The 54,067-nt window shown below is 35.7% G+C and overlaps 1 protein-coding gene across 1 annotated transcript; it reads left to right on the top strand.

Moving 5' to 3' along the window:
* Positions 1-30,008: 30,008 nt before the first annotated feature.
* LOC110099295 (probable fatty acyl-CoA reductase 4) lies at positions 30,009-38,609 on the top strand. The gene is made up of 9 exons (XM_028694857.1): positions 30,009-30,015; positions 36,009-36,077; positions 36,290-36,377; positions 36,934-36,942; positions 37,022-37,186; positions 37,265-37,346; positions 37,829-37,909; positions 38,358-38,361; positions 38,479-38,609. The coding sequence occupies exons 1-9, from the start codon at positions 30,009-30,011 to the stop codon at positions 38,607-38,609; spliced, it is 636 nt and encodes a 211-aa protein (XP_028550690.1).
* The last annotated feature ends 15,458 nt before the right edge of the window (positions 38,610-54,067 follow it).

Below are 54,067 nucleotides of genomic sequence, written 5' to 3'. Positions count from 1 at the left end.
TTTTCAATTGATGTGTAAGAATTAGCTTTTGTGGGTGTTAATAATGAGGTGACTATTGTTGAGCCCAACCCTTATTTTATGGGATATTTTACTCAAAAATTTGTTCCTCATCCATCTTCTCGTAATTAACAAATTCTTGAGTAGCATAGTACATTAAGCACCACCTCTACTTTAGATAACATTTCCTTAAACATTAAAAAATACAACCATAATATCATAGAAATTTGAGCTATCATTATGCTGAATCATGTTATTAATGCAATCAAGTTTACTCTCACCTTAACTATATTAATTTGTTATGTTGGACTTTAGCTAAATTTGTTTATTTATCATCATGCTCTTTCAAATTTTGCATCTTCATCAATCAGATATGAGAATGATGCTCATCTAAATAACTCTAACTTTTTATCCCATTGATGGGATGATATAGGAAAATAGAGTATGCATGAATAGGCATTACATTTCTAAATTTTTATGCTTAATGAGAATTTTGAATAAAAATGGGAATACATATAGTTCTAAGCCCTATTTTCTTCAATTTTATTTCTTCATAACTAGTATACTTGTTTTATATTAGCCCTTTATATATAATAAATAAGTAACAAATATTATAAACTTCATACAACTACAACTTAAAATAATTTACAAAGTTATTAATAACATTCATGCATCATTACAATTAATTATTAAATAATGAGGAGCCTAACAAATTCATATCTAATTAAACAAAAATTTTACATTTGGAACAAATAATGCACTATATAATATAGATAGGTTCAAACTTCTAAAATTTCTAAATAAATACATTCTCATATTCCAAATTTAAACCTTCAGTGAATTATGTAGTTAATATAAATATCTTTGGTGGGAATGAGCTAAATTTTTAGTGAAAAAATAACATCCTCATAAGTTTTGTCTTTGGATTTCTTGTGAGATTAGTGTCATTCATGATATCATAGATAAATAGTAATCTTAATTTAAATCTAAAGGATCTTAAACCAACTTGAAATAAATTATGTTAGGATATCCTTGTATACACATACATGCCAATGTATGTAACTCATACGCATCTCATTGGGTTCCAATTCATGGGACTTAACTAGGGGGAGCATGAAGTTAAATCAGCACTCACCCAAAGGAAGCTTTGCCCTACAAAGGAGTCACTAACACTAGCTTGTGGGAAAGTAGCTACTCACCCATGTGGAGATCAAAATATACAGATTCACCATAGAAAATCAAACCAAATGTGCAATTGTCCTGGATGGGCTCCTCCAAAGGTCTTTCCCAATAGGTTTTCGATCCAAAAAGTGGCCATCTTAAGATAATTCTCTTTCACATAGCAATTGTTCACAATAAAAAACATCCACCTCCCATGGTTGTCTTGGATCAAGTATCAAGAAGCACCCACATATAGAATCCACAATAACTCTTTAGATCAAACTCATCCTAAGCCAGCAACAACTTCAGCCAAAAGGACTCACCATCTATTCTCAAGGACTTATTATATGTTCTTGAGGACTCACCTTCACAAACTTTCCCTATATATAAAGCTCTAAAATGTCATCCAAAGTTGTCTCTCCTAAAGACTCCCTCAATATACGCGTCGAAGAGAAGGGATCATCAATGATAGGGTTCCACATGTAAATCTTTTTAACTAGTCCACCTATCTATGCTATTTGTACTGATCACATCATGCACTATTTTTTCTATTTATTTTATATGCAATCTTTCATGTAGCCCTCTTAACAATATAAATAAGAAGTCAGATGCATAGTTTAGACATCATACTATAGGGATTATTCACAAAGATATTAGAGGTCTCCACTTACTCTCTATATTCTTACTTGGTTCTCTATCTTCTACTAAACACCTATTAGTAGGGTTGGGTATCGTCATTGAACAAATTTGAATCCAACAATCTTAAAGATTTTTTATTCTATTTTTGATAATAGCCAAAAAAAATGATAAATAAGACAGACAAGTGGCATTATTAGAAACAAAATAGACCAAGAAGCATGCACATTGTAACGTGAAAATGATTTATAAATGCAATTAATCATATAGGTCCTACAACTTGTAGCTTAGCTTATAAAGAAAAAAAATTACATCAGACTATTGTAATATAATATATATCAAATAAAAAAATAAATAGATATATAAAGTATAACAACTAAAAAATAAATTCCATTACCAACATATATATATATATATATTATTTTAAATTATTTTTATATCAGTTTACTTTAATTATTTAATAATCTTTAGAAGTGTATCTTTTGATAAATTACATTCAAAATCCACAATGCCTGTAATTTTTCTCTTTACTGGGATGCCTGTTGTGACAGACGACGTCTATTTGATATTATCACTTTTTTTTTAATATTTTTTAGGTCAATTAAGGCAAACTCATATGCATATCACATAGGTAAGACTCAAATCCAAATCCTCTTAGTTGGTAGCCAAAGCCTGATGATGTTTTGTGGGTTTCAAAAATTTGAACATTCATGCTAGTATGATTGCCACATAGTTCTTTAGTCTGGTGCTAGTTCTCCTAAATTTAAGTTTTTTATCAAATGTTACTTCTCTAACATAACTAAAGCGACTTCGTGGAAACATGGATGGGACAAAAGATGTTATTTGAGCTTCTGAGGGCTCCAAAAAAATCGAGTCGACCTGAGTATGTGTGTGTTCATGTTTGAGTTTGTTTACTATCAGTTTATTCAAGTTTGGTTTGCATTTAATTCGAGCTTTTTTGTTTGTTTTCAAGCTTGATTCATTTAAATTAATCGGTGTTCATATTCAATTTATTTCATGCTTATCGAGCTTTAAACAAACAAGCCATTTTAAACTATAAACAATCTCTTCTAGATGTACATTAACTTAACAAACGAGTATTATTGAATTTTCTAACAAATAATTACATTGAGCCAAAGTGAAAATATCTAATGAAATTTTTTAAACTATCAAGCAAGCTCGTTCACAAATATTTTTAATGAGTATTTTTGAACTATCAAATGAACCAGTTCATGAACATATCTAATTAGTATTTTTGAGCTATCAAATGAGCTCGTTCACGAACAAGTTATTTTTTATTCATCTTATATTTATTCAGAGAGCATGTTGTTCAAGATTTTAGGTGGATGCAGGAAGTAAAAATAAATTATTATATGATTTTAGATGGGATTAGTAAAAATAAATTATTAAATCTAACAATATATATATATATGTGTGTGTGTGTGTGTTTAAAACTCTAGCGTAGTTGTAATTGAACTTCGTAATGAACTTATTCGTGAGCATTAAATGATATTGTTTATAAACATAAATGAACTGACCGCCAAGTTGTTCAAGCTATTTTATTTAGCTATTGAGTATTTATTAAAAATATTCAAACTCGTTCGTTTACTTTATCAAATCAACATGAATAAGCTCTTATCAAGCCGAGCTTATCGTTCACCTTACAATGGCACTATTGGTTCACAAAATTTGTGGACCCTTACATGGGAAGACTTCGACAAAGCTGTCCTTCTCTATTTTAGTCCAATTGATTATAACGACACATTTAAAGAAATGTCTTAAATTTATTTTCATGCAATTGCAGGAACAAAGCACCCTAAAACATTACGCCTCCTCGACAAGCTAAACAAGAAGAATGCCAGAGTATTAATAGACAGCGGCAGTACGTGAAAGAACTATAGCCTTGAGGTAGGCGTGGATATCCTTGTAGAGTTGAGAAAGGAGGAAGATGGAGAGAAACTGATTTATATTTTCATTCATACTAAATTTTTTTTAATGATATCAAAAAATTTTGATCTATGAATGATATCAAAAATTTATATTTCTTGATCCTGAGAGCACATGGTTAATTTGGATCTATGAATGCTGAATCGAGTTGCTAAGAGGGGTATGGTGAGCCCGTCCGTGATCTGATCAGTAGAACTTATGTGGGAAATGTTAGTAGCTTCGGCTTGAATGTGTCCACTTGTGAAGTGATAATCAATTTCAATATGCTTCGTCCGAGCATGAAAGATGGGGTTGTTGGTCTGAGGTGTTGTCATAATAAATGATTGAAGGAGAATTTGGAGGAATGTGAACTGCAGCAAGAAGATGAAGAAGCCATAAGCATTGAGGTAGTGAATGAGAGTGACGTATATTCGGCTTCTGTAGATGATTTCGCCATGATGACTTTTTTCTTTACCGATCAAGACACAAGGCTAGTGCCAAGGAACATGCAAAAACCTGAGATGGACTTCATGTCAGTCGGATTTACTGCCCATTCAACATCTACATATGTATGTAATTGAAGATCACCCAGCGTAATTGGAGTACCAAAATGGATTGTGAATTGAATGTATCTAAGCACTCATTTGAGTGCTTAAAAAACACTATTGCTTGGGTGATGCATATGCTGACAAACAAAATTTGTGGCAAATGTTATTTTGGTCTCGTAATGCATAGATATTGAAGCGAGCTCGCCTACTTATAGTAGAGTTGAGAGTCAAAAAATGGTTGGTCGTCAGACTTGTGTTTGGACTGTTTCAAAGCCTTCGGGTGAGTGCTTATTTGCAGTTGGAAAAACCAGCTGTTTGGAGAAGGTTTCTTGCATAATGTTATTATGCTAGGAAGTAGCCGTCTAAAGTTTTGTGACTTGTATGCCAAGAAATAGAGATATATCTCCAAGTTATTTAAGATTGAATTTGGAGTGCAACTGCTGGAGAAAAGACTGAATTATGTGTGAGTCATTTTTGTTGACTAAGATGTCGTCTACATAGATCAATATGAATAGCTAGATGTTTTCTTGATTGTATATAAGTTGAAATGGATCTACTTTGTTGAATTTGAAGCTGAAAAGCTAAAGAAAGGTAGGTTTTTTTTTTAAATTATTGTCTTGGTTATTATTTCAGGCCATAGATGAATTTGTGTAGTTTGCAGACAAATCTGAAATTTTGGGAGTCAACAAAACCTGGTGGTTATTTCGTATACTTTGTCCTGAAGTTCACATGTAAAAAAGCATTAGAAACTCCTAATTGAAGAATAGTCGATGAAGAGCGAGATTAATGAGAATGCAGATTGTTGGCATTTTAGCAATAAAACTAAATGTTTCGATGTAGTTGACACCAAATTCTTGAGAGCAACCTTGGGCTACTAGACGAGCCTTGCAACTAACGCCCATTTGCAACCGAGAAAAGGCTTGTCTCATGGAGGTGGAGTGAGCAACCAAGTGGCTTGTTTTTGGAGAATCGTGTGTTCTTATGATATATCAGTTCTCCATTGCTTATGTTTAGCGGCTTGAGTGTAGGAATTGGAATTAGAGATCACATACAGATCAAAGAAATATTTCAGCCAAGAGATTATTGATTTGAGTCTGGTTTGCATGGGATGCTAAGGATTTTGAGGAGGTTGTATGGGAGATGATTTGATAGAGGGGTTGTTAGGAACAGGGAGTGACAATATGCGAGGTGGAGAAGAATTTTATGGGAGTGCTACGAATCTATCAGGTATAGGAGTCCGTGTAGAGGAAGATACTGAAGTGGAAGGAGGTATGGTGGAAGTTAGGATTAAGAGAGGATTAGAGTAGTGTGGATCATATGAAGAAGCGGCTAGTAACGTTCGGGTGGCTTGAAAAGGAAAGTGTTGTTCATGAAATACAACATGAGGGGAGATATAGTGGCGATTGGTTGTAGTGTTAAAGTAGCAATAGCCTTTATGGATATTGGAATAGCCTAAGAATACACATTTTTGAGAGTGAGGTGAATTTTATTTGGGGCTTGTGGTTGGAGCCAAGGAAAACATAAACTTTCAAAAGTACAAAGGTGAGTGTAGGTTGGAGGATGACCATGGAGCTTTTGGTAGGGAATTTGAAGCGAGATAGATTTTGAAGTCAATTAGTTGATGAGGTAGTTAGCCGTGGATATCAGCTCAACCCAGCCGCATGGAGGAGTGTTCGAGTGAGATTGAGCAGGTGGAGGTGTTTGCATTCCGCCATACTATTTTGCTCAGGGGTATAAAGACAACGAAATTGACGAGTAATGCCATGGTCGAGGAGATAGTTGTGGAAAGAATTGCTCGTAAATTCCCCGCTGCCATCAGAGTAGAAAGTCTGAACGTGGTTATTGAATTTATTAGTAATGAGATTTCATAAGTTTCTAAACTTTTCTAGCGTTTCATGTTTAGAATTCATGAGATAAAGCCAGGAAAATCTTGTAAAATCATTAATGAATATGTCATAATATTTGTATCCATATCATGATAGTTGAGGGGCCAGATCCTATTCATCCAAATGGATGAGCTGAACTGGTTAGGTACATGATGAAATACTTATAGTAAATGGTAGTTTATAACTATTTTCCACATTTCAAGAAGTACAAACATATGAAAATGCTGAAGAATTTTGTAGTTCTGGGATGTATTGAACAAGAGATGAAAGTAGACGCGAGTGTGGGTATCTGAGGTGAGAGTGCCAAAGAGAAGTTTGTGTGTGTGTGGCGCAGAGAGCAGTGGCCTTATTGCTGGGAAGAAAGCTGATATGATACAAACCATCATGATTGCGGCCATGTAGAAGCAATTGATTGTCCTGAAGATCTGTAATAACAAATCTAAGAGCATTAAAATAAATGGAAAATTTATTTTGTGATGTTAATTTTGAAATGGATACAAGATTATGAGATAAAGAGGGAATGTGTAAAATCTAAATTTTGCATCTTCATCAATCATATATGAGAACTCTAACATCTACGAGGGTTGTTAAAATGGGTTGATGGGTTGGACTTGAATCTGAATCAAAACCAGTGATTCAGGACTATGTATGAATGCAATCAATTCATTAGGAATTTGCACAGCTCTTGATTAGAATAAAATGAAGAACTAATAGCAACTCAAAACAACGAAATAAAAAGAATAAGGGGTCACGCCCGCCTAGGCTAAATCACATAACTAGAGAGTTTGAAAGCTTTCAAAATAGATTATTAAATCATTTTATACCAAATAGTATGAAAGTTTGTTAGGGATGTTAGGCCCTTATGAACTGTTTTAACCAAAGCACAACAAAGCTCAAACCAAAATCACCACAGAAAACAAGTGCGGAAAAAATTAAATGCGAAAGCAGAAAAAAGAACACAAGGGTTTATAGTGGTTCGGTCAACTTGACATACGTCCACTCCCCGGAGGTGCCCTCCGAGTATTGCACTACCAAAGAAACTCTCCTTTTTCTCCCACAGCAAGGCGGAGAAGCCCTTACAAAAACCTCCTTTTTGCCACCCCTGGCAAGGCAGAGAACCCAACTCCTTTTGCTTCCTCCTGAAGCAGGCAGATAACCTTGATCGATCGTTGAAGCTTACCTCTCCCAACCCTTCCAAGGACAAGAGACTCTAGTGGAAGAAGAAGTGGAACAATGCTTGGAGTAACCCTTGTGAATCTCCCTCACAAGATCCTCTCTCTCTCTCTCCCTCTCTCTCTCTCTTCTCTAGGCTTTCTCAGGTCAAGATAGCAGAAAATTATTATTAAAAATGTTGAACAATAGCTCTTAAATAGAAGAGCTTCAAAATAGCTCATTAATTGCAAGTTGTCGACATTATCGTCCAGGACGATATTAATATCATCCTGTACGATCAATGCAATTTAAGCCTAATCAACCGGGACGATCTGGGACGAATAGAAGAAAGTTGTTCATTTCCTCCAGGATGATAATAAATTGTCTTGTTCGATTAGATCAAATTACAGACTATCGGCCAGACAATCGCTCTGAATAGAGTTCTGGACGATTTCAAAATAGCTTGATCATCCGGGCCAATCTCACGATCGTCCCGGATGATTAGTTTAAATCAGAGAGAAATCATCCAGAGCATCGCCCAGAATTTGAGCTGGCCGATCCTAATCGTCCAGACCATCGCCCGGAATTTGAGCTGTCCGATATCGATCGTCCAGGAGCAACTAAGGTTTTTTGGACTGATCGTCACGGACAATATGATCGTATCAATAATCCTTAATTGCTTGCCTTAAATGCCAAATTAATTTAGGCATAATTGTATCATATCGTCCAGGATGATACAAGATCATCCTGGCCAATTGCCAAAAATAAAGAATGCCTAAATAGATCATGGCGGCTGATTCTTTCTATTTTAAGTCTATCATTCTGGTTGATACATGTATCATCCAGGCCGATTGGCTAATGACGGCTGACTTAACTATGATGACTGATTAGGGTTTCTATTTTGAACCCTATCATCTAAGACGATAATAATATTGTCTGGGATGATGTGAGTAAAAATAAAAATTCTAAGTCAGATAGAAAAAATTGCTCAAGTGTGTGTGTAGGGTTACTTAGCATCAGAACACCTCAATGGTTACAATTGACTCAAGAAAAGGAAAAAAGAAAATTACAGACTGACTCAGACCTAGTCTATCCAATCTTGAGCTAGTTTCGATTCCCGTTCGATCTTGTGGTCCTGAAATGTTAATAGAAAAAGGAAGTCGTAGTGTTTGCTAACATCAAAAGCATAATCCATGAAAACACATTTGGAATAATCTCCCTCTTTTTGATGATGGCAAACACTTTAATGATTAATTCTAAAACAACAGTCCAAAACATAGAAAAGCTTTCAAATTTTAGAAAAGAACAGTACAAGTACAAACATATTACTCCCCCTTTTATCATCTCAAAAAGGAGAAGGAAATTAAAACAAACTAAAGCAACTAAAAAACTAAAAGCGAAACACAATGCAGAGAATACAAACTACAAAAACATAAACTAAAACTAGAGAAATGAGGGACCCTGATCATCAGACGGAGGTGGAGGAGGTGGAGGTGGTGGCTGCTGAAAGTAACAAGAGAGTGAAGCAAACTGCGCCCCAAACCAGGCCATGTCCTGGTCGTGCTGCTGCTGCTGGCTGGCTATGTCCTCATCACGCTGCTGCTGCTGGTGAGCTATGAAAGTGTCGAATTGGGCCTCCAATAGATCAAATCTCTCCACCAACTGATCCAGCTGTGAGTGCTGACAGAGAGGAACAGGTTCAGGAACGGGAGCAGGACCCTCCTCCTCCTCGGCCCCCTGAGCTTCCCCATCTCCTGAGTGGAGACGAGTACTGTGAAGATATTGATGGAACTGTTTGAGTAGCAGGGAGGTTAAAGGTCATAACGAGTAGGATATTAAAGTTGATATTTGGTTTCAAGAACATAAGCTATGAGGTGTCCTAAAGCAATATTGGGTTTCCTCTTATGACCTGGATCGCGGATTGTTGTTAAATGATCAATGTATCGAAAGATCAGGTCAGTAGCATTAAACTCTCTATAGGACATGATATAAAAGGTAGTAAGTGAAAGAAGTGGAGTGATGTGGACACGGTCCCTGGCTTTTGGAATAATGGAAGTACGAAGGACATGTTGGATTATCCTAGCATCTTTGAGTAAAGAGCTAGTCTCTCCAACATGAAAAGGTGCATTGGTGTGGTGAAGAAAGTGGTTTGCAGAGGACCAGTTAAAATCAGGATCAAATATAATGGTACGTAACTTATCCTCAGTGGTGGATAGCTGCAACAGTTCAGCACAGTCCTGGTAAGTGGTCCTGGTAAGTGATCTCGACAGGACGTCGATTCACATAGGAGGTGAGGGCTGTATAGGAGGAGTTTATGCGAAGGTTTGCAAAAAATTTGAAAAGAAGTTCAGAAGAGAAGGGGACAGCGAGAGTAAGAATAAAGCACAGAGAGATGTGAGTGAAGATGTCTAATACCGGATATGAGAGGTGGACAGGATTCATTATTTTGGAGAGAGTGATTCCGCATTCTTTATACCAATGGTAGGCAGCCAAATCTTTTGCCTCCCTGAATTGAGGGTCTAGTGTGGCCCTCGAGGAGCTTCCAGAGGTTTGTTGAACGCGCTTTCCACCAGCCATAAGCAAGGAGCAGCAAACAAACAGAAAGTGTGAAGAAAAATAGGAAATATGGCTGAATTTAAAGAATAGGCCGTATCGTCCAGGATGATCGTAGAATCATCCAGGACGATCAGGTTCAATAATTGCGTACAGGCCGACTGGATAGAAGGCATTCTGATCGTCCTGGCCGATCAGATATCGGCCGGGATGATTAGACACAGACGATCATCCTGAGGAGTCATGCCGAACGACTATTGAAAAAGCAGATAGTCCAGGCCGATTAGGTGTATCATCCAGGATGATGATCAATAATTGATTGTACCGGCTGAATTTAAAATGTTTTAAATCTGTGCCACGTGTATCTTCCAGGACGAACAATGGATCGGCCAGGATGATTGTCCAATAATGGATCGTCCCAGGAAATTTTAAAGATTTTAAACGTACTGACACGTATATCGTCCAGGACAATCAGGTGTATAGGCCAGGACGATGTCCATAAATGCATCGGCCAGGACAAAAATTTTATCGGCCAAGACGATCAAGGTGATTGTAACAGAGTTCGATCAGATCATCCAGGATGATATGGTATAGTCTAGGACGATGAATTTCAGTAAAGTCAAAAAAGTCCAGCAGATGGATTTAGAACAAAGATAGTCCAATCATCCAGGACGATAAAAATATCGGCTAGGACGATGTGACAAAATTTGGAAAACCAGGGAAAGATGAAGATGATCAGAGAGAGCCCACAAACAATAAAATCAATCTAAAAACAGCAACGAAAAAATAAAAAAGATAAAACCAAACAAAGAATTTTTGTTTTTAAATTTTCTTTTTTTTATTTACACCATCATAACATCATTTATTGAGTGAGCGAGCTCATTAAAGCAGCATATGATAAATTTCCCAAATAATTAAATTTTAAAAATTCAAAAGATCAATGAGTTAACAATATCCAAATCTGAAAATGGTAAAATATCCGATCCTGTTAACCCTAGATCGGACTTCTTTGAGGGCACAAATCGTCTTTTGAAAATAAATTTCCTAACTAAGAATAAACAAATTGGATAAAAAGAAGATCCGTTCAAAACTTGCTCCAAAGAAAAATAACTTATAGAATAATATACCAAAGAAATTTGTCTCAATCATGGTATTTGAAATCAAGCCTTTGAAAATATCAAGTAACCCATGAATTCTTCTAAAATTTTAAAAGTTTAAAAGAGGGGTAAGCTTATCTTATGTGGCTCATTTTATGCCTCTTGTCAATTTGAATGGCGCTCTTTGCGCATCTTTTGTTTTTTATACACTTTTGTGTATAAAAATTTTTCAATTTGACGTCATTGGGCATCTTTTTGTTGTTTGCATCATTGGCCTTTTTATTTTTTGTTCTTGCAAGCTATATCCCTTTTTCAACAACTCTTAAAATATAATTAGTTGTGAGTAGATCTTCTAGATATTAGAGAAGAAAAACTCACTCTCTAATATAAGGAAGAATAGACCAAAAGCAGACTTTAGCAATTATTGTATAAGTGCAATGGCAAGATTTCATTTAACTTGAAAGATATATAAAAGCATTGAATATTATAAATATAAGATAGATTACTGTAGTAAAATAAAAAGATCTTAATTTCAAATACCAATTATTAATATGGGATAGACTTTTGTTTAGAGAAGAAAATTATACCACTAAAAGAGGTTAGAGATTACGATTCGCTTTATTTATATTTTAATATTTTCTTTCAATCAAATACACATAGTCGGATATTATACTACCCCGAAGAGGAGACTAACATCCTCCTATTGATTTGAAAGAAAGGAAATGATAATTCATTCTTCTAACCAGGTGCAGCATAGGGAATATACGAATCACCCTAAAGGATAATTAGTATATTATCCTATCGACCCGATTAGACTAATGAATCATGAATTTATTTCCATTATCAAATTTATAAGATATTTAACCCGCCTGTGAGAGCATATTAACTATCTATCTATCTTTTGATTATGAAAATAAATTTTAAAATATAGATAAAGCCTTGGACTACGATCACAGATCTTTCCCCTACCTTAGAAAGGAAACTAAGATAGGGTTTAGATTATTCTGGGATCTAGACTCCCTATAGGGGCAAGCCCCTATAGTTAATTACATCTCTTAAGAGAATACTCTCGATTTAAATGAAGACTAATTACTTTCAAAATTATACACAAATTTTAATTAAATATTTAGGCTAATTTAAATTTTTACAATCAGGTTTAGATTATAGACTTTAAGGTTGAATTTAGAAGAGTTAGAGCTGATTAGAAGGAGGAATGTGTAGAGAGAAGTATATACGATCTGGACTTACCACCTGCCTAGACTGGGCTGCCAGCTAACAATCCTAATCACAACAATTCACCGATGAATGCAAGATTTGAGATGGCTCTATCCTTAGAATCAAGGAAGGGTTAAAGAGTTTAACCTGAATGAAGGATAATATGCTTACAAAAAATAAAAATCTACATGAATGCTAATGATGTATGAAACAGTTATATATAAAAGAGCAGATTTTATTAATATAGAATTTATCGGTTACATCCCAGAATTTGCAGTAAAGTAAAGGTGGTATGCAGTATAGAAAAGTAAGCAAACACACGTAGGTGCCCTCTAGGCAAGACACCCGCAAACAAACCACAACAAACCATCGGCCTAGCCTAAGCTAAAGTTGGTAGTCCTAGCAAGCATCTAAGTGTGTGAAATAGGTCGTATGGCTTGGATAGGTCCTATAGGAATTATTGTTCAAGTTGCATGTATTATTAGGATTTATTTATTAAAGGCTAAAAGGGAATTTGATTAAAATTTAAGTGGAGTATATTTAAATTTTAAATTATTCCAATTTTAGATGTTAGAGTTATTTGATTTAGTTTTAAGAACTTATAGATTGATAATTACCTAAGTGCAGCAAGTTATCAATTTATAAGTCCTAGGACTTTCAAAATGAACACCCGTCTTATATGGAAGACAGATATTCATCTGAGAGTCCCCAAAATTTTATTAGGGAGAGAGAAAGGGACCTTATAAATACAATACTACGTGCCCTCCTGAAGGAATCCAGCACGTCGTATAAGGTCGGTATATTATTATATTTGTTTGAAGATCTTCAAATCCAAATGTATTGGTGCCTTCCTAAAAGGAGTTATGCACAATACATAGGAGATCTTTTGGTTATTTAAGTATATTAAAGGCCCTTTAAATCAAAATGCCCAAAGTTCTCCCAAAAGGAATCAGGCTTTAGGCATAAAGGCCTTAATTCATCTAATCTAAATTAATAATCAAATTTGATTGATTAAAATAAATTTGATCAATTAAATTAACAAATTAATTTAGTTTAGATGAATTGAAATTTAGTTTAATTTTTAATGGATTTTATTGTAATGTTTAGAATTTTTAAAGAATTGTTGAATTTTTAATGAATTTAATTAATAATGAGTGATTTATTAATGAAATTAAAATTAGAAAATTATCATAAAGTTTATTTAGATTGAATGGATCAACCTCTGAATTTTATTTGATTTAAAGTAAATTTTAATGAATTTTTAGAATTTATTTAGTATTTAATTAATTTTTTATAGAAAATTGGTTATTTAATAAAATATTAAATGAATTTAATATTTAAAACTTATTTAAAATTTTATTTTAATTCCACCTTATGATTCTCTGACTTTTATTGAATTTTATGAAATTTTTGTGAATTTCTAGGATTTGTTTAGTATTATTTAGTTTTCTGTGAATTATTGAAAGAATCGCTTAATTAGTGATTTATTAAAGGATCTAATATGTAGAAAAATATTTTAAATTAAAATTAATGCATTTTCTGGCTTGATACACTGATGTAAGGAGGAAGGCACCATTCTATATTCATGAAGCCAAAGTCTACCCAGGAGAGCGTTAAAAGAAGTTTTGGAATTTGTTATATGGAATTTGGCTTCGGTTTTGAAGGTTTCTAAATCTAAAAGTAGGGTTATTGAACCTAAGGCTCTCTCTCCTTTCTCATTGAATCCTCGTAGCATCATCTTGTCAGAACTGAGTTTGCGAGTATCAACCTTTAGGTATGCGAGAGTTTTGAGCACTATGATGTTGACTGATGCACCTGGATCGACGAGCACACGAGAAACTTTGAAATTGTCAATTTTGACAGAGATATATAATGGACGATTGTGATCTGCTGTTTCTAGTAACAAATCTTGGTCTAAAAATGTGACACCGGGAACTTCTTTGAAATATAGCGCTTCTTTGTTAGACTGTATTGAAGCTAATTGAGCCATATAGATCTCTGGATCGAGTAAAGCTTCCCTCAATAGTTAAAAGTTTCAGTATTACCTGTAATTTGCTTCTCCTTCCCAATAGATGCAATTCGTGGAGGTAAAACTTTACCACTACGAAGGTTAACTTGCACTGCTTCTTTGGATGAAGCGTTCTCAGTAACCTTTAGTTGATCATTGGTCGCTGTCTGAGTTTCTTCTGGCAATGTATCTGAATCAGATAATTCCAATTCTATATTAATAGGATCACCCTCAATATCGAGAATAGGGGAGTCACTATCGTAATAGTATTGAAATTGTTCATCAGTTTCATTCATATTCGTGTCTTACGAATTGTTTTCATTGTGGTTTATGTTATGATCAAGGTATTCGTCAGCAGAAATGAACATGATATACACATAATCCTTTTTCATTGCATTCTTAGCCCCAGGAGGGACAAAATAAAAGTCATACAGGGTTAAGGGTTTGAGCGACATATGCTCACAATTTGCAGAAATAACCAACTTATCAGAAATTAACTTTGTCTCCTTCTTCTGCTCCTTCTCCGGGACTACAGGAGCTTGATCAGCTTGTGCTCCTTTAGGCTCTATGATTGGAGCCTTATTCTTCTTCTGCTCACGAGCTACTGAATCAACCTGGATAGGATTATGAACTCTCAGAGGTTCCTGGAGAGATTAACGATATAATTTATTAAAAAAAATTTTAGAAGATTGAAATAAAGCTATATCCCATTTTTCATTAGATTTTGAAATATGAGGTTCATAAGGCTCACCAAATATACACTTGGTAGAACCCTGACTAGGGTTTACCAAGTATTCTTTGGGTATCACGACTGTGCCGTCCTTATAATTTCTGTCCAGCCATTCTTTGAAGGTTATGCAATCCTCTATCTCATGCCTTGACATCCGATGATAAGGACAGAAGTTTGGTTTCCCTACTTTAGTAGCCTCTTTTGGACTTTTGGATTCAGGCAATTTGAACCCCGGCTTCTTCACCAGACTTTTGAACATCTTCTTAATTGCTTCTCGTTTAAAAGGATAGACCTTATTCATAAAGAAGTTGAACTTCTCTTTATTTTGTTCTTGAGTCAGATATGGTCGGGGTCTGGTCTGCTGATCGGCCTGAGGTCTGTTATATTGCTGATACTGCGGAGGTCAATTAGGATTTTTTGCATGAATCTGCATCGGCTGTTTTCCTTTATCCACTGCAGACACTGTCCCTGACATCTTTTCTAGCACCTTCTGAGGTTTCAACTTGTTCATTTCTAAAGAAGCTGAACCTTTTGAGAATGGAAGTTGAGTAGCTTCCTCCTGGAGGTTAGAAGCTTTGTTTAAAAGTTTCTCAAAGGTTTTAAGTGTAAAACCTTTGAATAGGAAGGCGACTGTACCATGAATATTCTTTAGGAGAATTTTTATAGCTTGTTGTTCTTGCAATTGAGGCTCACATCTCATACTAAGATTTCTCCATCTCATAATGTAATCTACCAGACTTTCTCCTGGATTTTGACTTTCCCCTACTAAATCGCCGACAGTAATATGATGCATTGCACCGGCAAATCTTTTGACAAACATTGCTTCCAAGTCATTGAAGGTATGGACCGACCCATTGGGCAGTTCAGCATATCAATCAAATGCAATCCCATATAGACTGCTGACAAATTGTCTGAACAACAGGGCATCACTACCACCTGCATTGCAACAACTGGCTCTGAAATGAGCTAGATGTTGCTTGGGATTCCTGGTTCCATCAAAATTCTTAAAGGAAGGAGGGACGAATCATTTTGGATAAGGGACCGAGTCATATTCTTCCGGGTAAGGCCTACCCTTTGAAATGGATGAGGTGTTATGAGCCTTAGCCAATGCTTCCTTTACTTGCTGTTTGACCATATTCTTGATGTCTAGTGACTGTACTGATGGTAGTTCTATATTCACAGGTTTCTGCATCGATTTCTCAGGTTCTTCCATCCTGACTGCTTTGTTCTTGATGTTTAATTGTACTGACTCGTCTGGAGAAGATTTAACTTGTGCTTATGGAGTAGGAGGATTATTGGTCTGCATAACAGAAATCATTGTCATCATTTCTTCCAACTTCTTTTCCATTCTGAGTATCTGCTCATCTTTTTGACTCAGCTGTTCCAATAGACGATGAGTTGAATCTGCCGTATCATTTTCATCATCCTCGGCCTCAGCTAGTCCCGCTTCTCCATTACCTATATCTTTCTCTCTTTATAGGGAAGAATGAGTATCAACCATGTTGACACTATCAGACATTTCTTGATCCATATTCTCTTCTTCTCCTGCTTCTTCTTCATCGATCTGGCGAATGCTTTCTTTCAAGTGATTCACCATTTCTTTTATTGTCTTACCTCCCACATCGTGTGGGTTGACGGGAGTATATTCCCTGGAAGGGGATGGATCCATGACGAACTTCCCTTTCCTTGATATTTCATCTGCCACATCCTTATTTAGTCTCATTAGTGTAGCCAGAGTTGGGGTCATTTTGGGCCGCAAAACCATATCTCGGTTAGATAATGAGGACGACTGATTTGGGAACTTCAGTCTCCTCCTATCAAAATTGGAAGATGATTCGGTACCCTGATGACGATGTGGATTGATCTTTGATGGATATTGAGATGGTGGATTATCATAGATTCTTAACGGTTGATTTCCAGAATGGCATGAAAAGGGGGAGATATGGGATTATACCCTCGTCGGGCTAATGCTCCATACCCCAAAGATTTGATGGGAGTCTACTGACTGTATTGATAACCAGAACTTTGATACCGCTCGTGAGAAGGAAGGCACTTCAATTCTCTACGACGGTCTGGTACAGTCGCTGGTCCACTTCGACCCACTCCCTAAAATTGAACTCTCTTCTTAGTAGGGGGGACTCTCCTCTCCCTCCCCTTGCTTGTGGGTGTACCTCAGTGTAGATAACATACTTCACACTTTTCAAAAATTCTATTTTCGACTGGCCGTAGTCGATGGCACAGTCCTGGATCAGTCCATTCAGTAAGGTCTTGAACTTCCTCTTCTTTTCATAAAGAGAAGGGATGATTGGGTCGTCCCAAAATGGAGCAGGCGGAGAATGTGCTATACGCACCACACTCTCTTCTCCAGCAGCAGCAGATAAGGGGTGAAACCTACTACCAACTAACTGAAGAGAATTGACATACGCCTCAGGGATTTCAGGAGTTATATTCTTCGATGCCTCAGCTGCGGCAACAACGACAGGATTATTTTTCAGTGCTTGAGCTCTTTTGACTCTCCGCATCATGCGACGAATCATATTACGACGCTGATATTTGGTGATCTCTGGGATGGCAGATGATGATCCCACTACAAAATTCCCAAAGGTAGGGGAGTCAGCCACTATAGGAGACTTTCCTTTAGCCATGGTAGCTGGCTGAGGATAAGTCAGGCGGGTGAAAACTGAGGGTTTGGCAGCTGTAGGAGCAACTGCAGACCTACCCTCAACATGATCTTGACAGGAACTAATTGAACTGATTCGACTATGGGAGTCACCATCTCAATGTGTGGTGCTCCAAAAGTAACTTGCAGATTGTCGAATCCAGAACCAAACTGAATCTGATTGCCCTCAGCAGATTGGGCAACAGTGATGTTGAAGTTGAATATAAGCTTTCCAGACATTTTCTATGTTTCAAAGATGATTTCAATCATAAACTGATCTTTCTAAGTCTATGCAGAGAAGCTGACTGTTGATAGTTGCACTGATTCGGATGTAACTGAAGTTTACGATAAGGATTGAATAGATTAAAGATTTGAGGAGGGAGATGGTCCAATTAAGGACCCACCCCGGAGGGATAGATTTACACGGTGAAGACTTGGAATTGATATTTGATTGATGATTTGAAAGTATTGTGATAATTAAATCCTTACAAACACTTGAATATATAAGAACGAACACGAGTGGAAGGAACTAGAGATGGGTGCAGAATAAAATTTATAATCTAAAGCCTGATTTCAACACATCAATTTGAAAACCGGATACGAAAAAAAATAGAAAACCATAAGGCATATAAATGACACATAAATGACATGCAAATGTCAGATGACAAACGGGCGACAAAGCCCCTACCAGACCTAGGACCAAGTCGATATTCCGGTTGACTCGATTTAAGGGATTCTACACATGTACAGTTTAAATAAAAGAAAATCAAACCAATCCCAAATCATAGAACCGATACAATAAAATCAAAATAAATCCAAGAAAATCTATAAAATGACCAAATCTATAGGCAAAAATCGGAGAGACAAAATCGTATACGGGAAATTCAAAATCTATAAGGAAATCCAAAAGAAGTTAGACATCTAAATTATACTCAAAAAATAGACGAGAAACGGACAGCATCTAGGCAGGATGTAGGACCTACACCGGTGCTGACCGTTAACTCATCTGCTTAGGCATGTAGGAAAGGCTAAGAAAACTACGACTATCGATAAAACTATATAAACACAAAACAGGAAAGCAAATCGTGATGACAAAACTGAGCATAAATCAATCGTCAGGAGTGAAATCATAAGACCATACAAATCATCTAACCAGACAGTAGAAGACACAAAAGATGAAAATTTATATGAAAATTTAATGGCCCAAATATTTAATTAAAATTATATATAATTTTCTAGAAAGAATTTAGTCTTCATTTGAAATGGTTAGAGAAGACTGTCCCCAGTGGAGTCTCCAGAAAAATATGTGAGAAAATATTTTATTTAATTTAAAAATATATACTCCTTTTTATTTTTAAAATGATTTAAAATAGATTAATAAATTCAAATGAAATTTTGTTTTTAATTTTAAAATATTTAAATTTAAAAATACTTTTTATTTTTTATATTTTTTCTTGAAAATGCTTAAATATTTTGTTTTTAAATAAAATATATAAAAATTTTAAATTTCTTTTAATTTTAAAAGAAGTTTTATATTTTAAATAAATAAAATAAAATAAATTCTCACACGATTCGCTTTATTTATATTTTAATGTTTTCTTTCAATCAAATACATATAGTCGGATATTATACTGTCCCGAAGAGCAGACTAATATCCTCCTATTGATTTGAAAGAAAGGAAATGACAATTCATTCTTCTAACCAGGTGCAGCATAGGTAGAATTAAATACAACTGCTTATGGTCTTCAGGCTCCAGGTCTTCTATGGAATTCCAAAAAGGAACGTCCTCTTAGAGGAGGATATTACTTTTTGGAGCCCCATTTGCATATATATAAGCAGTTGTTTTTAATTTCTTTTTTTACAGACTCCAAACACTGTACAAACTCAATCTATATACAACAATCTAGAAAATAAAAGCTTTACATTTCTCTTTTATGAGTACATCGGGTCCTAAGAACATTCTACTTCTACAGTAAATAAAAGACATGAAAGTAGAGCAGTTATATAATTATGCATGCTATGAGTGCGTTTTGTACAATTATAAATGCATGAAAGTAAAGACAGGAAAGTAAAGTACACGGTCCTCACTCTGTTCACTCCACACTCTGGTGCACCGACAGAAAAGTAGAAATGCATGCTATGCAGTATAGAAAAGTAAGCAAACACACGTAGGTGCCCTCTAGGCAAGACACCCGCAAACAAACCACAACAAACCACCGGCCTATCCTAGGCTAGAGTTGGTTATCCTAGCAAGCATCTAAGTGTGTGAAAGAAGTCGTGTGGCTTGGATAGGTCCTATAGGAATTATTGTTCAAGTTGCATGTATTATTAGGATTTATTTATTAAAGGCTAAAAGGGAATTTGATTAAAGTTTAAGTGGATAATATTTGAATTTTAAATTATTCCAATTTTAGATGTTATAGTTATTTGATTTAGTTTTAAAGAACTAATAGATTGATAACTACCTAAGTGCATGAAGTTATCAATTTATAAGTCCTAGGACTTTCAAAATGAACACCCATCTTATATGGAAGACAGATATTCATCTGAGAGTCCCCAAAATTTTATTAGGGAGAGAGAAAAGGACCTTATGAATGCAATGCTACGTGGCCTCCCGAAGGAATCCAGCACGTCGTATAAGGTTGGTATATTATTATATTTATTTGAAGATCTTCAAATCCAAATGTATTGGTTCCTTCCTAAAAGGAGTTATGCACAATACATAGGAGATCTTTTGATTATTTAAGTATATTAAAGGCTCTTTAAATCAAAATGCCTAAAGTTCTCCCAAAAGGAATCGGACTTTAGGCATAAAGGCCTTAATTCATCTAATCTAAATCAATAATCAAATTTGATTGATTAACATAAATTTAATCAATCAAATTATTAAATTAATTTAGTTTAGATGAATTTAAATTTAGTTTCATTTTAATGGATTTTATTGTAATATTTAGAATTTTTAAAGAATTGTTGATTTTTTAATGAATTTAATTAATAATGAGTGATTTATTAATGAAATTAAAATTAGAAAATTATCATAAAGTTTATTTAGATTGAATGGATCAACCTCTGAATTTTATTTGATTTAAAGTAAATTTTAATGAATTTTTAGAATTTATTTAGTATTTAGTTAATTATTTATAGAAAATTGGTTATTTAATGAAATATTAAATGAATTTAATATTTAAAATTTTATTTTAATTCCACCTTATGATTCTCTGACTTTTATTGAATTTTATGGAATTTTTGTGAATTTCTAGGATTTGTTTAGTATTATTTTATTTTTTTTAGTCAATTATTTAAGGAATCGCATAATTAGTGATTTATTAAAGGATCTAATATTTAGAAAATTATTTTAAATTAAAATTAATAAATTTCTGGTTTAAACAACACATGATCAAGATCTAAACTTATTTTCAATGAAGGGATGACCTTTCACTGGTTCCATAGAACTCTAACATGCTTGAATTGGATGATTATTGAGTTTGTAAGTGGAATTTCAAATATTTAATCGAAGAAGTGGATTAAACCTTTAAAATTCACTTGGGATTGAACTCAAACACTGAAAATTCCCCCAACAATCAGAGAACCTGTATCTACTAGACCTCAGGTATCATGCCATTTAATTTTGATTTAACTGGATATTTAAATAAAATATAATTAAAAGGGGTTAGGGTAAATTTTAGTGTTTAAAATATGGGTTTTAAAATAATGAAAATTAGGCTGTGATTTTATTTTTAGAAAATAGGAAATTTAATTTCGAGGAGAACGAGTGGTTTTGGAAAAAAATGGTTTAGTATTTAATTTTATATTATTTTTACAAGTTCTGTGATTAAATTTAATTAAAATATAACCTTAAACTCGGTATTACATGCGGCAGCGGGCGAGTGGTCCACGCAAACGGCGGCGGTCAAGTGGGGCCCGTCACTTAAATGAGTCAGGTAGGCTTAAGCGCCATCCAATACTACATCTCAGATCTGATGAACATGATTCCCGTGGTTTTGATCTCGGTTAAGAGATCAGACGGCGTATAAGTGGGACCCATCAGTTAAATGAGTACTACATCTCAGATCTGACGAACAGGATTAAATCCCATGGTTTCGATCTTGGTTAAGAGATCGGACGGCGTATAAGGGATCCCGTAGTTTGTAATAGATGGGTCGGATTGAATCCCGTGATCGGATCTCAATTAAGGGATCAGACGGTCATGATTTGATCCCGTTGTTTGGAATGAACGAAATAGGTGATCGAATCTCGTCAGTTGAAATAAAAAAGATGAGATCAACGGTCTCGATTTCATCCTCCTCGCCCGACCACCGTAAGACCTAAATCAAATTTTTCATTCGAACTTTTTAAACAGTAGATTAAATGGCATGAAAACTAAGATCTAGGTGACAGTCATTGAGATGAAGAGTGGGGGATGTTTTACAGAGCTCGAGATGAATTCCTTAGAAGCCTATCTAGGAACCTAAGTATTATCTAGGGTTTAGAATTTACCGAGTTAGAGGTGATGGATTTGGATGATTCAAGTACGATTGAATTTGTTGACTGTCCATGTGTTGATCTCCTTCAGGCTTTGAGCTTGGAGTATCACTGGAACTGGGGTTGAGGGAGTTTGGATGGAGGTGGCTTTCGATCAAGCACTGATCTCGCCGCCGATAGATCCAAAACACTGGAAATCGATGAGGAAATGGAAGTAGAGCTCAGAGGAATCGAAATGAAACTCTAAGAGCTCTGGGGATGCACTGGAAATGAGACATAGTGTGTAATAAGCTCTTCCCGCCTCCCTACCCTATTCCAAGTATGGGAGCTTGCTTGGATGGCTGGGATCAATCAGGGACGCCGCTGGGATGGTTGACACCTGGCCCAGGTGGCTAGAGCACAGAGAGAAGGATTGTACGGGGCAGGGTGAGCTGGCCACTCCCTCGTTTGTCCTCATATAAGAGGGGACCATAAGCCGTTAGGGCTTGAACCAGGGCTTGGGCTAGGTCGGGCTCACTCTCAGGAAGGTTCTGGAGTCGAGTCAAGGAGCTAGACGGGCTTGATTCAAGTTAGGAAGTTGAGTTGAATGGGTTGACCATTAGAGCTTGTTTGAGCTAATGAGTCGAGCTAAGGGCACACCAGGAGCTAGGATAGATTGGATTGAGTTCAGAGAGGCTTCTAAGGTCATTAGGATGGTTTGAATGGCCTTGGTCGAGGCTAGGGGAGTTGAATTGATAAGGTTTGACCATGGGAGCTCATTTGAGCTCCCATTGACTATTTGACTATTCAATGGGGTCAAGGCCAGTTGAGATGGTATCAAGGAAAGTTATAGAACTTCTCCAAATTGCTCGATGTGTTTGATTTAAGCTGGGTTCAATGGGCTGAAGAGTTTGACCATGAAAATGATTTTTTAAGCATTGAGTTGACTGGTTTGACCAGTCAACTCAATCAATGGTTGATGAGATGGAAACCATATAATGGCTGGGGGTCCTTAAGCAAGGTTGCAATTGGTCATAATAGGTAGAGTCATTGGATGGTGTATATATTGAGAGATGAGGCTAAGAATTGAAGTTTGACTAAGTCAAACTTGGTGTGATTTGACTCTAAATAATTTGAATGGACTTGACTCAAGTTTTGACATGGGTTTGAGGGCTTGAACGGGTTAGATATATCAAATGGGTTGAAATTGCCCATTAAGAGCCTTGAGGGGCAATTGGGTCAACTAGGTTGACTGGGTCAACCAGGTTGACCAAGGGTGTGGGTCTGAGCTGGATAAGTTTGAAATTATATTAGGAGTCTAGTAGATGTGTTTTCAAGGCTCAAATAGGCCATTTGGATCAAATCACCTATTTGGACCCTTAAAAGGTCTCTTGGGTCAACCCTGTTGACTTGGTCAACCAGGTTAACCCAAGGTCTGAAAATTGGTCCAACAAGTTTGGTTTGACATTTGAAACTTGCTTGAGGTGTTTGCTTTCAGTTTGGAGTTCATTTGGTTAAAAATGACTATTTATACCCCCTAGGGCCATTTCAGTCATTTTGACCTTAGGTCCACTGGGGGCAGAAATGAGTCTAGAAAAATATAGTTTATTGTTTAGCATGTCAGGATTGATGGTCTGGAAGTGATTGGAGGCTTTGAAAGAAGCTCCAAGATCAAAATCTACTAGGTGGTAGGTCTAGTGGCATGGGCTGTAAATATTTGAAGGTTTTACAGCCTTTGGACTTCAATTGAGTTTCTGGGGTTAGACGCCTCAGAATGTGCTCAAATTTGGAGGATTACCTCTAAAGATATGTCCCATCAGTATGAAACTAACAGACCCTAAATTAGAGACCATTTGACTAGTTTTTGAAATATTTAAAGATTCATTGAAAAAGGCCTTTAGGAAAGGGCTTTTTTGACTTGGGATTTGAGTCTTGATTTGATTGGAGTCTAAATAGATTGGGATATGGATTGATTTGAGTTTGAATTGATTATAGGATCCTATTAGAGACCTCATGCAAAAATGAGGTCAACTGAAACAAGCACAAAAGATAGAAGACAACGATGATCAACACATGCATTTCAAGAATTTATTAAGCAGCCAGTTTAAGCAATTATGAGCTGCGAGCCTCCGTTTATCCAAGAATCATATGCTTCTCATGAGGCCTTTGATGAGAGCAATCCTGAAAAAATTAACAACTGTCAGATTTAGGAACCCAAACAAGCTTGGGTCCCTTCTTATGAAAAGTAGAGTGTAATGCATGTGTGTTATGCTGTGAATCATGCAATTTTGGTCTCCACACCCAATGTGTACTATGGTGAACAGTGCAAGTGTGTGAGAGGTGTCCTAGTATGCCACATGAAAAGCATCTAACACCAGGAAAAGGATTTCTTAAATGGTTTGGGTTATAATGCCTTTTCATAGGTCTTAGCTTTAGATCAAAGGTGGGTGTCATCCAATTTCTCTTAATTATTTCCAATTCAGTTTTAAAAATGGAGTTAGTACTTTCTAAAGCAGCATTCTTAATCCTCAAATTTTGCTCCATCTCTTTAGATTTCTTATAGTCAGATTCAAGTGAGGTGTGTGAAGCTTTTAGTGAATCATGCTCATCAATCAATTCCAAATGCTTTTTATTTAATTCATCAAATTCATCAAGTAAAGCCATGTGATTTGAATCAATCATTAAATGGTCTTTGAGAATAATTTCATGCTCTTTTTGTAAATTCAAAAGCTCCAATTTTAAACTGCCATGAGTTTTCCTAAGTTTTTTGTATGATGCATGAATTTTCTCGGAAATTTCAAATAATTGATCATAGGTTAGTTTACATACCTCTTCTTCCTCACATTGATCAAGATGATCTTCTGCCATTAAGCATAAGTTTGTTGTTTCTTCCTCAGGTTCAATTTCAAATGAATCAGAAGCAGATTCTACCTAGAATTCCTTTTGAATTCTCTTCTTGTCCTTTCTAAACTTATGTTTCTCCTCACTCTTTTCTTTGCTAGAGTGATCCTGAAGTGTAGAACAATCAGCTCTAACATGTCCAGGCTTCCTGCATTCAAAACAAACAACATCAGAAGATCCTTTAGAATGTTTTTTATCCTTACCTTTCCTCCAATTTTGATGATGCTTGTGACTCTTCCTTATAAATCTTTTGAATTTCCTTGTAATTAAGGCAATGTCATCGCTTTCAGATCCGTAAGAATCAGAGTTCGTGTTGTTGACCTTCAATGCCACAGTTTTCTCCATTCTTTTCTCATCTACATCAAGATTTCCTTGATTCACCTCTGCTCGAAAGCAATAAGTGAGTCAAGTAAGTTGTCAATCGAATAAGTATTCAAATCTTTAGATTCAGTAATGGAGGTGATTTTAGCATCAAAAGAGGAAGGCAAGCATCTCAAAATTTTGTTCACTTTTTCATAATTTGAAAGTTCTCTTCCTAAGGCATACAAAGAAGTTACAATCTGAGTAAACCTTGTATACATGTCAGAAATTGATTCAGAAGGTTTCATACGAAAAAGTTCGTAATCATGCAAGAAAATATTCAAATGAGATTATTTAACTTCATTGGTTCCTTCATAAGTAATGCACAATCTATCCCAAATTTCTTTACTAGTAGTGCAAGTAAAAACATGCATGTAATCTTCAGACTTTAAAGCATAGAAAAAATAGTTTAAACACTTCGCATTAAGTTATCAAAAGTCCAATCAGTAAAAGGCACTTCAGTTCTAATTTCATTAAGTTCACGAGAAGGTGAAGAATATCCTTCTTTAATTAGGATCCACATGCGATAATTAGTTGATTGTAAAAAAGTAGACATGCGAGTTTTCTAAAAATCAAAAGGTAGATTGTCCAACAAGGGTGGCCGTGTAATAGAGTATCCTTCAGTTGTATTACGATTCTTAAAGTTATCCATAGATCAAAATTCAAAAGGTTTTCAAACTCAGTTTTTAGGAATCCCGCTCTGATACCACTTGAAAGTTAGTTAGGGATGTTAGGCCCTTATGAACATACCCAAGGCTAACCAAGAGGGGGGTGAATTGGTATTTTAAAAAATCTTTTAACAAAAGCACAACAAAGCTCAAACCAAAATCAACACAGAAAATAAGTGCGGCAAAAATTAAATGCGGAAGTAGAAAAAAGAACATAAGGGTTTATAGTGGTTCAGTCAACTCGACCTACGTCCACTCCCCGGAGGTTCCCTCTGAGTATTGCACTACCAAAGTGACTCTCCTTTTTCTCCCACATCAAAGCGGAGAAGCCCTTACAAAAACCTCCTTTTTGCCACCCCCGGCAAGGCAGAGAACCCAACTCCTTTTGCTTCCTCCTGAAGCAAGCAGAGAAAATTGATCGATCGCTAAAGCTTACCTCTCCCAACCCTTCCAAGGACAAGAGACTCTAGTGGAAGAAGAAGTGGAATCATGCTTGGAGCAACCCTTATGAATCTCCCTCACAAGCTCCCCCTCACAAGATCCTTTCTCTCTCTCCCTCTCTCTCCTCTCCTCTAGGCTTTTTCAGGTCAAGGCAGCAGCAATAGATTATTCAAAACTTTGAACAATAGCTCTTAAATAAAAGAGCTTCAAAATAGCTCATTAATTGCAAGTTTCCGACATTATCGTCCAGGACGATATTAATATCGTCCTATATCATCAATGCAATTTAAGCCTAATCAGTCAGAACGATCTGGGATGAATAGAATAAAGTTGTTCATATTATCCAGGGAGATAATAAATCATCCTGTATGATTAGTTCAAATCACAGACTATCGGCCGGACAATCGCTCTGAATAGAGTTCTAGACGATTCCAAAATATCTTGATCGTCCGGGCCAATCTCACGATCGTCCCGGATGATTAGTTCAAATCAGAGGAAATCCTTTAGAGCATCGCCCAAAATTTGAGCTGGCCGATCTGATCGTCCAGACCATCGCCCGGAATTTGAGCTATCTGATATCGATTGTCCAGGAGTAACTAAGGTTTTTTGGACTGATCGTCCCGGCCGATCTCGCGATCATTCAGGACGATGTGATCGTATCAATCATCCTTAATTACTTCCCATAAATGCCAGATTAATTTAGGCATAATTGTATCATATCATCCAGGATAATACAAGATTGTCCTGGCCGATTGCCAAAAATAAAGAATGCCAAAATACATCATGGCGGCTGATTCTTTCTATTTTAAGCCTATTATCCTGGCCAATACATGTATTGTCCAGGCCGATCAGCTAATGACGGCTATCTTAACTATGATGACTGATTAGGGTTTCTGTTTTGAACCCTATCATCCAGAACGATAATAATATCGTCCGGGACGAGGTGAATAAAAACAGAAATTCAAAGTCAGACAGAAAAAATCACTCAAGTGTGTGTGTGTGTGTAGGGTTACTTAGCATTAGAACACTTCAATGGTTACAATTGACTCAAAAAGGGGAAAAAGAAAATAACATACTGACTCAGTCCTAGTATACCCAATCTTGAGCTGGTTCTGAGTCCCGTCCGATCTTGTGGTCCTAAAATGTTAATAAAAAAAGGCAGTCGTAGTGTTTGCTGACATCAAAAGCATAATCCATGAAAACACATTTGCAACATAGTAGTATCAATACAATCCCTAATCTAACAATGAAAATTAATAAGCATAAAGGTGCACTTAAACCCTACATTTACTAAGCTTAGCATGAGCAGTAGGAGTCGTCCTTCGTGACTACAATCAAATGCAAGAGAAAGTTAGATTCAAGAATGGTATTAAAAGGGGAGAAGAGAACCTCTCTTCAAGGAGCAGTGGAGATCCTCCACTCAACGCCTTCAAAATGCTCGTCGATTTCTTCCACTAGGGTGTCCAAAATACGCTCTAGATAGTCTTCGATAGTGTGATTGATCCTTGTATTAATGTCGAAGAAGGTTGATTAAAGAATATCGGTGAAGCCGTCCTCGTCCCAAGTTAAGCCGTATTCAATTTCTGGATCCGCCATTCATGGGAGTTAGGGAACAAATCTCCTCTCGTCTTGCTAGTGTTCTTGAATGTGCCGAGGAGAAAGAAGTTTCTCTTGCAAGTGGAGAGGAAACAATACCCAAATCTCCATCCAAAAATCTGAGAACAATTTTATATTTTGATCCAAAATCTGAGAGAAAATTTTAGATTTCTATAATTAGGAGATAGAGAAATTGGAGGGAGAATTAAAGCTTTGAGTTCATGTGAGGTATTAATGAGGGAGAGAGGAGATTGGAGAGAGAGAGAGAGAGACGGGTATGGAGAGAGAGGGTGAGGGAGGGGGTGAAAATAGATTTGATAAATTAGGAAAGATTTTTCAAATTAATCAAATTTGAATTTCAAATCTACCCAAATTTGAACCAACTAAATTAGGAAATAAGGCTTGAATGGGGAAGAGGGGCCTGGCCGGCAGCTAGGTGCTTGGGGCCAGCGGAAGTAGGGTTCAGGTATGGGGGGGGGGTCGGGTGGGGTGGGGAAAACCGGCGGCTAGATGAGGGTGGAGGGGAAAAGGGTGGGAAGACAAGTTACAAGAACGAAACCACAAACCCGACTTATCTAGGTTGGTGGGTATTGCGCCAATCTACCTCTCATAGGGATCTCTCTCCATTAGAACTCTCAAGCTCTCACAAGAACTCATGCAAGAAGAAACTTTTCAATCAATCATTCATTGCTCATAAAATAGAACTGTGGGTTATAAATAGCCTAATACAAGACTCAAGAAATAAAAGACTAAAATGCCCTCAGGGCTTACATACGACACTCATTCACTAGAAGGGTACAACGGGAAATAAAGGACATAAAATAAAATAAACAAACTACACGACATAGAAATAAAACAATACATTATATAATTAGAAATACAATGAATCAATCGTGGCCGTATATCGACGATCACGTCTCTGGTAAATCTTCCATGATCCGATATCCCCATCAACCAGTCAACCTAAATTGGACACGTTTAAGAAATGGGTCAAAAAGATCATCCTGAATCTGACCCACTAACTCATTTTGGTTTATTTTGTAAATAACTAATTAATTATAAATTTTAGGATATTCGAAAAACAAATAAGAAGATTATTCTTACATATAAAAAATTTAGAAGAAAATATGAGCCATACAGAATACATATTGTGCAATCGAAATAAACGTGCTCTAATTTCAGAAATAATTGCACACAGGATTATACTAAGGTCAAATTATATTTATGTAGATAGTTTTTTTACTGAAAATTTTAGGGCACTTGTTTAAATATGTCTTAATATTATTGCATTAGAAATTTATCTATTTTTGTGTGGTGTTTGGTTAAAAAATAATTCTATTCAAAAAGCTATGATTCTGAGGATGAAAAATATAGCCATATGAACTAAAGAGTTTACACATGTATAGCCATATAAACACTGGCAGAGCCACGATGGAGGCACTGGGAGCACATACCACCACATGCCTGAAGGCAAACTTTTCTATCCAAGTGGGGTCGGTTTGGCCTATGGGGTTGAGGCAGGTGCATAGGCGACGATCGTGGCGGAGCTAGACAACGATGTAGGTGCGCATGGAACTAAAAGAGGAGAAGAGGTCTTGAGTGGAGATGAGGCTAACTTCGAGGAGGTGGAATCGTGTAAGTTGAATGTGAATGCAGGAGAGGAAGGGGAAGAGATTAATTATTATGATTAATAACTATTTTTATATAAAAATTAACAATGACATTCCATTAGTACAAACAAAGGTAAAAATATTCTGTGGGGATACGGACGCCATCCGGAGGCGAATCAGAACGCGCCACATCACTTTTTTATTGTGTACCGGGTGACATGGCATGTTCTGATTCGCCTCCGGATGATTCGGTGTCCGCACAGAATAATTTCTCCAAGCCAAGAGGAGCTTTCTCTGAAACCAAATCAACACCATTAAAGTTATTCCACTCTATCTGTCTCAAGTACTCAGTATTAAAACCTTTATATATTAGCTACAATTAACAAGTAAAGGGTGAGAAACAATGGAAAGTTATGCCAAATATGTTTGCCATAATTAAGCTTCCTTAGGCTTTACTTTTCTACTATAGTCATTGTTGTTTTCCCTTCTTCAACTTTCATTCCTCTCCTAGTTACAGCATATTACAACTACAAGTAATACCAAGATCAGATTTCTTCAATATTACATTATTACTAATGTAATTCATTACGAGTAGTAATTTTAAAATTATCTAATCTAATTGTATTTGATAACTATTTTATAATAAATAATAAAAGTTTTAATATTTATTTTTAATGCTTAATAATTTGATTATTAATAAATTAGAATAATTTGTTACCGATGAGATTATATTTTTGTATAATATATGATTTCCTTAAAATTTTAAATTTCAAATATCTTTTGACAGTAATTTTAAAGTTGATAATCTAATAAACTATATTTCTGTATTGTCGATAGTAGGATAACAATCTCTGGGTTACATTATAAATTTCTTTTTTAATAACACTAATACTTAAACATTTAAAGAAAAAAAAGTAGATTTTAATGTTAAACAACTAATACATTTTTTTAATTTAATAATTTATAAAAAATAAATACTGATATTGAATGATCGGAAAATTATTTCATATAAACTATTAAATTAAAAGGCAAAAAAAATTATCCAAAAAAAAATTAAGAGTATTTTAAATATCATTAATTTATGCTGCCGCTAATAACAGATTTTGGCTCCGTCCTTATGATATGAAATCACCATATTGTTTCCATTGATATGATTAGAGCTATTTTCTTCAATTTCATAAATACGACAATTTCATAAGTAATCCTATTGCATTATGTAAGTATAACTACCAACAAGAGGCTTAGGCTTTATTTGTGACAGCTTTCTTTCTGCTTCTTAAAGCAACTTTCTAATACAAAAAATTAAATTTTTGTACTAAGAAACTGCTTTAAGAAACAATAAGAAAACTATCGCAAATGAAGCCTTAATTATATAGAATGTATTTCTTTCTGAACAAAGAAGAGAACCAGACTGATTTCAAAGAATAGAGGCATGCCTTGAATTAGGGGTGTCAAAACTGGGTCACGAGTCGGGTTCGAGTCTAACCCAAACCGACCAGAAGCTAAACAGGTTGACCCGAACCCGACCCGATTATGGATACGGGTCAATATTCAGGACCCGAACCTGACCCGAGTCGGGTTCGGGTCAACCCGGAATGACCCGTTAACCCGAGTTATTTTCAAAAAAAAATTCAAAAACAGATACACATAAAATTATAAACAAAAATTTGCATAAATAAAAATTTTATTTACGAATCAAAACCAATTTGTTAATTACAATATACAAATTATACAAAATATTAAACTATCAAATAAATTACACAAATAATTACAATTTATAAAAATGTCAAACCATAATTACAATTTACAAAATATTCAACTCCTTGATGTCTTGACTCTTGTGCCTACGGCCTGCCCTCATAGAAATAAGCTAACTGCAAAAAATATAAACAATTAAATAGATATAATTTGAAATCCATGAATTAGTTGAATGCTTGAGTTATTACCTCAGATTAACCCTCCAAATGCCACCTGGTTGCAATAACTTTTTTCCCACAATTGACTTCACAATAAGCTTAGAAGGGTACTCATCATCGCTACTCAACTTTCAATCCTTTCGGAACCAACCATCAACACAGCCAACCAGCAACAACACAGCAAAACAGGAATAACAGCAAAAGAATCTCCCTGACAAGTGCCAACACAGCCAACCAATCTCCCTGCCAACACAGCAAACCGAGCTACCCAGCCAACCAGCCAGAGAAACCACTAAATTTATTTTTATTCTGTTATTTCTGTGCAGTTTCTATTATTTTTTTCTGTTCAACAAAACCTCCCAACAAACCATCATATAAAATACATCATATAAGTTTATTTCTGTGCAGTTTCTACTATTTGTTCTGTTCAGCACAACATCCCTGGGCTTTTGAAGCACCCAGCAACAACACAGCAAACCCATTAACCAATGTAATCCAACAAAACACATCAAACTCAACACCCTAAATGTTTAAAGACAGCAACAACACCAAGACAGCAACCAACCCAACAACACAGCCAACCATCAAAGTATCAAACTAGTTTCTGCTATTATTTCTATGCAGTTTCAACTATTTTTTATGTTGAGCAAACTATCCCAGCACTTCAAGACATCTGGAAAATGGGTAAAAAACCCTCCAACAAGGCACATACAGAAATAAAAAATCTGATGAAAAGGAACCTCCACAAAACAGATAATCCCCAAAAATAATGATCCGGGAATTATACAAACACAACACTAGGCAGACAGATAGCAGAAGAGAACATGGTCCAGCTAACAAAAAAACCAAATGAAGAGACCAAACCCGACCACCACAACCAACCCAGCAAAATGCATAAAGACAGCAACAACCCAAAGACAGCAACCAACCTTGCAACCCAACAACAACACAGACAAGTAGCCAACCATAAAACTAGTTTTTGCTGTTTAGAGACAGCAACCAACCATCAAACCAGTTTCTGCTGTTTAGAGACAGCACCATAAAAATAGTTCATTACATCAATTTAAAGAAAAATTAGACAGCAAATAAATTCACAAAAAAATGTAACATAAATGAATAATCACCATGCTCTCCGTATAACCAGTCCTTAGCACAAATTAGTACCTCAACAATATCATGTTTTAATGCACTTCGGTATTGATCTATAATTCTATCGCTATTGCTGAATGCACTTTCAGATACTACTGTTGTTATTGAAATGCATAGTACATCACGAGCCATTGCTGAAATACTAGGAAATCTATATTGGTTCCCTTGCCAAAACTTTAAAATGTCTAAATCAATACTGCTATCAAGCTTAGGTTTATCTAGGTAGATATCTAATTTAGATTTCCTAGGTGTATAAGCATCCTTCTGAAATGAAGCAAAATCCTGTATTTTTTGGATTGGTATTAGAAAAAGAAATCAAAAATAAATAAATTGGTAAATATACGTACAAAGTTCAACAAAGAACCTTCAAAAATTTAGACTTAATCTTTGTAGGACACCCTTGTGTAACCTCATTGTTTCTTGTACATCCTCCTAATAAAGAATTCATGCTTGTATAGTAGTCAGCACACAATAAAATTAACTTGAGTTTCAGCTTCCTAAGTTCGGAGAGGTAGTTGCCACCATACGTCATTTTGTATCTCGGATCTAGAATCACTGCTACTGCCAAAATATCACTGAATTCCGACTAGTATTTTTCAAATTTTACAATCATTACAGTAGCCATTTTCTTTAGGGTCTGATGGCTACTGCCCAAAACATTTTTAAGTTCCGCATAAGCTGTTGAAATACAAGGGAAGTATAAATTTGTTATATGATATTTAGACCCAGAAATAAGAGAAGTTATTTTATATAAAGGTTCCAAAAACTTGCAAATCTTTTCAGCTCTTTCCCATTCAATAGATGTTGGATAATTCTTGTAATTAGAATCAACCAATTCTAAATGTTGAAAAACCCGTTTAAAATAAACTGCACTGTCAAGCATTAAGAAGGTGGAATTCCATCGGGTTGGTACATCCTGATGTAAACCTCGTTTCCCATCCAAGCAACTTTGTAAAGCCAAATCAAGAAATTCTTGTTTTCTAGCCTGAGATCCCTTAACATACTTAATGTTTTCTCTTATTTTCGTAGTTGCACTATCAATGTCTTTCAAACCTTCTTGAACTACAAGATTTATTAAATGTGCTATGCAACGTATATGAAAAAAAGCACCCTCTATTATCAAGGCACCATGCAAATTCAAATGATTTCTTAGATAATCAACTGAACTATTATTTGCAGAAGCATTATCCAAAGCAATACTGAAGAGCTTGGATTCTATTTTACATTCAACCAAAAGCAACTGTAACTGCTCAAACAATGAAATTCCATCATGGGGAGGTGGCATGAATACAAAAGTAATAATTTTCTTTTACAAATGCCAATCATTATTAATATAATGAGCAGTTAAACAAATAAAACCATCAGTATTTATAGATGTCCAAAGGTCGGATGTTAAGCAAATACTGCTAGTGTTTCTAGATAACTGTTCCATTAAATTAATCTTCTCCTTAAAGAATAGTCTTTTGCAATCATTTCTAGCAGTGTTTCTAGAAATAATTGCAAGTCACGACGAAGATATAAAAAAATTGCTCGAAGTCCAACCTATTCCACACATTGAAATGGTAAATCATGCATGATGATAGAAACAGTAAACAAGTCACGAAATACATCATGATCAAACTTGTCATCAGACATAGATATTGAAGATTCAGTGTTGTTTTGTAAAATCAACTGTCCAATATCACGCATATTTCTTTTCTTACAATTTTCGAGGTGGCGTCTAAGATTACTGGTTCCATTTTTTCTATCACATAGATAAGTAGTACCACATTTCTTGAATTTACATTTTTGTTTTCCATCTTTTATAATAGGTAACATCTCATAATGGCCCCAAACAACTGAGGTCATTCTTCGCCGTTTCTTAGTAACTGTTGCATCATTACATTGATCGTTAGAGGGCTCTACAGGTATTTCACAAGTCTGGGGTTCTTCATTTTCAGCAAAAGAAGAATTCCCATGAATGGTATTTGAATCCTCCATCTAACAAAAAAAATTATAAAATATTACAACTTCATAATGCTATTTATAAAATTTCTTTTTTAAAAAAAATACACATAACACATTGAGACTTTATAACGGCTAGCTAACTGCTCAAGCCAACCATCCTACACTAAAAAGAAGTATGACTTCAATACTTAATGGGTTAAGGGCTTGTTACTCCAAATACTTAGTAATAAGTAATAACTAATAACGACCAAATAATTGCAAGTTCTTAATATGTTGTTGAACAACAACTCATCAAAATAACTAAGACTCTATGGGTGTCAACTAGAAGCAATAACTGAACAAAAAAATAGCAGTAACTGGACAGAAATAACAGTAGAAACTGCACAGAAATAATAGTAGAAACTACGCAGAAATCCCAGAACATAGAGCACGACCTGGCTCTTTTGCATAGAAATAACAGCAAACTGCACAGAAATAAAAGTAGATACTACACAAAAATAACAGCAAAAAGTGCCCAGAAATAACAGTGGTAGCTTCACAGAAATAATAGCAGAAACTGCACATAAATAATAGTAGAAACTGCACAGAAATAACAGCAGAAACAGCACATAAATACATGAACATAGAGCTCAACCTAGCTCGTTTGCACAGAAATAACATCAGAAATTGCACAAAAATACCAGAACATAGAGCTTGACATGGCTCGATTGAACAGAAATATAGCAGTAAGTGAACATAAGTGCATAACTACAGTAAACTAATAGAAAACCCAGCTGAATTGGACCAAAAAAACCAGAAAATTGAGCCGGAACTTCGCAACACAGCAAGAGAAATCTCTCCTATGCTCATAATCTCATATATCATGCTTCTAAAAGGAGAAGAAAGGGAAAAAGATGAGAGATACAAACAGCGAGAGATGTAAGTATTTCTGTTGAGCCAAAGCAGATGTGCACGATGAACACCATGAAACCACGGACTAAGAATATGCCAGAGAAGGAGAAAAGAGGAAACCAGAGACAGATCGAGGAGATCTGTAAAGATAGATCGAGGAGATCTATAGAGACAGATCGAGGAGATCTGTAGAGAAGAGAACTTCAAAAACCCTAGACGAAGCAGCGAAGAAGAGGAGAGCTACGGCGCGTGAAATGAAAATGGATGGCGTAAAACCCTAACACGATTGAAATAATAATAATAATAATACAAGGCCATTCTATGACCATATTAATTATCACTTTAAGAAAAGGATATCTCTTGGACATATGCCATATGCCATCCCATCTTGTATATATAAATGCCTAAGGAAACTTCTCTTAAATCTACATCTCTTTGATTCCTTATATTTCTTTGTTGATAGTTTTTATATAAAAACTATTGGCTCACGTTGGAGATAGGTAGTATAGTTCAGTACTTAAAGGATAAGAGCATCTTTGTCACTGGTGCCACTGCTTTTCTAGCAAAGAGTATTATCTCACAAACCATTTCGTCTATTAATATGCCTTATATAACATGAGATTTTGTTTTAGGCTTCATTTGAGATTGCTTTCTTCCTGCTTCTTAAAGAAGCATTTTAGTACAAAAATTTTCTGCTTTAAATAACAAAGCCTTGGTTGCACTTTCAAAAGTTTAAAGATATAGTTCTAACGCAAGTTGTTGTTTGTTGCTTGGTTTGAAGTCTTTGTGGAGAAGGTTCTTAGAGTTCAACCTAATGTGAAGAAACTCTTCCTTCTTGTGAGAGCTAAGGATGCCAAATTTGCTACATAGCACGTGCAAAATGAGGTATAACTCTCTTTTTAATATTTATCATTATTGATCATATTGAGCTGTTAGACGCGACTATGACTCGAGTTCAAATGGGTTGATCAAGGCCTGAATAAAAAAAATTAACTTTGTGCTAGCAAGGCTTGGGTTTATGAAACTTGGTCAATTTTAAATCAAATTTTCACAGATTCAAGCCAAACCTATTATTGTTATAATATATTTATAGAGAGAAAGAAAGTCTGTGTGTTGATTTGAGTGATTAGTTAACAAATTTCAAAATTTGAACATAAAATTTAGCTCTTCATGTGACTTGTTATCAAGGTTTATTCTTTATGGAAATTTATTAATAGGTTACTTAGAAAGGGTAATTTTGTAATTTTAGGGGAAATTATATAATATGTGTATAATTTCATCTGAATTAGCTTGGTGAAGGACTGCAAGTTAATTAGCAATCATTGGTTATAACTTGTTTTTTTTCTACTTTTGCTCTTTAATCATTGAAGGAGGCTTTCCACCAATAAACCATACAACCACTTTGATATAATATTTTGTTATCAGTTTTGCCATGTTATTATAAGCTATCCAAATTAATTGTTTGTTGGTTATGCTATCTTAAGCTACTAAGTTGTTTTATTTTTTCTTATAGGGCTAGAATGTATGGCTGGCCAAACACCTATGTATTTTCAAAGGCCATGGGAGAAATTCTTTTAGGTCATTTAAGAGGAGAGAAGCCACTAGTTATCATGCACCCAACAATTATAACAAGTGTCTATAAAGGCTCATTAACAGGTTGGATAGAAGGAGTAGGTAAGTGCATATATACCTTCCCATGTTTTTGTATGTTAACATTTGCTTCTTGATCTAAGTCAACATTCACTTAATGTTGTAGGACAATTGACAGTGTAATACTTGGTTATGCAAAAGGAGATATTTTATGCTTTTTAGGAGATCCAGAAGTAGTTATAGATTTGGTCAGTTATCTTTATTTGCATTGATGCTAAATATTTACAAGAAAATAAATATGTTGATATATATATGTATATGTGTGTGTGTGTCTATATATATATAATAAGATTAAATTAAGCGTATTTCTATGGTTTATTCTTTTAAAAAATAAACTCTTTTTTTTTTGGAGAAAGCCTTCTGATTTTGTTTGCTACATATTTTTTTCCACATATATTATACTATGATACAACTTGTTCTTATTCTTAAATAATAAACAACATCTTCCTATGCTGATTGTACCAACCATATAATAATTTCAAGTCAACTATCTTAAATTTTAATCGTAAGAAAAATAAGATTAAGGTGATAATGATATAATACTGCCTTACATGAAATATTGGTTTCATATACATAATAAAGGCAAATTTACACACCTACAATATATCACAACGTCAAGATAAAATTAGCTCTATTATTATAACTTATTCAAGCATGCTAACTTTGATAGATTCCTGGAGACATGGTGGTTAATGCCATGATTTTAGCAATAGCTACACATTCAAATCAACATTCAGAAGTCATATATCATGTGAGTTCATCTGTAAGAAACTTGGTGAAACTTTCAACAATAGAAAAATGTTTCTACCAATATATAGCGAAGAACCGTCCGACTCGTAGTGATGGCAAGGAAATCAAGGCAAATAAATTTCACTTCATTAGAACAATGCCAATTTTTCATAGATACATGCTTCTTCACTATCGTCTACCTCTTGAGGTAAACTCTATTTCTATTTTAGAATTTTTTTTATTATATATATAGTATGTAATTCTTGATATGTGATTTTAACTTGAGCTTATTATTCAAGGGTGTGTAGTTAACACAATATTCTTTGGTGTTGTGGTTTCCTATTAAGGGCTTGCGCTTGATAAATCTAGCTCTTTTTGGATTATTTACTCAACAATTCAACACATATTGGAAGAAATATAACATGTGATCCGCCTTGCTGATATCTATGCACCATATACATTATTTAAAGGAAGGTAAGCTCAAGTTTACTACTTATGAGTAATAAATAATTATATTCGTTACATTTGAGATATCGACAATATTCTTATTCAATATTGTGATTAACTGCAGCTTTGATGATTCTAACTTAGAAAGTTTGAGAAAGGCAATGGTGAATAATGATGAGATGAAGTTGTTTGATTGTGATCCCAAGCACATTGAATGGGATGATTACTTGATTAACTTTCACATTCCAGGTGTAATCAAGTATTTGCTTAAGTAGAATATTGAAAAATGATATTATGCCGCATATATATCCTTAATTTATTGGAGAGCAGAAGTATTAAATGATTGATGCATGCTTTTGATTGTAATATTTGTTGAGCACACCTAGATATTTATCTTAAATTCAAATTAATCACAATTGTATTTCCATAAACTACAATGGTTAATTTATTATGAAATGTATTTGTGGAATATAAGTCAATAAATATGTTTGTTAATGTGGCCTATGAACTTAAAATTTTAATTCTTGACGCATTATAAGATAGATTAGGATGGCTTGAGACAGTGTCCTTGTCTTGGCTACTAGTTTTTGTTTAGCGAGTACCACTTTTGTTTAATTTTTTTCTTTTCACATAATGAATTTATTACTCTAATAAGGTTGATTGTAATTAAGAAGTTCGCGTGAATTTTTCTAGGCTCTTAGTTTAGCTTGATCTTTGAGAACAAATAGTTGTTGACACAAGTTCAAATGCTCCTTTTATTGGTATGCGCACACACACATGAACTAATAAGGCTATCTATATTTGACATGACCCAAAGCCTGACCCAGACCAAACCCAAAAAATGATGGGTTCGGGTCAACCCATTTGACATATGGGTCGGGTTTGAGTTTTCGACCTGTTTACAAATCGGGTTGGGTTCGATTTGACCTAAATCAACCTCGCAACCATCATCCTTGACTAACACTGGCTACCCCACTCATGCAAACCCCCCCCCCTCACGGTGCTAGATGATCGACCCCTATGCCTGTGCTCATGAGTCACAACTCGACCCTGAAATCCATTGGTTGCAGCCCACATTTTTCTCACCTACAGCTCGAGCTTTCCTCATTTGGGCATTCCCACTAGGTCACTCATGCCAATGTGGTCACGCTAGTCTCTAAATCCATCATCATGCATCATGCGGTCATTCCCAAGCCCTACGTACTGCCCATTCCCTCTCACCTCGCGTGCACATTCCTACTCAGCCACTTGCATTCGCGTCCAAACTCAATGCATGGAATATGCAATGGTGGGTTCTCAGTTAGGTTCGGGTCAACCTGGTAATCCGCACGGGTCCTTTTCTTGTTGTAATTCCTGACCCATTTACAAAACTGAGTCGGGTTACAATCAACCCGTTTAGACCCAGGTCAATTCGGGTTGGACACACCCATTGACCCCTTTTGACACCCCTATCATATATAGACCTTGTAGACCAATTACCATGCTCCGTTAAATTTTGCTTCTCCATCAATCAAATATGAGAAATGATGCTCTTTAGAGAACTCTAACTTCTTATCCCATAGATGGGATGATAAAGGAAAATGTAGTATGCATGAAGAGCCATTATATTCTAGATTTTTTTCTAAAATTTATATGATTAAAGAATATTTTGAATAAAAATGGGAATACATCTAGTTTTAAGCCCTATTTTTTTCAATTTTATTTCTTCATAACTAGTATACTTATTTTGTATTATCCCTTTATATATAATAAATAAGTAACAAATCTTCTCAATTTAGTGCAACTACATCTTAAAAATAATTCAGCTTACAAATTCATTGATAACATGCATGCATCAATTGAATTAATAATTCAGCTTACAAATTCATTGATCACATGCATGCATCAATAGAATTAATCATTAAATAAAGAGGAGCATAACAATTTTATTTAAGTAAACAAAAGTTTTACATTTGGGGGAAATAATGCACTATATAGTATACATAGAATTAATCTTCTAAAATTTCTAAATAAATGCAGTCTCATATTCCAAAATTAAACTTTTAGTGAAAAATTTAGTTAAATATAAATATCTTTGGTGGGATTGAGCTAAATTTTTTGTGAAAATATAACTTCATGATGAACTTTGCCTTTGGATTTCTTATGAGATTTGTACCATTCATGATATTATAGATAAATAGTAATCTTAATTTAAATCTAAAGGCCCTTAAGCCAACTTGACATAAATTATATTAGGATATCCTTGTGTACACATACATGCCAATGTATGTAACTCATATGTATCTCATCATATTCCAATTCATGGGACAGCTTCGGAGAGCATGCAGTTAAATCAGCACTCACCCTTAGCAATCTTTGTCGTCCAAAGGATTCACTAACACTAGTTTGTGGGCAAGTAGCTACTCACCCATATGGACATCAAAATATACAGATTCACCCCTAGAAGATAAAACCAAATGTGCAATTTTCCTTGTTGGGCTCCTCCAAAGGTCTTTTCCAATAGGTTTTTGATCCAAAGAGCAGTCTTCTTAAGATAATTCTCTATCCCATAGAAATGGTTCACAATCAAAAACACCAACCTCCCATGGGTATTTTGGATCAAGTAACAAGAAGCACCCACATATAGAATCCATAATAACTCTTTGTATCAAACTCATCCCAAGCCAGCAACAGCTTCAGCCAAGAGGACTCACCATCTATTCTCCAGGACTTATAATATGTTCTTGAAGACTCACCTTTAGAGACTTGCCCTATATATCAAGTTCTGAAAGCCATCCAAAATGGCCTCTCCTAAAGACTCACCCAATATACTTGTCAAAGAGAAGGGATCGTCAAAGATAGGGGTCCACATCTACATCTTTTTAGCTAGTTCACATATCTATGCTATTTGCACTGATCACACAGCATGGACTATTTTTTCTATTTATTTTATGCTCAATCTTTCATGTAGCCCTCTTAACTCTATAAACCAGAGGTGAGATGCATAGTTTAGACATCATACTATAGGAATTATTCACAAAGATATTAGAGGTTTCAACTTAACCTCTATACTAAACATGTTCTCACTTGGTTCTCTAACTATCTTCTACTAAACACCTATTAGTAGGGTTGGGTATCGTCCTTGGAAAAATTTGAATCCAGTAATCCTAAAGAAATTTTTCACACTTTTTTGTAAAAGCCAAAAAAATCTTTAAAAAGACAGACAAGTAGCATTATTAAAAAAATTTGACCACCTGGGCGATTTTGTGGTGCTCTCTCTGCTCTTGCTCGAGGCCTCTGATCGGTCTCTTCCGGTGATCTTTGCTTGTGCTGATCTATTTCCTTGTGGTAACTTCGTTCCTTTTCTGGCTCTGTCCCTTCTTCGGGTTTCTTTTCGTTCCTTCGACTATTTTTTTTCTTCTTGTCGTTGTGGTGTTTTTTGGTTCGGTTGGTAGTTGTGGAGGGGGGGGGATGACGTCTCCTACGTCATCCATCCCTCTGGCATCTTTGGTTCTGATTAGTAAGAATCGATCCTTTAAAGATGTTGTCTCAGGTAGCTCATCTTCTTCGGCTGCTAGGGTTCCTTCTGTGAGATCTTCGTTTAAGGGCTGTCATGTGCTATTTTTTGAAGATTACGTGGTTTCTCAGCTTGCTGAGCCTTTTTCCTTTACCCTTGTCAGAAAAATTGTTCTGCGTCGTCCGAATTTAGATGTTATTCATAATTTTTTTCTCACACTTAAGCTTTCTGGTCCGTTTAATGTGGGGCTTTTGGATCCTAGTCACATAGCAATACAACTTACGAATGATTTGGATTATAGTCATATTTTTTTCTTGTCGTTTGTATTATGTTCATGGGTGTCAAAAGAGTTGCTTAAATGGTCACCGGATTTTGATGTGAGGGAGGAATCTCCTATTTCCCGGGTGTGGATATCGTTCCCTAACCTTCGGTTATATTTTTTTAATACTCATATTCTATTTGGACTTGCTGTTGTGTTTGGTAGACCCTTACAAATTGATCAAGCTACTGCTTCGTTATCGAGACCTTCTATGGCTAGAGTTTTGGTTGATCTTGATGTATCCAAAAAGCATCCTCAAGAAATTTGGTTGGGATCAGAATTGAAGGGGTATTTCCAAAAAGTGGATTTTTAAAATCTTCCTATCTTTTGCTCCCATTGTAGGATGCATGGACATGGTATTAATGAATGTTTTCGTTTGCACCCTAATCTTCGTAAGGATAAAGGGCCTTCTACTTCTAATGTTGGCCTGGTTCATGGGGAAAATTTTTTGAAAGAACCTAATGATTTAGGTGCGGGGTCTGGTTCTGGTTATGGCTCTAAGGAACCGTTGATTCAAAATTTTGAGGTTGCCTTTGCTTCTGGCTTTAAGGATTACAATACTGAGCATGGGGATGAGGCCGCTCTTTCTAATGATATGGTTGTTAATACTGATGAACCACAGCAGGATTGTAATGTTCTTCTTATTAATGTGTTGGATTTGGATAAAATCCCTAATGTTCCTACTATTTCTATTAATGCTATAATGATTTCTAATGATCCTATTTTATCTCCTAATATAGTCCCTAATTCCTCTCATATGCTTGTTGAAGATGATGTGCCTTCTAACAAGATTCTTTCTCCCATAGATCAAGATAAATGGCATGATGCAATAACTGTGGATAATTCGGATAACCTTGAAGTTGTGCTTGATCTTGGGGATATTGATTCGCCCATGATTAACCTTGGTTTTGTGGCCTCCAAGGCTTTGGAGCCTACGGTTGTAAGTGCGGTCTCTTCTTTAATTCCTTCCAAGCCTCCTTTGGAGGGTTTTTCGAATAATTTTTCTACTGTTGAGGATGGTGTGCTTTTTTTAGAGGGTGATTTGCCTCCTCCCGTGAGGCTGGTTGAATCCCATATTGATGGTCAGTCCTTTTTAGTTGGTAATTATTATTGCAAATCTATTTTCATGACATATATTTTGATGATTGACAAACACTATTGATTCTCTTGGACTACACGTTACTTCTAACTTTTCAGGAATCAAAGATTGGACGAACAAACGAAGCCAGATCAACATTGCGTAGGTTAGGATTTTGTCAGTCTGTACTTTGCTTTTTTTCTTCTTAAGTCTATTTGTAATGTTCAAAGAGACTGATGCTAAGTAACCCTACACACACACTTGAGAGACTTAGAAATTCTGTTTTTACTCAAATCGGCCAAGACGATATTTACATCATCCTGGACAATCTGAGTAAAAATAAAAATTCTAATCAGATATTCTTAATTAAGGCAGCCGTCATTAACCGATCGGCCTGGACGATACGTGTATCGGCCTGGACGATAAGCTTAAAATAGAAATAAATTGCCGCCATAAACATTTAAGGTATTATGTATTTTTGGTAATCGGCCAGGATGATCTTGGATCGGCCTGGACGATATTTTATAATTATGCCTTAATTGATCAGACAAATCAAGGAAGTAATTAAGGATGATTGATATGATCATATCGGCCTGGACGATCTAAGGATCGGCTGGGCTGATCTGTTCAAAAACCTTAGTTACTCCTGGATGATAAATATCGGCCAGCTTGAATTCAGGGCGATGCTCTGGACGATTTTCCTCTGATTCGTACTGATCAGCTGGGATGATCGTGAGATCGTCCTAGACGATCAAGCCAATTTTAAAATGCTTAAACATGCTGCTTCATAAAATTTCTTAAATTTTTTAATTAGTGTTGTTTTAGTCTTTTGGTTGTGTGCTAGTTTTTTTGTTGTATTTTGTTTTCACTTTGCTTTCTTTCCATATGATGAACTTTTCAAGCTTTTAAAATTTTTGGAGTTTTAGAGATTATGTTTAGCATTTCTAAATCGGTTAAAGGGAGAAATACCGTTGATGGTTTCCCTCCTTCTAACCTTGTTTAGTGGTATGATTTTCTTCTCTAAACAAAAGTCTAACTCATTTTAGCCAATGGTTTTTGAAACTAAGATTCTTTTTATCTTGCTACAAAAATCTATCTTGTGCATAATATCCAAAGTTCTTATATATCTCTCAAATTAATTAAGATCTTGCCTTTGCACTGATCATATGATTTTTGGTTTTATTTTGTGGGTAGTTCTTCCCTATGTTAGAGAGAGTGCTCATATTCTCTAATATCTAGAAGATATACTCACAACTAAGAACTTCTTTTAAAAGTTTGCAAAAGAGAATTGAGCTTGCAAAAGATAAAAAGGAAAGTGGTAAAGACGTCAAAATTGAAATAAAAAGTATATACACAAATGTGTATCAAAAATCAAAAGATGCTCAAAGAGCCAATCAAAGATTCAAGAGGCATAAAATGAGCCCACTAAAAAGCAAGCTATCCTCTCTTTTCAAAACTTTTAAAACTTAGAAGAACTTATGAGTTATGTGAGATTTTCAAAGGCTTGATTTCAAATTCCATGATTGAGAAAAATTACTTTGACATATTATTTATGAGATATTTTCTTTGTAAACAAGTTTTGAATGGATATTCTTTTTATCCTATTTAGTAACTCTGAGTTAGGCCTCTGTTTTTCAAAATACAATTTATACCCTGAAGGATGTCCGATCTAGGGTTAACAGAATCGGATATTCTACCTTCTTCCGATTGAAATTTGTTAACCTATTGATCTCTTGAAACTCTAAAGTTTAAATTATTTGAGAAATTATCATATGAATTGCTTTGATTAAAAAAATAGAAAAATTAAAAACAAAAATATTTGGTTTCTTTTCAAATTGTTTGTTTTTAGCGTTTTATCGCTGTTCTTTTTTCTTTCCTTCTGCTTTTCTTTTATTTTCTTTTTTAGGGCTTTGATCATCACCATCCTTCATTGATTTTCAAATTCTAAGTCACATCGTCCTGGATGATACTTTTATCGTCCTGGATGATAGGACAAATACTCTTCAAATTCCCATCTGCTGAACTTTTCTGTGCTTACTGTAACTCTTCGTCATGGACGATCAATTACCGTCCTGAATGATCTGATCGAACTCTGTTACAATCATGACGATATTCCTAGCCGATAACATATTTCGTCCTGGCCGATGCATTTTATGGTCATCGTCCTGGCCGATACACTGAATCGTCTTGGATGATCCACGTGTCAGTACATTTAAATCCTTAAAATCGGCACCAGACGATCCATTATTGGACAATCGTTCTGGCCGATCCACTATTCATCCTGGACGATACACGTGGCACAAATCTAAAATGTTTTAACTTCGGCCGGTACGATCAATTATTGTGCATCATCATGGATGATACACCTAATCGGCCCGGACGATCTGCTTTTTCAACAGTCGTCTGGCTTGACTCCTCTGGACGATCGCCTGTCTCTAATCGGCCTGGCCGATATCTAATCGGCCCGGCCGATCGGACCGCCTTTAAGACCAATCAGCCTGTACGCAATTTTTGTGCCATATCGTCCTGGACGATTCTACGATCAACCTGGACGATATGGCCATTTCCTTAAATTCAGGTCATTCTAATCATGTTTTTCACTTCACATCCCTTCTCCTCTTGTGTTTCCTTGCTAACTCCTTTCTATGGCTGTTGGAAAATGGGTTCGACAAACTTCTGGGAGTTCTTTGAGGGCTAGGATTGACCCTCATTTCAGGGAGGCAGAAGATGAAGCTGCTTACCATCGATATAAAGAATGTGGGATAACTATCTCCAGAATCATCAATCCTGCCCACATTTCGTATCCGGTAATGGATCTTTTCGCTCATACTTCCCTTTGTTTCATTTTTTCTCTCGCTTTCCCCTTTAATACTGAGCTCCTTCATGAATTCTTCACAAATCTTCGCATAAATCCTACCTTCATAGCCCTAACCTCCTATATGAATCGACGCCACATCGAAATCACATATCAGGACTGTGTTGAACTTTTACAGCTATCTATCACCGGGGATAAGCTGCACATAATCATTTCAGATCCTGACTTTGACTGGTCCACAGCAAATTATTTCCTTCACCAGACCAATGCACCTTTTTATGTTGGAGAGACTAGCTCTTTAGTCAAAGATGCTAGGACAATCCAACATGTTCTTCGCACCTTCATAATTCCAAAAGACGGGGACTGAATCCACATCACTCCTCTATTGTCTCTGACTACTTTTTACATCATGAAATATAGAGAATTTAATACTGCAGACTTAATGTTTCGATACATTGATCACTTAACCACAATCCGCGTTCCAGGTCGTAAGAGGAAACCCAATCTGGCTTTAGGACACCTTAGTGCCTATGTCCTTGAAACCAAATATCAAATTCAATATCCTATTCCACCCAACCTCCCAACTCTCTTCTACTCAAACAGTTCCTTCAGTACCCTTCACAGTACTCGTCTCCACCCTGGGGATGAGGAATATTGGGGGGCTGAGGAGGAGGAGGCTCTCGCTCCCACTCCCGTTCCAGATCCTGTTCCTCTCCACCTGCACTCACCATTTGATTAGTTAATAGAGAGGTTTGATCGATGGGAGACCCGCTTCGATGCTTACGTTGCTGCACAGGAGCAGCAACATTCTGAGGATATGGCCCGCTACAAGCAACACCGCAAAGAGGATTTAGCCCATTTTGACAGATTCATTACTCAACAGCAGCAGTAGCATGACCAGGACATCGCCTGGTTCAATGCTCAGTTCACTACGCTAGCTAGCTACTTTCAGCAGCCACCTCCTCCACCTCCATCTGATGATCAGAGTCCCTTATTTTTCTAGTCTTTGTTTTCTATTTTTTTCTGTTTTCTGTAGTTTATCTTGTAGTTTGTTTTAGTCTCTATTGTGTTGTTTCCTTTTTCTTTTTATGTGTCTAGGACCCTCTTTTTGTGATAACAAAAGGGGGAGTAGGATGTGGTAGGAAAAGTTGATGTGCTTGTAACTTTGAAAGTTTAATGAACTGCTGTTTTTACTGAGATTTTCTTACTTGTGTTTGCCATCATCAAAACGGGGGAGATTGTTGCAAATCTATTTTCATGACTTATATTTTGATGATTGACAAACACTATTATTCTCTTGGACTACATGTTACTTCTAACTTTTCAAGAATCGAAGATCGAACGAACAAATGAAGCCAGTTCAAGATTGCGTATATTAGGATTGTGTCAGTCTGTACTTTGCTTTTTTTCTTCTTGAGTCTATTTGTAATGTTCAAAGAGACTGATGCTAAGTAACCCTACACACACACACTTGAGAGACTTAAAAATTCTATTTTTACTCAAATCGGCCAGGACGATATTTACATCGTCCTGGACGATCTGAGTAAAAATAGAAATTTTAATCTGGGATTCTTAATTAAGGCAGCCTTCATTAATCGATCGGCCTGGACGATACGTGTATCAGCCAGAATGATAAGCTCAAAATAGAAAGAAATTATCACCATAAATAATTAAGGTAGTCTGTATTTTTGGTAATCGGCCAGGACGATCTTGGATCGGCCTGGACGATATTTTACAATTATGCCTTCATTGATCAGACAAATCAAGGAAGTAATTAAGGATGATTGATACGATAATATTGACCTGGACGATCTCAGGATCGGCCAGACCGATCTGTTCAAAAACCTTAGTTACTCCTGGACGATAAATATCGGCCAGCTTGAATTCTGGGCGATGCTCTGGACGATTTTTCTCTGATTTGTACTGATCGGTCGGGACTATCGTGAGATCGTCCTGGACCATTAAGCCAATTTTAAATCGTCCAGCTTGTATTCAGGGCGATGCTCTGGCCGATCTTCTGAGATTTATACTGATCGGCCAGGACGATGTCCATATCAGCTTGGACGATATTGTCGGCAACTTGCAATTAATGAGCTCCTTTGAAGCTCTTCTATTTAAGAGCTCTTGTTCAACATTTTTGAACAATCTTTTGCTGCTTCCTTGACCTGAGAAGACCTTGAGGAGAGAAAAAGAGAGAGGACCTTGTGAGGGGGAGCTTGTGAGGGGATTCACAAGGGTTTCTTCAAGGATTGCTCTTCTTCTTCTTTGTCTAGAGTTTCTCATCCGTAGAAGGGTCGGTAGAGGTAAGTATATAGCATCTGATTGTGGTTCTCTGCCAACTTCAGGAGGAAGCAAAAGGAGATAGGTTCTCTGCCTTGCCGGGGTGGCAAAAAGAGGTTCTTTGTAAAGGCTTCTCCGCCTAGCTGTGAGGCCTAAAGGAGAGTCACGATTGTAGTGCAATACTTGGAGGGCGCCTCTGAGGAGTGGACGTAGGTCGAGTTGACCGAACCACTATAAATCTCTGTGTTCTTGTTTCTTGCTTCGGCACTTTAATTTACTCACTTATTTTTTTTTGTGGTGTGATTTTGGTTTACGAGAGTTTACTTCTTTGTGAAAAGAAAATTTTTAAAATACCAATTCACCCCCCCCCTCTTGGTTAGCTTGGGCCAGTTCTATAGGGCTTAACATCCCTAACAAACTTTCAATTATCATTGTGATGCTTATACTGATATGGAGGTGGACATTATGGATAATTTTTAGGCTAGAGCAGATGATGCTTGAGCTTTTCTAAGGGTCGTGGTAAGAGGGGTCGTAAGCCCAAGAATGTTGTTTTGTCGCCTAGAAATACCCGTTCTCACACTTCTCATTAAGCTATTTTTTATGTTTAATGCAATTATTTGGAATGTGTGGGTATTGGTTGCCCTTCTTCTAGATTTAGAGTTAAAAATTTATGTCACATCCATAACATTTCTATTCTTGTTTTACTTGAACCTCTTATTTCTGTTGAAAAGCTGTGTAGTACTGCTAAGTTTTTGGGCTTTAAATCTTCTTTTGCTAACATTTCAAACAAAATTTGGGTATTTTGGAAGGATTTTGTTAGAAATGATATTATTGGTAATTTTAATCAAGTGCTTCATTGTAATATTGAAAGTTCTAATTTTCAATGTTGCTCGTCTTTTGTTTATGCCGCTTCTTCTTGGTTTACTAGAAGGATTTTATGGGAGTAAATTTGTTAGTTTCATAATATTTGCAGCCTTTCGTGGATTGTTGGTGGGGATTTCAATACTATTTTTAATCCATCTGAGCGCATGGGGTGTTCTCTTCCCATTTATCAATCCATGGAAGATTTTAATGATATGATTTTGGATTGCGATCTTATTGATATTGGTTTTTCTGGCAACAATTTCACTTGGCATCGTGGTCATTTGTGGAAAAGGTTGGATATAGTTCTCTTTAATGATGTTTGGCATAATGCATTTCAATTGACTAAAGTTGAACATCTTAGTCATGCTCTCTCTGATAATTCCCCTATTCTTATTAATATTAAGAATGATTCTAGAGCCTCTATTTCCCACTTTAGGTTTCAGAATATGTGGCTGCTTCATTCCTCTTTCCTTGTTGTTCTGAGGGATAATTGGGAGGCCCTTCTTTTCCCTGATGACACTATTTCGAGTATGCATAGATTGTGGCTTAAACTTAAAAGGCTTAAACTTGTTTTGAAGTGGTGGAATCACAATGTCTTTAAAAACTTGTTTTCCAACATCCTTTCTGCTGAAGCTAATGTTAATTCTTTTGAAAGCTTGTGTCAACTGGATCCTACTGAGGTTAATTTTGCTTTGCTTAATGAGGCCAAAGTGGAGCTTTGTAAGCTTCAAGCTTAAGAAGAGGTTTTTTGAAAACAAAAAGCGGCTGCTAAGTACCTTGTGGAAGGTGATAATAATACTAAATACTTTCATGCTTTGGTTAAGAAGAGGTGTTCTTCTAATTTTATTCATAAAATTTCTCGTGCGGATGGTTCCATGGCTGAGGATAATGAGGAGATTTCTAATATTGCTGTTAATTTTTTTTAATGTCATCTTAATAAATCCTTTTATCCTATTGGTATTCCTAATCCTTCTTTTATTCCTCAATTGGTTTCGGTTGAGGACAATGTTTTGTTAACTAATCCTCCGTCTCTGGAGGAGCTTAAAGATGTTTTATTTGGTATGAATGCTAATTCTGTTGCTGGTCCGGATGGGTATACTACTAAGTTTTTTCAGAAGACTTGACCTATTATTTCCATTGATTTGTTTTCTGCTGTGATTGATTTTTTTAAGGGTTCTACTATTCCTAAATTCTTCTCTTCTACTTCTATTGTGCTTATTCCTTAGAACAATTATGTTAACTCTTGGAATGATTTTAGACCCATTAGTTTGTGTACTGTCTTTTATAAAGTGCTTTCTAAAATTCTTATGAATTGTTTAATTGTTCTTTTGCCTAAACTTGTTTCTCCTTACCATATGGGTTTTGCTAAAGGTAGAGCTATCTCTGACAATATCCTGTTGGCGCAGGAATTTTGTAATGATCTTGATGTTAAGTGTTGTGGTGGTAACATGATCATGAAACTTGACATTTCGAAGGCTTATGATAATATTAATTGGAATTTTATTTATCATATTTTGAGCCTTTTTGGTTTTGATGTTTCTTTCATCAGTCTCATTAAATCCTACATTGAATCTCCTTATTTTTCTATTCTTGTTAATGGTAAGAGCCATGGCTTTTTTAAGGCGTTTCATGGGCTACATCAGGGGGATCCTATCTCTCCTTCCCTTTTTATCCTTGCTGCTAACTACCTATCCAGGGCTTTGGAGGACACTTTTAAAAATTGTTCTAATCTTTTTTATCATACTTTAGGTGGCATCCAAATCTCCCATCTTTGTTTTGCGGATGATTTTTATGTTTTTTCTAATGCTAGTATTAATATGGTTGGTAAAATCATGAACTTGTTTGAGCATTTTGAATCGGTTAGTGGTTTGGCCTTTAACAAAACCAAGAGTTGCTTTATTATTGGTAAGATTGTCACTTTGGCTCGTTCTATGGATTTTAAAAACATTACTGGCTTTACCCAAGGTGCTTTACCTATTAAGTACTTGGGTATTCCTTTATATAAGGGTAGAAAGAGGTATTCTATTTTTGATGATTTAATTTTTGTTGCTCAAAACAAATTATCTTCTTGGGATTCTTATTTTTTAAGTTTTGGTGGCCGTTTAACTCTTATTAAAAGTGTTCTCTGTTATATTCCTGTTTATTGTTTTCAAACTCTTTTTCCTATGAATACTGTTTGTTAGAGGATTGATAGAATAATCAACAATTTTTTTTGGAAAGGCTCTTCTAATAGTTCCAAGATTCATTGGACTTCTTGGAATTAGTGTTGTGGGTCTGTGGATGAGGGGGCCTTGGGTTGTAAAACGATGATGGATTTGGCTTTGTCCTTCTCTTGTAAGCTTTGGTTTAAGTTCAGACATAATGACTGTCTTTGGGCCAATTTAATGATGTTTAAGTATTGTGGGAGGAGGCATCCTTCTTTATGTGGCTATGCTTATGGTAACTCTAAAGTTTGGAAACATCTCTTCTTGGTTAAGTGGAAGGTTGAGCCCTTTTTGGCTTAGGGGCTTGGTTATGACACCATATTCTTTTGGCAAGATCGTTGGATTAATGGTCAGTCCATTGACTCTTTATTAAATACTATCTCTACTACGAATGTGAAAGTGAACCATTTCTTTTCTGGCCATGGTTGGGATTTTGAGAAACTTTCCTCTGTGATTTCTGATTGCATTATTCAGCTTATTTTAAAGATTCCCTTAAACATTTATTCTAAGGATGTTTTGCTTTATTCTCTTTCTAAGGATGGCACTTTTTCGATTAAAGAAGCTTGGCATTCCTTCAGAGTTAAAAAGGCCCCTTCTAAGTTTTTTAATTTGTTTTGGCATAAATCTATTCCTTCTACTATTTCATTTTTTGTCTGGAGATTTCTTCATAAGCTCATTCCAACTGACGAGAACTTGAGTAAAAGAGGGTTTATCTTCCCCTCTAAATGTCAATGTTCCATGTTGAGAATATGCACCATGTTTTTATCTCCAGTCCTTTTGTTGTTAAGGTTTGGATTTATTTTGAAGACATGTTTCATTTCATTTTTTTTTCTCTGTGAATTCCACTTTATATTCTCTTTTTTATTGTTGGCTGATTAATTTTAAGGGGCATATTCGTAATGTTATTCCTTGTTTGATTCTTTGGTTTCTCTGGTTGGCCCGGAATGATTCTCGCTTTAATGGTGTGCCGATGGATTATAAGAAAATTATTCAAAAAATTAAGGATAAAGTGGTTGCCATGTTTTCTGCTCAGCTTATTTTGCATAAAAATTTCAAAAATGTCTATTTTGTTGGTCATAACCTGGGTATCAATTTGGTGGGGGATAATTCCATTTTGCTTTCTAGATGTACTACCTGAACGAAGCCTTCTTCTTCTTCTGTTAAGATGAATGTTGCTAGTGCTAATTTGGATAAGTCTTTAGGTTTTGGGGGTGTTTTAAGAGATCATAATGGCTCTTTTATCTGCGGTTTTGCTGGGCCTGTCGCCTGGGGGGATACCAATCTGGCTAATTTTGTTGGTGTGCTTCACGGTTTACAATTTTGTATTAAGGTGAATTTATCTGATGTTGTGTTGGAAACTAATTTTGATCTCAGGATGCTCAGGAGTTTGGATGATTTTAATTTCTCTTCGATTCTTTTTTATACTCTAAGGGATATTAGAGCGTCCCTTAACTTAATGCATTGTAGTTTTTCCAATATCCTTACTAAGGCTAATGCATCTGCCTTTGGTTTGGCCTGCATTGGTTGTGATTTTAACTCTGTTAGGGAGTTGGATTTTATCCAGCTTCCTCTTTACATTAAGGGTCTTCTTAATCTGGACCTTCTGGGGTTGCCTTATGTGAATGATTAACCTGCTGTTCTCCTCTATTTTTTGTCTAGTTGGCCTTTATTTTTTGCCCTAGTTTTCTCCGGTGGTTGGTTGTTGTCGTGTTGCTCTGTAGTTGATGTGGGTTGGATTCCTGGACTCCTTGGTCTTTTGTGTTTGGCCTTTGGTCTTTCGGGTTTCTTTTTCTATTTCTGCATTGTTGGGTGACCTCTTACTATTTTTTGCTTGTTTTATTGTTCTTTGGTTTGTTTGAGGTGTCTGTTGAGTCTTCTGGTGTTTGTATGTCCTTCTGGGTTCTTTGCTCGAGCTTTACTTGGGGTTGTTGTTGTTGGTCGGGGGTTCTCTCCTTCCTTGGGCTTGTTTTCCTTAGCTTGTTTAGGAGTTGCCTTCATGTGGTCTGCTCTTCTTTGGTGAGTGTGATGGGGCTTCGGGATTGCTGTTGGTTTATCCTGACTGATGTTTTTTCTCTGGTGCAGGGCTGGTTGATCCATGCTTGGCTGTATCCTTTTTGGAAGAACCTTAATATTTTATTTAGTATTGTTAATTGCTTTACTTCCTTTTTTCAGTTTTTTGTTTATTTTTTGGTTGTCCAGGATCCTGTTTGGGCGTTTGATTGTCGGATCTTTGCGGATATCTATTGCTGGTAGCATTTTGGTAGTTTTTTGTTTACTCCCTTTTTTTGGGTACTTTCGCTTAAGCACCGTAGCATGTTCCTAGGTTTCTTTGTATTGTTTTATAGCAGGGTTCTCGAGCTCAAAGGTTTTCTTTTATTTCAATTTTGTAGCTCTTTGAGCGGTAGTGAGTTTGAGAACCCCTTAAGGACCTTGTATTTTTTACATTATATTAATGTGTAGGCCCCTCTCGTGGGTTTTAACCAAAAAAAAATGACCAAGAAGCATGCACATTGTAACGTGAAGCATGAAATCATATAGGTCGTCCCACAACTTATAGCTTAATTTATAAAGAAAAAAAATTACATTTGACTATTGTAATATAATATATATCAAATAAACACATAAATAGATAAATATTAAGGATAACAACTCAAAATTAAATCCATTACAATCACAA

Source organism: Dendrobium catenatum, unplaced genomic scaffold (assembly GCF_001605985.2).
Source record: "Dendrobium catenatum unplaced genomic scaffold, ASM160598v2 fragScaff_scaffold_586, whole genome shotgun sequence".
Lineage (NCBI taxonomy): Eukaryota > Viridiplantae > Streptophyta > Magnoliopsida > Asparagales > Orchidaceae > Dendrobium > Dendrobium catenatum.
The sequence above is the reverse complement of the archived record's forward strand: the minus strand, read 5'-3'. Positions and strand labels throughout refer to the sequence as shown.

Coding starts and splice junctions, on each gene's coding strand:
- LOC110099295 (XM_028694857.1), top strand. Junction 36,078..36,289: donor CACTGCTTTTCTAGCAAAGA/GTATTATCTCAC, acceptor CTTGGTTTGAAG/TCTTTGTGGAGAAGGTTCTT. Junction 37,347..37,828: donor CAGAAGTAGTTATAGATTTG/GTCAGTTATCTT, acceptor TAACTTTGATAG/ATTCCTGGAGACATGGTGGT.